At 42.8% G+C, this 59,702-nt stretch overlaps 5 protein-coding genes across 8 annotated transcripts; 2 read left to right on the top strand and 3 right to left on the bottom strand.

The window, feature by feature from the left end:
• Positions 1-1,289: 1,289 nt before the first annotated feature.
• On the bottom strand, positions 1,290-14,471 carry cnot3a (CCR4-NOT transcription complex, subunit 3a). Of its 3 annotated transcripts, none has more exons than XM_080427008.1 (19): positions 14,330-14,471; positions 13,454-13,524; positions 12,990-13,057; positions 12,821-12,895; positions 12,604-12,693; positions 12,343-12,471; positions 11,171-11,266; positions 10,815-11,028; positions 9,763-9,890; positions 9,086-9,142; positions 8,624-8,695; positions 7,412-8,363; positions 6,750-6,855; positions 6,215-6,356; positions 5,385-5,484; positions 4,689-4,887; positions 4,119-4,251; positions 2,716-2,841; positions 1,290-2,059 (listed from the first exon to the last, which is right to left on the bottom strand). In XM_080427008.1, the coding sequence occupies exons 2-19, from the start codon at positions 13,476-13,478 to the stop codon at positions 1,961-1,963; spliced, it is 2,811 nt and encodes a 936-aa protein (XP_080283134.1). In that variant the 5' UTR covers positions 13,479-13,524; positions 14,330-14,471; the 3' UTR covers positions 1,290-1,960. The 3 variants fall into 3 exon arrangements, with proteins under 3 accessions (XP_080283134.1, XP_080283132.1, XP_080283133.1); XM_080427006.1 differs by having other exon boundaries at positions 10,815-11,034; XM_080427007.1 differs by having other exon boundaries at positions 10,815-11,034; positions 13,454-13,509; positions 14,330-14,464.
• A 603-nt stretch (positions 14,472-15,074) lies between these two features.
• On the bottom strand, positions 15,075-29,168 carry tfpt (TCF3 (E2A) fusion partner). The gene is made up of 7 exons (XM_080427014.1): positions 28,934-29,168; positions 28,366-28,467; positions 27,825-27,947; positions 27,456-27,526; positions 26,306-26,375; positions 25,075-25,233; positions 15,075-16,488 (listed from the first exon to the last, which is right to left on the bottom strand). The coding sequence occupies exons 2-7, from the start codon at positions 28,465-28,467 to the stop codon at positions 16,414-16,416; spliced, it is 600 nt and encodes a 199-aa protein (XP_080283140.1). The 5' UTR covers positions 28,934-29,168; the 3' UTR covers positions 15,075-16,413.
• Positions 17,857-24,456, top strand: LOC308084478 (activating signal cointegrator 1 complex subunit 3-like; the record flags this gene model as incomplete). The annotated part of the gene is made up of 1 exon (XM_080427143.1): positions 17,857-24,456. The coding sequence occupies one exon, from the start codon at positions 17,857-17,859 to the stop codon at positions 24,454-24,456; it is 6,600 nt and encodes a 2,199-aa protein (XP_080283269.1).
• A 522-nt stretch (positions 29,169-29,690) lies between the features above and the next one.
• On the top strand, positions 29,691-32,002 carry ndufa3 (NADH:ubiquinone oxidoreductase subunit A3). Its single transcript, XM_080427016.1, has 4 exons — positions 29,691-29,706; positions 29,964-30,032; positions 31,291-31,368; positions 31,822-32,002. Exons 1-4 carry the CDS (start codon positions 29,700-29,702, stop codon positions 31,911-31,913), a joined length of 246 nt encoding a protein of 81 aa, XP_080283142.1. The 5' UTR covers positions 29,691-29,699; the 3' UTR covers positions 31,914-32,002.
• Positions 32,003-33,304: 1,302 nt separating this feature from the next.
• LOC308084377 (BAR/IMD domain-containing adapter protein 2) lies at positions 33,305-56,156 on the bottom strand. Of its 2 annotated transcripts, none has more exons than XM_080427010.1 (15): positions 56,019-56,156; positions 50,849-50,989; positions 50,341-50,416; positions 50,034-50,120; positions 47,396-47,457; positions 46,786-46,857; positions 45,559-45,696; positions 42,336-42,488; positions 41,457-41,633; positions 39,546-40,251; positions 39,031-39,244; positions 38,559-38,624; positions 36,725-36,980; positions 36,594-36,634; positions 33,305-36,346 (listed from the first exon to the last, which is right to left on the bottom strand). In XM_080427010.1, exons 2-15 carry the CDS (start codon positions 50,894-50,896, stop codon positions 36,274-36,276), a joined length of 2,169 nt encoding a protein of 722 aa, XP_080283136.1. In that variant the 5' UTR covers positions 50,897-50,989; positions 56,019-56,156; the 3' UTR covers positions 33,305-36,273. The 2 variants fall into 2 exon arrangements, with proteins under 2 accessions (XP_080283136.1, XP_080283137.1); XM_080427011.1 differs by lacking the exon at positions 56,019-56,156 and adding an exon at positions 55,206-55,293.
• Positions 56,157-59,702: the final 3,546 nt, after the last annotated feature.

A 59,702-nucleotide genomic window follows, 5' to 3' on the forward strand; every position in this document is an offset into this window, starting at 1 on the left:
AAAAGTATTTATTGAAATTTTACAATCCTGTTTTAACCCCACTTTATGACGTCGCCCATGCAGAACCTTGACAAGTAAATATGAGAAAAAACTTGTAAATATTTATCTTGAAATTCACATTTTAGCAATTTTCTACCTGACCCTCCTTTTCTCAAAAGCCCAAAAATAGATTCTATAAAAGGCAAATCTCTCATAACTTTGCTCTCTTCTCCCCCCTCCCTCTCACGTCCTTTTTTCTCATCCTTAAAGAAAACTGCAAATATGTCAAGGGCTGGATCACACGAGACACAACATTTCTCTTTTAAATCCTTTCGTTTCACAGACGAGACCTTTTCATTGGCCAAACTATTCATAATTGCTCATCGTTTAACCATCCAAGAAAAGATCGCACCCTGTCCCACAAAAAAGGTTTTAAAAGCCAGCTCAAATGTGCCAGTGAAAACCCATAGTTCCTCAGGAGTAGCACATGAACAATCACTACAGACCAGACATGGGGTTTCTCTTCAGTTTCAACGCAAAACCTCCTACAGGTTCAATCCACCACCAAGTTATTTGGAGCAGATTGGTACGTGCTTTTCAGTCGACATGTAAACAGTTTAGTCAGTGCACATTCACCATTTCACTGTATAGATAGGGGTTTTCTTTAGAACTTGAAATATCAGGTGGTAAATTCAACACAGCAGTGGAAATTTAAGTTGTGATGGATGAGGTAACGACAAAAGAATGTAGGGGCATAGAGGACTTTAAATCAAGGTACTGACTGACTGGGTAGAAGCTGAGTCAATGTCATTTTGAGGGAGGTGGTACGGTTGTATTGAGTGAACAAGGGCATAGACACATTCACTGGGCTGGAAATGGCTGCGCAGTTATTTCTGCGTTGAGGGTGAAAACAAAATGATCAGCTAGATTTCTCAAAAACGCTTTTGTTTTTTTAGATTTAGATTTTATTTTTCACAAACATGAATGCCCCCAATAAAGGATGAAGCGTTCTCTTTTTACAGGTAAACTTAAAAACACTTTATTTGTAAAGAGAGAGGGAGTCGGAGACGAGTTCAATTGCATAGCAATTTAATTCATGTCCAATAAGGACTCTTTCCCTGGCACAGGGAGAGGCCCTGTGGTCATTCTCAATCAGTGTTTTTAAATCGACCAAGACAATATCAATAGAACTATTGATAATCGCTCACTATCTCTAATAGTGACCATATTCAACAGGCATCGTAGGGCCTCAAATGAAGCCATTTTCCTACATGTCTGCTTAACCCCCCCCCTCCCCCTCCCCCCTCCCATTTCTACACCACCGAATTACAGTAAGTACAACTTGGCCAATTTTAACAAGATTTAATCCAAATGTATTTCGTTTTGTCAAGTCAAAGGCTTCCAGGCTTGTGTTGGGGTAGGAGCGTGGTACAGAGAAATCATCTTGATGAAAACGGAAAGGGTTGGGGGGATATGAAAAAAAGAAAAAAGGAAAAACTTAAAACATGAGAAACATGCATGGGTTAGGCTTTCCTAATGCCTAATGTATGCTCCGTTGTACGACGGTGTTGCATGCCGAAAAATAGCCCATCTACAAGCTCTCAACGGCGTTGCGAGCTTGTGGATGGGCTATTTTCGTCTTGCACCACCACCGTACGCCAAAGTATAAATCAGGCTTAATGCCACATACTGAGTGTGCACAAAGACAGGCACAAACGCAAGATCTCCAATGATACCCTTAGACCCTCCCCCACTTGGGCACGCCAACAGGGGTTCTGACCACGGCTGGTGCGGTGGTGTGAGGGAGGGCATGGGGCTTCACACGAGATGCAGCCTATACGGACACCAGTCTCCGTTATAGGAGAGGGGCTTCTACTACACATCACAATCTCTAGCCACAGTATGGAGTTCAGTCTCGGAATGTCAACAGCAGCACGTTCTCCCTCTCTGTCTTTCCGCCATCAGTCCCCTTTTTTGTCCGTCACTGGAGGTCTCTGTCTTCGAGGTACCTATACTCAAAGGTGAAGCCCTCTTTCTTCCTCTGGCCCCATTTCTCATAGTCAAAGTAAATGTAAGTGCCCTGGAATGGAGGGAGAGAAATGAGAGGAGCAGTCAGATCATTTCATTAAAAGGTGCAATAGACAACTTTCAGTCACTACATGTCGCACTTACAACACCTCCGTTGCAAAAGGTTTGTCGTTTCCCTGATTTGTGCCTCCAAGAACAGCACGTGGAAAATGGCGGCTGTCCGCTAACAAAGATAATTTTTTGGTGAAGTTGTAAATAGCATACATTAGAAACATTTACATGATAAATGACTAAACCCACAATTACTAAATTAATGGATTACTAAAATACTCAACAATACTGTGCAGGTATCCATTGTATTGTACAGTATGTATCTATGTACATAGCCATATGTGTATGCACACAATGTGAGCATTTGTTTGTGTGCAGTCTTAATATACAAAGTATCATGTGTGCGTGGAATGTGTTGTGTGTGTAGTTGCTGCCTCTTGTGTGTGTGTGGGCAGACAGGCAACAGGCCTAAAGTTTCAATCGCTACATTTTTGTATTGTGTTTTTTTGTATTTACAACTCAGCATGGCAGCAATTCATAGATCATCGCTCTGTATTTTTTGTCACTTTGAAACAGATTGTTTGCATCAATGCTTTATCATATTCTATCTGTGTAAATGACAGATATAAAAAGATTTAACAGCAATAGGTCTTTTACCTGTTCAAACTCATCAGTGATAGTCTTCGGTTCCTCGTGTCTCTGGAACCACATCATGTACTTGGTGTGGAACCTCCATGATTGTTTCTTCAGAGCCTTAGCAGACAGATACTGAGCCTTGGTGCCCTGGGAGAGGGAAGCCACAATAACAGGATTAATATATTTAACATTTAATAGTATACAAAGCATATAGGGTTAACCCTATATACTTTGGTAAGCGGGGTCCCCCAGGGTAATCCATAGCCCACTCCTTTTCACCTCTAAACCAAATCTCTTAATTTGAAAATAGCCCATCTGCAAGCTAACAACGTGTCATAGCACAACACTTTGCGAGCTTGTAGATCCCACACTATTATGACGTGCACAAAATAGGGTTCACATGGTTAAGGCAAAATAAAACATGAAGACACAGGACAAGAGTTAAGAGTGTACTGTGCCACACTGAACGATGCGTAAAATGACTTAAGGCCATTATGATGACTTAAGATTTGGTTCAGCTGTCACTGTACGCAATAAAACCCGAGACCAGTGCGGTTTCTGGTCTGTGTTTTATTATGGTCAACTGCGTCCAGGTTGGTTCAGATTCTAACATCTGGGGACCCAAGTCTATTTACTATTAAGTGTAATACCCGAGTGGATCTGAGAAGACTGCTGCTCAGCATTGACCAGGAGAAAAAAAGAATGAAGTGCTGAGTGGTTAGCATTGATTAGGAGAAAAAAAGAATGAAGTGCTGTGTGATCAGCATTGATCAGGAGGAAAAAGAATGAAGTGCTGTGTGATTAGGCTGACCAAGATCAGATTACTGTAGTGCAAAATAAGGGGGGAAATCGTTGAGCTGCAAACACATGCCAGGCCACCAGCTGAGTTCAAGGGAGTTGTGGGAGAGTGGATCAAAACTATACCTCCATGGGCTCAAAGGTACACGATCATGAATTTCTTCTTCACTGAGGTAAAAACATGCCATTTAATGTCATTATCTCTTATTGTAGGCAGCTATGTGAGCTTGTAGATCTAACATTTAGCCAATTTTTTAATTTAGGAGAACATTTCTTAAGATTTCATCTATAATGACATGCCCAAATAGGGATGCCAGGTTGAAAGTAGTTATGCTATAACTTATGAGGCCGTGATGATATATTGTAATTATATTACACGTTGTGAGCTTGTTAGATCTGCTATTGTCTCTATTCATTGTAAGTATAATATATACATAACCACTTAAACCCCATATATGTTGTTGACCGGTGTCCCTCACAGGTCTATACCTGGTCCCCTATTTGTTTCCCCTCACACAAAATCTCTTTGCCGAACAAGCTGTGATTGCGATGGGTGGTGAGCTTGTTGATCAGCAATTCTATGGTTCATGTGGTTACATATACATGCTTGTGCAGTTGTTCCATACCTCCAGGTAGTAGAAGATGAAGAAGAGTGTTTCTGTTGACAGTCTCTGGTAGAACTCTATAGAGTCTGAATGGTGAGGGGGCATCTGATGATGGAAGGGCAAGGTGGGACAGGGGTTCCTCATCAGGTACTGCCTGGAAAACCATCAAATGGAAAAAACAATAACAATCAAATACGTTTCCACATGAACATGTGTTTAGCTCCACTGCAGTACAATATTAAAAAACAAACAAATCAAATACAAACAATACAAGACACAAGAATGTAATGAAGCTTCATCTACATATTTATAAAACGTTTACGGACAGTCACAAATAGATGGCAATACAAAATGAAGACTGAAATGACAATCATGTTTATTTTTTTTAAATACCATGTTTGCAAACACTATTTTCATTGTCTCCGCCAGGCCGGACGGCCGAAGGCTTACAAGATCTTCCGCCATTTTGCGCACAATGCATTGTGAGCTTGTAGACCGGCTATTTTCGGGGCATGACAGCATTGTACGCTGAAGCATAAAATCAAAGAACATTCATGAAACATAACCAGCTATGACCAGCGATGATTTTACCTGATCCTCTCGGAGTCCGAGGGGTGAGGCATGTGTGTCCACGCTGACTCCTGCATGGCCTGCTGGTAAAGCTGGTCTTTAGAGAGAGGCGTGGGGCCCAGCGGACACACCCCCAGCGAGGGGGGGATGCTGACTTCTGACAAGGACGGCTGGGGGGCAGCAGGAGTCCCGGGGGCTACAGACGAACTAGAGAAGATGTCTACAGGAAGAAGAAAAAGTGCAGGTTTGTCAGGATGTGCCATTTTCACCTGACATTGTTTGTGACCGTCACCCTTTCGACCCCGGTTTTTCTATGATTCTGTATCATATTTCACCTTCTCCAGATGTTGACCCTGCAGATTGGATATTTTTGCCATTTGTCTTACAATGAATTATATAGGGCTTAAAGGTCACAGGTCACAACTAAGATTCAGCATTTCTTATTGACAAAAATGACACTCCTACACCAGCTAAACAATATAATACTGGCCAATTCTCCCCCAAGAGTACTTGGGGGATACAACATCAAATCTGGGGTCATGTTTCTCAGTTTCACTACACATGCAATACTTGCTTAGCAGGGTAGATAGATGACCTCTGTCTGATAGGACTGTACAGAATGTACACCGTGTGTAATCAGTGCGTCTGCTACTAGGACTGCACACAATGTACATTTTGTAAACCGTGTGTTATCAGCGTAGTGGTGATGATGCTGACCTCTGTCTGGTAGGTGCAGGTTTGAGATCTCTCCATCCAGACGAGATCCTAGCGCTGCTCTCTCAGCCATCGCCTTGAGAGAACTGAGAGGCTCAGGGGCCTGGAGATTTGGAGCACGAAGCACAGAGAATAACAGGAAGGAAGGATAGGAAGAGTATGGTTAAGTTGTATTAGAACATGAGGATATGAGCATAAAGAATGAGACGTGTGTGTGTGCGTGTATGATTGTGGGAAAGGCAAACGGTAAGAACAATGCAACACAATCTACCCAACTATTAACAAAAGAAAAGTAATTTGAGTGCTGTGCTATCCCCTACATACTATTACTGTATGGATTTTGCTTAGCTCAATATGTTGAGCAAGGCACTAACAATACCACATGGTTATGGGATGCATTCCCATGGGACCTCTAGTGCAAAAAAATAAAATGTTATTACTTTTGAGGTTGGATGAAAGCTTCCACCAAACGATGTTTTATGCCAATGAAAACGTTTATATACTGTATGTAAAAATTTATATCACCTTTCTTGCATACAATTTAACTCACTTCACTCCTACAAGACGAAGCTTCACATTTTTTCGTAGGCTTAGAATTGGATATTTTATTTGACATAGTGCAGGTCGACCTGCTATCAAGGCCACCATGTTCACCTCCATGTTCAGACCAGATGACCAGAAAGGCTAACTTGCCTTAAAAGAGGGCTCAATGCGTCACAATGCAGCTATCTTTGATATTTGACGTATGACAAAGTACTTTATAGGGCTTAAGTGGTTAATGTGAAAAGTCTTAAGATAAACCAGTATTAAAGCCATAGCTTGACGCTGCTGACCTTTAGGCCCTCAGAGGGCTGTATATAGGAGTGGGGCCCATTGAGCAGGCTCCCTCCTCCGGGTGTGCTGTCAGAAAACGAGGGGGACGGAGAGCTCGGGGGCAGGGTGATGGAGCTGATCAGACTGGGGCCGTTGTCCATCCTGTCAACAGGGCGAGAAGTGGCAAGAGCGGAGAGAAAGGCAGTTACGTTTGTCATGTGGTCGCCACCTTGCAGCACAATGTGCCAGGTGGATTAAACAATGTCCTATTCAAACACACTACTGTCGATCTGAAGAAAAATAAGAGTTCAAGTTCAATAAAGATGAAACATCATCACTTTTAAGCCACAAGGTCGAGCTCTTGCAGTACCACACCATGTAATCCACATTTCATGCATAGAAAATATTTTCTTTAATACAATTTACTCCCAATTTAATCAGTGCTGCCCAAGTGTATAGTCCTCGTTAATGTCAACCCTTAGTTAAATGAATCTAAAAGTAATCAATAGAATAATCCCCAAAAAATAATAGATGTCTATGAATTGGGCAACTCACGGCTGACTGGCTGAGGAGGTGAGTGATGAGGGCTGGCTGCTCTGTGATTGGCTAGGTGTGCTTAGCGCTGACTCTGTAGAACTCTCTGCCACTACGGCACTGTAACCTGAAAGAAGGTGAAGGGAGAAGGTCAAAAACAAAGACACAAGTGACCACGTTATTAATAATCTCAAAGCATACTTAAATATACGCACATGGACAATGGGTGCTGGGCCAATAAGCACTCCAACAGTATGGTAAAAGCAACTTTATATAAATTTGGATGACATGATAACAATAAAACAGTAAGGTCACCAAATTCATTCAATCAGGAGAGAGAACCCCTTTATCAGCTTCACTTTTATAGTGTTCCAATTTAGTCTGTTCAGTTTTTTGTTTCATCACTTTCAAGTTAGTATCCTAACCTGAAGATGAGTTTTCGGTTTACTAAAGAGCTGGAGACTGAACAAACACTCTATAGCAATAATTACTATGGGAATATAGAGCTATTTAACACTTATTTTAACATAAGAATAATATCACTTACATCACCTTTAAATTCTCAAGTACTTGTGTACATACAATACTTTACTGGTTAATACAATGTAACAAGGCCAATGTAAAACAAATTGATAGCAGCATTTTCGTACTTTTCATACAAAACGACAAATAAGTTGACCTACTTGTGCTTCCATTTTGTTTCAGTCCACTTGGCGGTCTAGCTGGAGCAGCATTTAATCCTCCGACTACACCTCCATTCCCTCCCATCATGCCTACGACCCCTATGGGAGCTGCACTGATGGGGCTGGGGGGCACCTGAGGTGTTCCAGTGGCCACGTTTTGCCCAGGGACCAGACCCAGGATCCCTCCAGTCAAAGAGCTGTGGGCAGGGCTCGAACCCAGCAAACCCAGGCCCAGGCCCGTGCCAGCGCCGTTGGTGGTGACTCCACTGGAGCCAGAGGTGGGGATGGAGACGCTGCTCTCTACGGATATGCTCGACTGGCCGATGTGGCTCAGACCCAAGCCGCCCGATGACGCCGCCTGGGCGTAAGGGGCGGGGGTGGAGCCGGAAATCAGCCCCGCCATGGTGTTCAGGGAAGTGGGCATGCCACCCAGACCTAAACTGGTTAGCTGGTTGGCAGTGCTGGTCCCCGTCATGCCACCTTTGCTCAGACCCAGTCCGAGCCCGAGCCCAAGCCCAAGTCCCAGGCTGGAGGCTGGGGACGGCCCGGGCAAAGGCTGGGCTTGGGAGATGGGTGCCACCGAACTGGGCGTGCTGGGGGTGGGGAGAGATGGGGTGGTGGAGGCTGGTAAGAGGGGATGGCTGGGCGGGCTGGGGGTGTTTGAGGGAACAGAGGGTTTTGTTTGTGGTGGCTGTTGCTGCTGTTGCTGCTGTTGCTGGCTTAGTGGCTGGGCTTGTTGCTGCTGCTGCTGTTGTTGTGGTTGTGGAGGCTGATGCTGATGTTGCATCACCGCGCTGCTGAAGCTTCCTATAAGACTGTTGCTCGTGGGAACGATTGGGATGCCCCCAACGATGCTCGCCATGGACACCAGCGAGGACGACGATGAGGAGCCGGAGGTGGTGGAGGAAGATAAGGAAGAAAGCAAGGAGGGGGTGCCGTTTTTCACAGGTGACTACAAAATGACAGGACAGCAAAAAAACAAAAAAAAAGCCTTTCTTAGAGAATAGAACTCATGGCAACTGAAATACAGAATATAGCCTAAGAGGAACAGAGTTGCATTTCAATAAGCAATGGAGGCCCATGGAGAGGGTAGATGGTATAACTACATCAGCAGTACATCACCATCCAATCTGGTCCAACAGAGCAAAAGTGTGATTTTATTTCATTTCATTCATGAGTCATGACAAGGAGAGAACATAAACATTGGCTCACTGTGTCCAAAGTAGAGCCCGACCAATGCCAGATGTTTGGGTCTGATGTTGCTCCTGGTTTTGGTAGATAGTCCTAGACCATCGATATGTTGTTTAAAAAATTAGTTTTAAATGGATTAGACAATTTTCATTTGATTACAGTTTCGATTTAGAGAACATTTAACTTAACTGAGCTAACAAACAAATGAAAATAAACACATGATATAGATGAATAGATTAAAAACAATTACATTAATAATATATCAAATGACCACCTATAATGACATGCCCAAAATAGGGAAACCAGGTTGAAAGTAGCTAAACATCGGCTGCATAATTGCCGATACCAATGTCATCCAAAAAGTCCAATAATGACCGACATATCAGCCAAAACCGATATATATCGGTTGGGCTCTACTCCAAATAACCAAAGATGAAGAGCTAATGTGTTCATCTACTGACAGTAAAGATCACAGCCTCTTACCTGACTAACTTCACTGTCTGTCCACCGGGCCCTTTTCTTATCCTCCTCCGAGTTCTCCTATAGGAGGATGACAATCCACTTTTCAAATGTGTCATCAATTTAGCGTGCGTGGACTCTATATAGCACAGTAACTGGACATGCGTATAGAGTTAAGTGAACACAAACTGTTTTTGTCGCATTCCTGAGCCAATAATTCTATATTAGAAGTTGCTGTGGTAGGAGACCTTTGGAAAACTATATAAAAGAATATAAACTCCAAAACAACTCTCACAGTGAGTGTGATCACTGAGAGGCCTACTGATGATCCAGGTTCAAAGAGAAAGTTTTAAATATATTATTGCTCTTGTTAAGATGGTCTTCTATTAACTTCAATTAATCAAATATTGGATTATTGGCTCCGGAAAGCGACAACAACTAGAATTTCCATGTATTCAAGGCTTCATGGGGTGAGTAATTGATAGTAAGTATTCCTTCAAAACCTGAATCCTCCTGACATTCAATTTCGAAGATGGCGCAAATATCTGACATAAAGCTTCTGAGCTCTGGAGACCAGAGAACACATTGATTAAGCGCCATGTCTGATATTTTTGCGTCTTCCTCACAGTAGAAAGACAGGATTCAGGTAAAAATCCTGTTAACCTGTTAACTGAAGATGCGTAACAAGGGCCAAAACTCACGCCAGTGCATGTGGCTGGGGATGGGGGGATAGGTGAGGAGGAGGTGGTGGAGGTGGGAGTGCTGCTGGAGTGGAGGAACATTTCGTCCTCGATGTTTCCCTGACCCGACGGAGACGTGGCTACTAACGCTGCGGAGAGGGGGAAGAGATGAGAAACACTAAAGTTACAGCGTTAAAGCTCTGACAGTGTTCAAGCCCACTATGGCTGCATAATGGCCACAAAGTAGGACTACATGAATATATATATGTATGAATATTGCAATTTGTTCTCATAACTAAACAACTGTTAAATGTTTAATATACTTAGTGACATTATTGAAACACTTTAATTAATTGAGCCTTTTTTAAAGACATTGTTTCCCATAGTCCTGATTAATCATCTTGAATGTATACCAAATTTATTACATTAGCCATGATCACGCAGCCTCTAACCATTCAGAGCATTACCCTAACACCTCCATAAAGCTTCACACAACAATCCATCACTATTCCAGTCTTGCTTTAAACTGCCACTTTGGTGGTTTTTATACTGAATCCTAATATTATTGTGAGAAGGACATGGACATAAAAAATGTCCCAATGCATTCTGTGTCTTCATAACACAAAGGGACGTTTTATGTCAGATTTTTTATGTCGCCCTGTACTCACAATAGTGTCAGAATTCAGGTAAAAATTGTCTGAATTGACTTTTGAGAATGCAATCATAATGTTATGGTCACATTGCTTGTTAAACTAACGGTTGAAAAAGCAACAGCATTCTTCTGGGCAAGAATCATATAGGTCAGGGTTGGAGGAAACTCAACCAATGATGTTGTTACCCTTGTGGAGATATTTGTACATTTTGTTGAAATTAATCTTTATATTTTACAGGAACCCCCATATACACCTGCCATCAACATACAAATGCAGACTGCAAATGGACAAGAGCTAAAACACAGGAAGATCCAGATGTAAATGCACCCGATCCTTACAAATGTATAATATTAAAACACATTTTTAATTGTGTGTCCAAGGGCCACTGAAAATAGTAAACAAATAGACAGTTCTACGTACGTATGTCTTCCAGGTCCAGGTCGTCATACAGGAACTCGTTCTCCTCGAAGTCGGGGTCCTGCGACGAGTCGATGTAATACTCCACGTCGTCCTTGATCTTCTGGACTGAATCCACCTGGACTGAGTCGTTGTCCAGCATTCGCAAGATGGTCTCCAACATGCGGATGTGGAACCGGTGCCTTTCGATCAACCTCTTGAGTTCTTCAATGCGATCCTGTTTCTAGGTTGCACAGCAAGGAGTCAAACAGCATTGTGCAGGACTGAATATTTGAGTCTTTTTTTGAGGGAGCATCACAGAGAGACAAAATATAGAATATTGCAATTGTGAATCAGGAGCAAGAGAAACAAATACTCACCTCCTTGTCTCCCTTCTTTTTTCGTGTCTGCACCGAGAGAGACTCCACCTCGCTTTCGAACTGGTCTACCTGCATATTTAGAGTGTCTATTGTATTCTAGATGGGAAAGAAAGAAAAGTTGTAAGAGTGAACGGAACATCTTTTTTTTTCTAACAAAAAATTACACTCAAGTGGTCTTGCCTCTATGTCTGGGCATTCTGCATCTAGAATGCGGGGAACAGAACCAGGGATTGGCGGTTGTTCTGTAGATTGTGTTACTTTTTTATGCATATTAAACTAAATATGACAAATTAATGCCTACCCAACTTGTGGGTTACACCGTTTCCACATTTGACCGATTGGATATTCAGGGCAGCAAATGATAGTTGTATGTTATTCAGAACATTGCATTCTTGGAGTGTTCAGCGTGAACTCTGGCCATTAAGACCAAGGAGACCATGCAGCAGAGCGTATGTGTTCACAATGGCAGCCAAATACTTAGGCTAATTAGGTCTGTCGGACAGCCAGCTAGCTGCCACTCAACATTTGTGAGAGTAATTCTTCCTCAGGTCACAACCTGCCACAGCCTTTTGAATGTTTAAGGAGGATAAAAAGGTTTATTAGCATATATCTGTGACTAATTTATCACTGTCATCTTCCCTTAGTTGTAATTGTCTTCAGAACCAGCACATTAAGTCCCCCATTTTTTTGTTGTTGATGCTTTCAAACAGAGTCCTTTCTTGTTCAAGTGTCAGATTAGATTTGGAATTCTACTCAAAAAGCCAAGACAGTCTGGATGCTGTGTGGTGCACCGTGGGGGGTGATCAGGACGACTCATGGCATCATGGAGAAAGCTGAAATGATTTATGATGATTGCAGCCTATTGTAAGGCTAATCATTCATTCCCAAGTTTTCCATTATCAGATTAACTCTTCTGTCCTTTCTGTACGGATGAGGGAATGACAAATAAAAGGATTACTGAATCCTATCGTTCTCTTGTGAGGTGGACATGTGAAAATCTGACATAACACTTCCCCAATGCAATGTGTCTTGAGAGCTCGCTCTCTAGGCACTTGAAATTGGGAGAATTTCTCACAATAGAATCACAGGACTCAGGTTTAAAGTTGGTTGACGTTGCCCTTTAAGTACAAAAAAAAAATGCAATAGGTGTAGCTGAATAGTGCACATCTTACTGTTAGCCACTGTCCCGTTTCCTCCTTTTCCCTCTGAGCTGGATCAACCTTCTGAGCGAGCCCCAAACCTTCTTTCGAGTACGCCTTTGTTTTTGTTTCTCGCTCCACCACTTTGAACCGCTCCATTTGCTGAGGCGAGACAAGTCACAAATGGTTACATTAGAGATGGGCAACAATCACCAACCTCCATTGTTAAGTTTCTTCACATGAGTGGATTAACATCAACAGAAACAACCAAAAATAAGAGCGAGAGAAAAGTACCGTCTCAATGAGTTTACGGTTCTCCACTAGCTGCCGTTTGTCTTTGATCTCGTTTGAGGCTACCCATGTCTTTATCTGATCTCTCAATCGCTACATAGGGAGGGGAGAGGGGATGAAAACGTTAGAACTCGCAAATAGCAAATGCAACCACAGACGTGGTAAGACTGGAAAAGAGATGACCCTCTGAAAGAAATTGAGTGTTGCACTGATTTCTTACTTGTAGTTTTTTAATCTCTTTTTTGAGGTCAGCCTCATATTTTTCCTTCTGGTTAGCATTCGCTGCATTGTGAAGCTGGAAAACATGTAAACAAATTGCAACGCTGTCAGTTTCCTAAAAAAAACATTTTTGAAATGGGGCATACATTAAAAGTTAAGTATGTTCTCACCTTTTGCCAAATGTCTTCAAACTGTTCTACTCCTTCAGCTACCTTTTTCAAACATCTGTCGATTTCACCTGCAGAAATTAAAGAGGATTGCAATTTATACATGCATTTCTATTACAAAGTTAATCACAAGTCACTAATAAGCCACTAATAAAACCACTAAGTATCCCGATTCTGACCAAAGAGAAGATGAGATGAGACTCTGGAACCTTTGGGTCCTATAGAGACAACAGATTATTATTCAACCAAATGGTCCAGTACCTGGGGGCTACACACTATGGCAAAGTAAAGATTAGATGCAACACTACACACAATGTGCCTGTTGGTACAGGACTATTTGGTGGTGGTATCATTTGGTCTCTCCCTTGTGAAAGACAACAGATTATGACCAAAACGTGCTGTAGCAGAGCCCCCCCACCACCCCCTCACACACACCACTCTATGTCAGTCTAACTCAAGCCTCTTACCTTGTAGTTTTCTCTTGTCAGCCATGGCTTTGACTACGACAATGTCCACATTCCGTCTGTCACACAGTTCGCTAGGGGAAAAGTACAGATGTAACTGAACAGTGCAACGGGACAGATAACCACAAACACCCTCAACTCCGGACCCTTTGAGCTGATCATCTGAGCTGTCTTTTTTCCCCTTTGTTATTAAAGTTTTTCAGTCGAGTCCCAGAGAGTCAAGTCCAAGTCAAGAGTCAGAGCAAATCACAACAAGTCCTGTTTATTTCAGGTGTATATCTCTGCAAATGAGCTAACGTTAACGTCAGTTACTGACGTTAACGTTAGCTCGCTTGCAGAGATATACACACACAGTTAACCGCTACCTCCATGGAAATGCAAATTGGAAGCCGAAAACACCGATGTAACCTTTGTGTAACGATGCATTCCAGACAACACGGTTTCATTTAATTCAGTTTCACATTAACGCGTTAGCCAGGAGCTCACTGTGACTGACATGCTCGTCGGCTAAACGTTAGCCACCTAGCGAGTAGCCAGCTAAACGTTAACTGCTGGGCTAACTGCTAACCAAGCTTAGCTCGACAGCTAGTTGGGTCAATAATAATCACATTTATAACTCGTGTTCAGTGGGTAGAGTTCATATTCGTGCATTAATATATCAGGGTGCATTACTGCCGTGTTATGGTGGTTGTTGCGTTGTGCAGTGGTTCATAATATAAATATCACTCGCTAGCCTACTAGCTAATGTGGCTAACGGGCTAGCCACTGCATAAAACACTACATAGCAGCTTAGCTAGCTAGTTAGCCACATTTAGGAGGAAAAAAAGGGAAACTGGGTCAACCCGACAGTCTAGAGTCACGCTTGTCTTCGACATTTACCTAGGGTCTGGGCTTTCGTTTGTCCTTGTCAATTATAGGCAACGCTAATTCCCCCAAAAGTCTTCTTTTACTTCCAAATTATGTTTTCTTTTCGACACTCTCGTTGTGCTCTAGCTAAAGATGGACGGTAGCTAAATCCCACCTCCAACTTTGGGTCCCGCCCCTAAATCCCGTCCGTGGCATGTGATTGGACGGATGGCCGGGAAACATCCGCTGGGACGGAGCGCGACGATTGGTTTTAGCGGACTGAGGGGTTATGATTGACAGCACCCCCCCCCTCAAACATTGGATCAGAATGTACACATTGGACATTATGTTGGAGCAGTTTTCACCAATTCTTCATCCAGCTGGTATCATCATCAGCAGTCCATTAATTTTGTTGTAAACATACCTAGAATCTGACTCCATTGATAGCATTACACCTGTGTTGCTGAGGAGGACAATATATTAACCACTTAAACCCCATAGCCTATGGGTGATTGGAGTCCCTCAGGGATCAATACTAGTGTGTTTTCTGTTTTCTGTTATTGTGGGGAAAGCTTTTGCTGAGAATAGCCGATCGACAAGCTCACAATGCAATATTTTCAGCGAAAACTTTCCCCACAATACCGATGCTGGGTTTTAAGTGGTTAAGCAGAATATATATGTATTAATTTATTGGGCCTGTATAATGTATCGGTTTCTTGTCTTCCAGAAAAATCAAATCTTTATTCTAACCAAAACCAAAAGTACACAAACATGTGGATGACTTGATCATATGTTAAATTTAATATATATTCTTAGTAAAGAGCTAATAGAATACACATATAACTTGTTGGAGTGCTGCCTGTGTTAAAAAAGTTTCATGAAAAATAATATAACCCGCATACTCACATGCTCCAAATCATTCATGCTCAATCAAACATTTTGAGCCTGGGCTCATCAGGTCAAATTCTTTGACCCAAGTGCCCAGGCTATAAATGTTATAAAAATGTAGTGGAGCATGCAAGTGTGCAGTTCTGTTCTTCTTCATACAGTACATATATTCTTACTGCATTGCCTCTTTAAAATAATGTGAGTTCCTGTTGTCTCTGGGCCATTTGTCAATATGTAGGCTGTCAACATATTCTCCTGTACTTGAGGCATATGTTGAACTAAAACCTTTTCTCCTCTACTTCCCCTACCACGCCTCCTTTTTTCAGTCTTCCTCAATAAAAATAAAGACAAATATAATTATAGAACGTTTCACATTTTACTGTGCAGCTTAATAATCAAGGCAGGGTTGATAACTAGCACGTTAACAAAGGAGCTTAGCTTGAGATCTACGTACGGATATCGATTCTCAAACAGTGAAATAGTAAACGTACTGGAGAGCACAGCGTTGTGGCGTGCAATACTTTGATTACAGATTCAGCCCAAGCTGGTTAGTCGGCCATTAGTCTCATGGGGTCAGACCCACAGCCTTACAGTACGTCCTAAATTCCAGCGATGGAGGGTCTGATTCACAAGTCAACATGTCTGTTTTGCCAGAGAAAATCTCAGGTAAGTCTCTTGATTGGCTGGTCTGTAACAGACGTCCATGGTTGGCTAAGAAGTTCCATGGTTGGTCAATTCATGTCATTTCTTTCCTCCTTAACCACTTTTCTATAGTTGCGCCCGAGACATTAGATACAGTATCTATCCAATTGTCTGGCTACTGCGAGACATAGATTACACTTACTGGTTTGTAATCTCGGTGTTGTCATCAACTACCAATGCAAAATATTTACACAACAGATATATACACATATATACACAAAAAAAAAATGAAGTGATTATGGTTATGGGCTGCCTTATAATATCAACACAGAGCTTCACACAACTGACTGGTCTCAGGTTCATTCTCCGCTGCACCCAGGTGTCCTTTAAAAGAGTTTGAGCAAGGCACTGGAACTCCTCCCTGTGCCAACTCACTTTGAATTGCTACTGTAGCTACACGGCTAAAAGGTAAAAAAAAAATGAAAAATGAAAAAAAAGCCATGTGTCTCATCAGGTGTATTAAACTGAAGCAATCGAGTGCGCCGGTGTGTTTCCTCAGAGGAGGGCATGCAGAGCTCTCTTTCCCGTTAGTGGGACAGAGAGGTCGGGCTGGGAAAGTCTCCAAACTGTGTTTCAGCCAACATGGATATATCTCCTTCAGTCTGTGGATGGGGAATGGAAACTCAGTTAACACCAATTCGAGAAGAATGCTCTAGGGGTGCAACAGTTAATCGAACTAATCGATTTAATTAATAAAAAAAATAATTAATTTTTATAAAATAATAAATAAAAAAAACATCCAATCTACAAGCTCACAACGCATCGCAATGCGTTGTGAGCTTGTAATACATATAATTACAAGCTGACAAAAAAATTATTTAAGTATGAAAGTAATATAATAATCACTAACAAAATAACCACTAGTTGCAGCCCTAGAATTCTCTGCTGCATACTGTATGTGTCCAACACAAACACATGATCCCCTTCTCAACAATAGGGCACAATGATTATGCATCAAATGATAATAGTTCATTAAATATTGCAATCACCAACTATTAGTCTTGATAAAACAAAACACATTTATTTTCTTCCTGCAAAGATTCATTATGGCTGATATGACAATAATAATAATCACTATAGTAATATTAAATACGCAAAAAATATTCATGGTGGAAAGTAAAATCACGATTACACCGAAATGTTTTCCGTAGCCCTACTGCATATCAATCCATAACAGTATCCAAATTTGGTTGTTTTATTCGGAACGAGGTTGATTTTTCACAATGAACAAAGGCATAATTTTAAATACTCGCCGGAGATTTTCATATTGTTTATTCATCATTCCACTGGTGTGTAAAGATGTTTACATTGCTTCTGGCCACGGCTGTCGTGGACGGACACCAAACAGCCCTGAGTTGGGGGTGTTTGTTATGAATTTGTGAGGGCCCAAGGTACAGTATAGGGCTAACAAGAAATAATAGTAAAACAGGACAGTTTGGTCCAATAACAGCATGCATTATTTCTTTTTTTTTAAAATACCTTTTGGGGGGCTTTTATGCCTTTATGGATAGGACAGTAGACTGAGAGGAAATGAGGAGAGAGATGGGGAGTGACATGCAGCAAAGGCTGTCGGGATCGGGACTCGAACCTGCGACACGCTGTCAGGCTACATTGGGCCTAGGTGCCTGGACCGCTACGCCAGCGGTCCAGGCCAGCATGCATGGCTTTCATGTGGATCTCAGACTTCATGTGACCAGTCTATGACGCCAATCGGCTATGACGTATCTATGACACATGACTCCATATACGTATGGGCAAGGTTTCAACCTGATTCACCCGGAATTCACTTCCTTATAATGCACATACGTATAATACAATAATTTAATAATATACAAGAATACAAGGGTATGCATAATAATAGAAATATTAGAGCAAAAACGGCAAGCCAACAAACAGAATTTACATCTCATTTAAGAATATTAGTTAGATGGTTAAACATCTCATAGCAAAGCAATGAAATAGCAATAATGATGTCTCCACCACGGCTCACAGATGCACTGCGGTCCTTCTCCAAAGTCGGCAAAAAGGAGGATTTAGCTGAACATGTCTACGATTTGAGGACAAAGCGGTTGAAAAGACAGGAGCTGTTTGCCAAAGCTGGCCTGACGTGGCAGAAGATTGTTCAGTTTTGCACACAGAGCCAGGACAGGGCAGAGCAGCAGGCTGCCACTCAGGAGCTGAGGAGCATCCTTCAGGCCGCTAAACAAATAGTGGGGACTGAAAATGGCCAGGAGACCATCGAAAGCGCTGCCGTTTTTCTCTTTAAGATCTTCCACAACAAAGACTATGTGGGGACTGAGGAAACACGGGCAATCAAGGAGATGTTCGGCCCTTTCCCCGCCTCTGCAGCTGAGGCCTCTTGTGCTGCGGTGGTACGGGCAGTGGCTCCACTCGGAGAGTCCCAAGTGGAGGACTTTGTCCGGGCCCAGATCTCCTGCCACAACCATCAACGTGGCTCTGCCTTTGGATGCAACATCGCCTTCTCCTATGACTGCTACCCCGTCGACCCCGTGGAGAACTTGCCCCTGGTCGAGGACTCAGAGAAGGACGTCAGCCTGGATTTTAACAGCTTCCTCAACAACCACCAGGGTGCCGGGAGGATCAGGGGTCAGGAGTCCACATCAAGGGCTCCCAACCAGGGATCTGTGGACGGAGCTATTTTGATTGTAGAGGTAGAGAAGTACCTAAAAGGAGGTAACATGATCTCCAGCAGAGAGGAGCTCTGCACCTCCCTGTACGAGATGCTGGCCTCCCACAAGAGTGACAAAGAGCTGCAGAATGGGCTATTTGAGCTGCTGGGCCCAGAGGGGTTCGAGATTATCTCCAACCTCCTGCAGCAAAGGGTGGCAATCGTAAACTCTCTCCGCTTCCTTCCACCCGACTCGCTCAGCCACCCGACAGATGGTAGCCGGAAAGGCGCTGGCGAGGGTTCCAAGCCCATCTTTGCCTGCCAAGTCACCATCCAGTCCGAGCAGGAGAGACAGATGATGAAGATGAATTGGAAGAATGAGAAGAGGGAGAGAAAGAGAGTGAAATGTTATGATGACTCCTCAGACGCCACCTTCTGCTTGGACCCCAAAGAGATAAGAGCCCAGAGGGAGCAGGCCCTGCTGACTGCACGCCAGGAGCCTGTGATCAGCAGGGAGAGGGTGTACGAACATGTCCGCTACCCCAACGTTTACGACTGCTATGCTGAGGCCGCAAAGACCCCTGCCTTTGTGGGAGGAGCAAAGATGCTGTTGCCAGAGGGCATCCGCAGAGACAACACTAAGATGTATGAGGAGGTGGAGATCCCACCCAATGCACCCTTGCCCATCGGCATCGAGGAGAAGCCCATCTACATCTCTGAGCTGGATGAGATAGGGCAGCTGGTGTTCAAGGGGATGAAGAGCCTGAACAGGATCCAGTCCATAATCTTCGAGATGGCCTACAACACCAATGAGAACCTGCTCATCTGCGCCCCCACTGGAGCTGGCAAGACCAATGTCGCCATGCTCACTGTCCTGCATGAGATCCGCCAGCATCTCCAACCTGGAGGGGTCATCAGTAAGGACGAGTTCAAGATTGTGTATGTGGCTCCTATGAAGGCCCTGGCAGCTGAAATGTCTAATTACTTCAGTAAGCGGTTGGAACCACTGGGAATCACTGTCAAAGAGCTCACTGGAGACATGCAGTTAACCAAAGCGGAGATCCTTCAAACACAGATGCTGGTGACCACGCCTGAGAAGTGGGACATCGTAACCAGGAAGGGTGTCGGAGATGTGGCCCTGTCCCAGATTGTCCGTCTGCTAATCCTGGATGAAGTGCATCTGCTCCACGAGGACAGAGGGCCCGTCCTGGAGAGCCTGGTGGCCAGGACCATCAGACAGGTGGAGTCCACCCAGAGTATGATCAGGATCCTGGGTCTGTCAGCCACGCTTCCCAACTACCTGGACGTGGCAACCTTCCTCCACGTCAACCCCTACAGAGGCCTTTTTTACTTTGATGGGCGTTTCAGGCCGGTGCCCCTCAGCCAGACCTTTGTTGGCATCAAAACCACCAACAAGATTCAGCAGCTGCATGACATGGAGGAGGTGTGCTATAAGAAAGTCCTGCAGCATATCAGAGACGGGCATCAGGTGATGGTGTTTGTCCACGCCCGTAATGCCACAGTGAGGACTGCCATGGGTCTGATCGAGATGGCCAAGAACCAAGGCGACATCACCCTTTTCCAGCCCAACCAGGGACCAGAATATGGCCAGTGTGAGAAGCAGGTCCAGCGCTCCAGGAACAAGCAGATGAGGGAGATGTTCCCTGAAGGCTTTGGGATCCACCATGCTGGCATGCTTCGCTCTGACCGCAGCCTGATGGAGAGCATGTTCTCCAAGGGCCGCATAAAGGTGCTAGTGTGCACGGCAACGCTGGCCTGGGGCGTCAACCTGCCTGCCCACGCTGTCATCATTAAGGGAACTCAGATCTACGACAACACACGTGGCTCCATGGTGGACCTGGGCATTCTAAACATCATGCAGATCTTTGGGCGAGCTGGACGGCCACAGTTCGACAAGCATGGTGAGGGAATCATCATCACCACTCACGACAAGCTGAGCCATTACCTCACCCTGCTCACCCAACAGAATCCTATTGAAAGCCAGTTCCTCAAAAACCTGTCAGATAACCTCAATGCCGAGGTTGCCCTGGGGACTGTCACCAATGTAGATGAGGCAGTGAAATGGCTGAGTTATACCTACTTGTATGTACGGATGAGGGCAAACCCACTGGTATACGGCATCAACCACAAGGCTTACCAGATGGACCCAGGCTTGGAGATGTACAGGAGGGAACTGGTGGTGCAGTCAGCCAGGAAGCTGGATAAGGCCCGGATGATTCGCTTTGAGGAACGCACCGGCTACTTCTCCTCCACAGACCTGGGCCGGACGGCCAGCCACTTCTACATCAAGCACAACACCATGGAGACGTTCAACGAGGTGTTCAACTCTCAGAAGACTGAGGCCGACATCCTCAGCATTGTGTCCAAGGCAGAAGAGTTTGACCAGGTCAAGGTGCGTGATGAGGAGTTGGAGGAACTGGAACAGTTGCTGAGTAAGTACTGTGAGTTGCCGGCTGCGGGTGGGGTGGAGAACAGCTACGGCAAGATCAACATCCTGCTGCAGACCTACATCGGCCGAGGGGATGTGGACAGCTTCTCCCTAATCTCAGACCTCTCCTATGTGGCACAGAATGCTGCTCGTATCGTCAGGGCCCTGTTTGAGATCGCCTTGAGGAAGCGCTGGCCAGCTATGACCTACCGTCTGCTCACCCTCTGTAAGGTGATCGACAAGCAGCTGTGGAGCTTTTCTCACCCCCTACGGCAGTTCCCTACCCTTCCCCACACAGTGCTGTCACGCCTGGAGGAGAAAAAGCTTAGCCTGGATAGACTGAAAGAGATGAGTAAGGATGAGATCGGTCACATGCTGCACCACGTCAACATCGGGTTCAAGGTTAAGCAGTGTGCCGACCAGATCCCCTCAATCATGATCGAAGCCAGCATCCAGCCAATCACTCGTACCATCCTCCGTGTGTGCCTCGTCATCACCCCTGATTTCAGCTGGAAGGACCAGGTGCACGGATCAGTGGGTGAACCCTGGTGGCTGTGGGTGGAGGACCCAATCAACGACCACATCTACCACTCTGAGTACTTCCTCCTGCAGAAGAAACAGGTGGTGACAGAAGAGCCCCTGCACATTGTGTTCAGCATCCCCATCTTTGAGCCTCTGCCCTCCCAGTACTACATCAGAGCTGTGTCGGACCGCTGGCTGGGTGCTGAGGCTGTCTGCACTATCAACTTCCAGCACCTCATACTGCCGGAGAGGCATCCCCCTCACACAGAGCTGCTGGACCTCCAGCCACTGCCCATAACAGCCCTGGGGAACAGAGAGTATGAGAGCCTGTACAATTTCACCCACTACAACCCCATCCAGACGCAGATATTCCACACACTCTACCACACAGACACCAACATCCTGCTGGGGGCACCAACAGGCTCCGGCAAAACCCTTGCTGCAGAGATGGCCATGTTCCGTGTGTTCAACATGTATCCAACATCCAAGGTGGTGTATATCGCCCCAATGAAGGCCCTGGTGAAAGAGAGGATTGAGGACTGGAAGTTCCGAATAGAGAAAAAGCTGGGAAAGAAAGTGGTGGAGTTGACGGGTGACGTGACCCCTGACATAAGAGCAATCGCGCAGGCTGACCTCATTGTCACCACACCAGAGAAGTGGGACGGGGTGAGCCGCAGTTGGCAGAACCGCAGCTATGTCCAGAAAGTAGCCATCCTCATCATCGACGAGATCCACCTGCTCGGGGAGGACAGAGGTCCAGTGCTGGAGGTCATTGTATCCCGAACCAACTTCATCTCCTCCCATACCTCCAGGAGTGTGCGTGTGGTTGGCCTCTCCACTGCTCTGGCCAATGCGCGAGACCTGGCCGACTGGCTGGGGATCAAACAGGCGGGCTTGTTTAATTTCCGTCCTTCTGTGCGTCCGGTGCCCCTTGAGGTTCACATCCATGGTTTCCCAGGACAGCACTACTGCCCCCGCATGGCCAGCATGAACAAGCCTACCTTCCAAGCAATCCGCAGTCACTCTCCAGCCAAACCAGTGCTGATCTTTGTGTCCTCACGCCGTCAGACACGCCTCACAGCGCTGGACCTGATTGCCTACTTGGCCACCGAGGACGACCCCAAACAGTGGTTGCATCAGGATGAGAGAGAGATGGAGGCCATCATTGCAACGGTGAAGGAATCCAACCTGAAACTCACGCTGGCGTTTGGGATTGGCTTGCACCACGCCGGCCTGCATGAGAGAGACAGGAAAACCGTGGAGGAGTTGTTTCTTCACAGCAAGATCCAGGTACTGATCGCCACAAGCACACTAGCATGGGGGGTCAATTTCCCTGCTCACTTGGTGATCGTCAAGGGAACAGAGTACTTTGATGGAAAGACTAGGCGTTACATCGACTATCCCATCACTGATGTTCTGCAGATGATGGGCCGTGCAGGCAGGCCACAGTTTGACAACCAGGGCAAAGCAGTCATCCTGGTCCACGATATCAAAAAGGATTTCTACAAGAAATTCCTCTATGAGCCTTTCCCTGTGGAATCCAGTCTCCTGAGTGTGCTGTCAGACCATCTGAATGCCGAGATCGCTGCAGGGACCATCACCTCCAAGAACGACGCCTTAGACTATATCACCTGGACGTACTTCTTCAGACGACTAGTCATGAACCCCAACTATTACAAACTGGAAGACATCAGCCACAAGTCCATCAATAAGTACCTGTCCAACCTGGTGGAGATAAACCTGAGGGATCTGGAGTGCTCCTACTGCATAGAGATACAAGAGGATGAGCGCACCATCAAGCCGCTGATGTATGGTCGCATCTCCTCCTACTACTACCTGAAGCACCAGACCATCCGCATGTTCAAAGAGCGGCTGAGGGACGAGCTGCCCATCCAAGAGATCCTCTCTGTTCTCACGGATGCAAAGGAGTACGCAGAGCTCCCTGTCAGACACAATGAGGACCAGCTGAACAGCCAGCTGGCTCAGCAGCTCCCTCTGCCTGTGAAACCACACTCCTATGACAGCCCCCACACCAAGACCCACCTGCTGCTACAGGCCCACTTCAGCCGCACCCCACTGCCCTGCAGCGACTATGCCACCGACACCAAAACAGTGCTGGACAACACCATCCGTGTCTGCCAGGCTATGCTGGATGTTGTTGCCAATGAGGGCTGGCTAGTGACTGCTCTCAGCATATGTAACCTGGTGCAGATGATTGTCCAGGGCAGGTGGCTGCACGAGTCATCATTACTGACACTCCCCCATATTGAACAAAACGACCTCTACCTGTTCAGCCAGTGGGCTAACAAGAAGGAGAGAGGCAGGGCTGGAGGCTTCAACGGACCAATCGAAGGACTGCCTGAGCTTATTACCACCTGCAAAGGGAGAGAGAGTACGTTCGCTGCCATCTTTGGTCAGGAGCTGCAACCAAATCAGATCAGCCAGGCGTGGTCATTCCTCAGCCATCTGCCAGTGGTGGAGGTGGGGCTGAGTGTGAAAGGCTGGTGGGAGGAGTGCCGGGAGCAGATGGAGCACCTAGTTCCTGCCGTTGTGGAGGGGAGTCTGAGGGAAAGAAGTTGGATAGATGTCCATGCTGACCAGGAATACGTCCTCCAGGTATCACTGAGACGCGTCAATATTGGACAGCAGAGGAGAAAGCAAGACAGTAAGGCCCAGGCACCTCGATTCCCTAAGGCGAAAGATGAGGGCTGGTTCCTGGTTCTAGGTGAAGTGGACCACAAGGAGTTGCTGGCTGTCAAACGGGTTGGATATGTACGCAACCAGAGACTTGTCTCCGTGGCCTTCTACACCCCAGAGAAGACTGGAAAATGTGTTTACACCCTGTACCTGATGAGTGACTGCTACCTGGGTCTGGACCAGCAATATGACATCCACTTCAACGTGACCCCTGCCAGGATCACCACCCATACCGAGGTGACAGACGCCATGAGTGATTTGTCCCTCAAGTGACACAACATACCAGCATAGGCCACCATTCACCATTGCGTCTGCCTTAACTGGGCATGCAATACGATAGGTGGGGGAACTGGGTGGGGGTCTACAATGTGATGACACAAGATTTACAAACTGTTCATGTATTTGGAGAAAGACCAGGGTTTGATAGTTGTTGGGGTGGGGAACTGGTGGCCCGCAGGCCAAGTCACCTTACTCTACCCAGTAATGGTAGTGAGAGGTGATACGGACTACATGGGATAATTGAGAACTGGCATTAAATTGGGAGGAAAATAAAAATTTGATAAAAAGATAATGTATGTTATTCCCAGTTCTGCTCCCCACTGAACAGTCTCCCTGATCACCCGCAAACCCGGCCAATTGTGTTTGTTTGAGTGCCTGGCCAAGGTGGATGCTCCATGGAAGATTCGAACTCCAGTCTCCACGGTTGTTGGCAGAACTTTACCCCTGCACCACCTGGATGCCCCTAGGCACCATATATTGAGCTTTACACCCACCGGTAAAGATATGAGATTCCTTTAATGCACTTGCAAATGGCTTCTGTGAAAAGAGTCCATTACCTCCAAAGTGGAAGACAGCCACGCAGAAAACCTTGTTTAAAGTGTCTTCACCTACCTGTTGGTCTTTGTCCTTCTCCTGCTTTGGCAAGCGATGTCTCCTCTTCTTCGGACCGCCGGAAGGATGGAACACAGTGGAGGAGGAGGAGCCAGAAACACCATTGGGCCTATCATCCTCCACTCCAGGAGCGGAGTCTAATTGGGCACCAGACTCATCCTGAAATGAATCGACACAACATGATGTCCCTGCCCTAAGTGATGCAGTGACAACTAGAAATGGGCACACTTCTTCGCAAGGCCACGTGGCCTACCCAGGGCTATGTACGTTTTGGTTTACAGCTGTCAGGACCCCAGAAAGCTGTGGGAGGAAATAGCGTCTCCACAACATGCGGTTTAACATTCCACATTTGTCACGCTCTTATGGGTCTAAGTGAAATTGCTTTTGGCTCTGCAGTGCGTTGTGAAGAGGCCCCTCAATATGTGATTCAAGTTTGGGTGTAGTATGACCTACGGTTCAAGAATTATAGGACAAAATGTAGCGGGCACCTTTACCTTTGATACTATAACTATGTGAAAAACACTTGTTTTATCTAAAATGAATTGGAAATACTATTTAATGTTTTCAGATCAATAAGAGATATATGGATTCCAAGTTAATTATGTTCTTTATTTCCTGTAGTCCCATATTAATTGCAGCAGTACACATACAGTATAAACAAAAACACAATATAACTACATTAATAATATAATAACCAGTGCTGGAAATGGACAGAATTAAATCTGTGCAGACATCAGTACCTATTGAAACTCTGTCTCTTTTAATGCCAAAAACTGGATTGTACAAGTGCATGTTTGAAAATAATGCTCAACAAATGTATTTTCTCATTTACATTAATGTTACTTCAGTCTGCACCCCCTCCTTTCTAGCCCAAACACAAATAACGTGTTTGGGGTCGGGACACAACCAGCTAGAGACATAGTGAACTAATATGAGGGGTGAATGACATTTCTGCTCGATTCACTGTTGCAGGTCAGGATAGACTGATAGATGCCAATCACTTTTTCTCGCTTGCGCCGTCATAATGAAGTGTAACCAAACAACTGAACTAAGCAGTTACATAATGTGAGCTTGAGTGCATTGCACTCAGTGTACTGTACTCAAATGAGTGTGACAGACATTAGCAAGTTGTTTGCATCTATGCCACTGGCGGTGTGCAATCCCTGATGATATAGTGTATTTTTCATGATGAATACATATATGTAAATATCACTCATGCACGTATTCTCACCTCCAGTAGTATGGTGAGCTGGGCATTCCTGTAGTCATCACCATGAGTGTCAAGAGTCTTCATAAGAAACCTACAGGAATGCGATGAAATGGATGTTGAGAGATCAGCAGTAAAGAGGTGAGGACTAAACAGGCAGAAGGACTATTGCCACATGATTATGCAGTCGTACTTAAATAAGACACTATGAAACAAATCAATGGCGTTACTTCTGATTTGCAACCACCGAAAAAAGGAGAATTGTAGCATCATCGTCCACGATCTCAAACAACACCTACGTATATATATCAGTTAAAGTTAAAGTAAGTGTTATTTAATTCTATGTTCTGATAGTATTCATTGCGATAGAGTGCTTGTTTAGTAACAGGGGTCTCCCTATCCAGCTCTTTAGTAAACATAAAATAACTGTTCGGTCGGCATACCAACATCCAATCAGGAGAAAAAACTCATACAGCATAAACAAGTGAAACAGGGAGCGATGAAACAAAATTGGAAAGATCATAAATGATCTTTGTAGGGTTGCCGTGTTAAGTGGTCAGATGGGGGGACGCCACCACGTGCATTTTCATGATCAATCAATCGATCGTGTTCCGGCTTGGATCAATGGAACTAACATAGTATACTTTAAGTTCCTATTTTTCGGTATCACAATGAAAAATAAAGAAATACCATGACATTTTTTTACATTAAAGCGGTTAATACATTAATTAATGCAACTTTTTTTTAATTAATAAAATGTAATTTTGTCCAATCTGTATAGTAGAGTATGTTAATACAATATAACTTATACAATTGGGGTGGTTGTATTTCGTCTCCCTGCTCTTCTATTGAGACATTTAGATCGTGTCAAAGGTCATGTCTCACCTAGACACAGGATCTGACACAAAGTTTGACCTGAAAGTCAAGATTGAATTTATCCCCTGGGCAAGCAGACCGGCTTTAATAGCTCAATGGTAAAAAAGAAAAGAAAAAGCATTTGCGTAGGAGACCTGGGTTCAAATCCAGGGTAGAAGAGGAAAGTTACATAGTGCAGCTTTAATATTAATGTTATATTATCATTAAATCGTAGTGTTTTGTCAATTATGCAATATCCTCATGGTCCACCAGTGGGCCTGTGGATCCACAGGTTTGGAATCGCTGCTATAAAATGTACCGTCTCTCTTTCTTCATGCGCCGTGTTAGTCTCTGAACCTGGTGAAGACGACCAAGGACCTTCTGGTTCACCTGAGACAGACATGAGGGATCATTTGGAATTCATTATTTGAGAAGCAAACTCAATATCTGGGCTGCTAATGCAGCCTGTCGGGTTCGAATCTCGATCCCGACGACGGTTGCTGCGTGTCACTCTCCATCTCCCTCTCCCCATTTCCTGTCAGTCTACTGTATACTATCAATGAAGGCAGAAAAAAAAAAAAAACGCTTCTCAATTGTTCAAAAAAGTAATCGATAGAATAATCCCTAAGAAAATAATTGACAGTTCCAGCCCTAATAATATACATGAAATGATCCCATGTTCACGAACCTGTTCTATTTCTTTGCATCTCTTACTGAGGGCCAGGTATTTTCTTTTATTCAGTGCTCTCGTCTCTTCATCCTCTTGTCCTTGATCCTCTAAGAGCTCAGTTCCTGCCGGACCCAGCTCCACCTGGTGGAAACAAAAGAAAAAGGTGTTGGTGATAGAGCCCAACCAATGCCACATTTTTGTGTCTGATGCTGATCCGGATTTTGGAGAGTTGTAGTTTGTAATTTTTACCCCTTTTTCTCCCCAATTTAGTTGTTGTTATGCTAATTGATTCCTCCCCACACACATTTCACTGTGTTGTCACTGCTGTATCCTACTGACTAACCTGCCAGCGAGGAGCTAATGACAATTTAACCCTCCTCGCCCAGCTTCCCTCCCCGCCAAACACAGGCCAATTGTGAAAAAAACAAATGCAGCGTGGGTGGATTCGAACCCCCAGCCTCCACAGTGGTGGGCAGGCACTTCTTATCATATAATTCTATGGTTTGTTTCAGATTGGTCTTTGATTGGTCAAAGGCATGTATCGACTGCTTAACATTACCTCCCCCGGGCCCAACTCCACACCACCAGGTTCTAGTTCTGCCTCCAGGATGTGGCCTCCAAAAAGAGGAGGCAGCGCCAAGCCAGAAAAATCCTCCATCATCTAAAGAGGACAGCAAAGACAAACACAGCCAGCCACGCCACCCAGAGAAACATAAATACACAGACACAGGCAATCAATACAGACACACTAATGTGATGCATCAGCAACAAACAACAAAAAAAAAAGATATTGAAAAAAAAAAAAAAAGAAGCAAACTACAGTAGCAGCAGTGAAATGGTAGGCTAAGCACTAATCAAAATTACATTTAAGGCTATAGTTCTACAATTGCTAAAAATTGCTACAAACCTGTGGATAGGCAGTCATTTTGGGCATAACCGAGAAGTTGAAGGATACATTTAGGTCTAATAATAATGTACAAAGCATTTGTCCAAATGCATTTCTGGTGAAATAACATCATTATGATAAACCTGTCAGATCGACAGATGATACAGGAGCATCAGTGGATTGAGTTTGTTGTACAACGTGGCTTGAAATAATTGCTGCTACAGTATTACACCATACTTACATTTATTATGGCTCAGATCACTGATGCTCTGCAGTGGAAACTGTCTTGCGTTTTCAAAGATCCTCTGTTTAACTAACTGTCATCGCATCGGGTACATCTTCACAGATCAGTAAAACGTCAATGACACACCAATTGAAAACACTCTATCATATATAGACAAATAAATAAACCAATTAAAAATGAATGTTTAATCGCAAAAAAACTTCTGGTTGCACACTCACACACTCACATTACGGAATCACATTGTTTATACGCGACGGGCGCTATAGATGTACGTCACCATCTACCGACTACATGCAGTGGTGTAAAGTAACTCAGTACATTTACTCAAGTACTGTACTTAAGTACAACAAAAATGGGAACATTTGAGCTACTATAGTTACTTTAAAGGTTTTGATTATTATTACTAAATATACATTAACTACTACAGCTCTATTTAAACTTTGGCTATTTGAAAATAGCAGATGTGACGCGTTGTGAGCTTGTAGATTGTTATTTTTAAAAGATTTTAATACATTTTAAACATAATGTGAAACGGGAGACTCTGCATAATGAGTAATTTTACTTTTGGCACTTTAAGTACATTTTGATGCCAAGACTTTTGTACTTTTACTCAAGTAAATTTTAATTACTGGACTTTTACTTGTGTTTCTACAATGCAGTATTGATACTTTTACTTAAGTAAAAAAAAATGTGAGTACTTTTTCCACCACAGACTACATGTCCCATAAGCCCTAGCGAAAACAGTGGAAAACTACAAGTCAACATGGCAGGTGCGAACATAACTGTTTTGTAGCACTCGTACACGTATTTAGTAAATTATTTGATTTACTTGTCGCACAACTGAATAGTTTGAATATTAGCATGTATTCCAACGAAACTGCACAGCTGATTCCTTTAAAGTCTATGACATTTATTCATCTAAAGAATAGACGTGACCTTGGGGTGTGTTGCTAATGTTGGATAGCTGCTGGTTAGCTGACTGGGTGGATTGTTTGTTGTGTTGGTTAAACGTGTATTTTCTTTACAGGAGCATTTCTGAAGAATGCGTGGAATAAAGAGCCAGTGATCTTTGCATCCTGCGCCCTTGGGCTTCTAGGTCAGTCACCAACCTGTCTCTCTATCTGTGTTAGCCTTAGATCAAGACTATCGTAATGTATTTTATCGAGTCTGTCCCCAGTTTGCCCTGGTATTTCACCAGTAAAGCCCGCATTTCTCCGAACATGTACAAATGCAAAATATAAGGTGCTTACCCGCTTGCCCCAAATGTTAACTAGGTGTCCGGCGTGTTTTTGCAATGTATTAGTGCATAGTTTTCAATAAAGAAGTGTTTTAATCCCTTCTGTGGCCGATTCTGTCGGAATTCCCCAATGGGCGGTAGTGACGGGGCGCATCCGGTGAAAACTGGACTTACACTCAATGTAAACAGGAAGTAAACGAGGGGGAAAAAATGGCTGCGGCCACAGACTGGATTAAAACGCTTCTTTATTGAGAACTATGGACTGCACAAACACGCCGGACACCTAGTTAACATTTGAGGCAAGTGGGTAACTACGTTATATTTTGCATTTGTACGTGTTCGGAGAAATACGGGCTTTACTGGTGAAATTCCAGGGCAAACTCGGGGGTGGTCGCTAAGACTTTCGTAGATATAAAAATATAAAGATCGATAAATACATCTACGATAGTCTTGATCAAAGGCTATCTCTGTGTATGTGTGTGTCTGTCTGTGCCCCACATTCATTAATTTAACATGTAGCCTTGGATCAAGACTATCATAGATGTATTTGATAGAGTCTGACTTTAGATGCCAAATGTAAAAATAAATCAAATACATCTATGATAGTCTTGATCCAAGGCTAATAAACATGTATATTCTATGCAGTGAACTGGTACATTTTTCTAGTATGTGAGAGAGCGAGGTTAGGTGTTGGTAGTCTCTGTTGAAATTATGAAATGTTGAAATTGAATTGCTGATGTGCACATGTTGCTATTGTCACAATCAAAACTCTAAACTGTACATTACACTGTATCATATTCATCTTAAAGCAGTCAGTGTTGGGCTGCTAACTTCAGTCACTGTCTGAACTGTTTTGATCCCCAGTGACCATCTGTTATTTGTTATTATCCGCTAAACAAAGCATGTAATGTTAGGTTATACATCCCACTGCTGTACTTTATTTGAATACATTTAGACTGGGATTAGGGATGGCAAAGTGCAGATGCAATGAAAATGTTCACAGCCTTTAATATCAAATAACACCAAGTAAACGTGTTTCCTCTATTTAGAAGAATTGTAATGGTGTAAAACATGAGCTGTATGATTCTCATACAGTATGTGATGTTTTTCTCATCAGGCATGGCCCTTCCATTGGTCAGTCCCTGGACGAAGTACAGCGGAATGATGAATTCCGCTACTCCATACAACTACCCAGGTAAGCAGAGCTGCTGAACAATTTCTATTCATTTATTTATTTATTAGTGGTCTGTTTATGTAGCATAGTAGTGAAGTGATATTTACTGTAGCCGGGTCCACAACTAAATGATTGATAGCACCATTATAACATGAACAAGGTCTATTTTGATCTGAGTTTTACTGTTATCCTGTAGATCTTCTATTTTTGCTATTTGAGAAAACAAACCAAAAAGAACACTTAATCCTTTCCCTAAAAATGTATTATTATAATCAAATAAATCTATTGGTATGATTAACTGTTGTTTTTGGCCGGACCTTTTAGACAAAAGCATCATAAATGTAACTGTGTTGTTTTACATTTTTGCCTAATAAAATTTTCAATCAATCAAAAAAAGCACCCCTACTTAAAAATTGAAAAGGTTGAAAATCACTGTTTTAAACAAAGCTCCTTTCTTTTTCTACCTGCTTCCAGTCCCTGTGAGAGATGATGGAAACATGCCTGATGTTCCTGCACACCCAGCTGAACCGAAAGGAAATAACCTTGATTGGATGAAAAACCTATGAAGCTTGCGACTGAGTTGATCCTGTTTATCTGTACAGTATATAGCTGCTCTGTCTATCAATGACCCACAATAAAGATTCCCTATTTGATACCACTTTTGTATTTTATGGCTCTAGGTTTGGCATCATACTTTCACAAAATCTGGATGAGAAGTAAAACCTTCTAGACTAGAGTGAACAACACCATGCTTCTTTTTTTCCTTCTTTTTACTCTGACCAGGCAACTCCCACCAAATGCTAAAGCAGTTAGGACGCTTTGAGGGGGAAAAATCCACATGGGAACGTCATGGCTCCTACGTGGATTTCAGAGTTCATGTGGCCAGCTTGTGACGTCGGACATCTATAACATATCCTTGTCGTATTACTCCAAATTTGGGCAAGGTTTCACCCCGATTTGAGCCGCTTTGACTTAAATGATCAAATTTGAGTTAACATTTCCAAAAGCTATACATGTGAAAAGAAATTAGTAGACATACTAAGTGAGCCCACTGACAGTTTAAATAGCATTTGGTGCTGATCAGTCCTGTGTTCTTGATAAATATGTTCTGTAAATATGCATAAATACTATTTTAGTGAATAAGACATTTTGACCCATCTGTATGGTAGAGTAGAGATACTGTGCTGGTTGTAGTTGGTCTGCCTGCTCTCTTCTGAAATGTAGATCCTGTGGTTGGGTAGGACCACAGACAAGAGGTGGAGCAGAGGCCTTTGTTAATCCCATGGGGGAAATTTAGTTTCACCCAGATGATGGCTGCTCAGATGGTCATGATGAGTGCTTGGGGGAAGCCTTTTTAAGGGTTAAGTGTCTTGCTCAAGGACACTTTGACATACAGACATGTGGGCAGGGAGGCGAACCAGTGACCTTGTTCTGACTACCAGAAGGCCTCTACCCACCAAGGTTAGCTCCGGCTCCAACAGCCCCAACAGCTATGGAGCTCAAAGCGTAATATCTCACCTGCAGATGAGCTTAGAAATGCAGTAGAAATGTCTGCACACATGTGGGAGACCAGGGTTCGAATCCCACGTAGGACATAAATCTCGGCTTTAAATTACGGGTCCATCAGGTTCCATTTGCACACTCACTATGGCATACAGTATACTAGACACCTGAAGTACTGTGGGTGTTTTATTTGGACGTCTTTTTGTCCAGTATCCTTACAGTATATGGATGATTCTATTAAACACAGACAATATTGCTTGTGGAAGGCCCTGACAGTAATGACTCAATGATTCTTCTATTAAAGACAGACAATATTGCTGGGTTGCTTTCCCAACATTAAAGTAATTAGTAACAGTGGAGACCTGGTTGTTTTTTCCTGTATAGAATATTTATTTAAAGACAAGTCAGTATTCAATATTCCATGTGAGGAACATCCTAACAGTATTCCGCATGTACTGTAATAATGCCTTCAATAATCACCAGAATTTTCTATAGATTCAACAAAAGTACAGCTCGTTTACATTGCCATACACTTTGACAGACTCAAGGAACAGTGTAGAAATTAGTGTGCAGTGTTAAATCAATATTTCACCTCGGTAGAACATTTTCACTTTTTCTGTGATCAAGCCTCTATGAGTTCCGATTTACCACCACAAAAACTAGTCCTTAACAAAAACATATTGTATAGTTATAATTTGGAAAAGTACACGCAATGTGATAATATTTAATTATCTGTCAAAGTATGTTTCCTGCTTCCTGAGAGGTGTCGGGGTCTGTGTGTGTGTGTGTGTGGGGGGGGGGGGGTTCAATTTGCTGGGCGTGATGGGGGAAATCCATGCCTCTGCTTTTGATATCCCCCCTCTGTTCATTCATTTTTATGGCCAGTGGGAATATCCCTACTTCTGGCCAGACTGTCTGATATGTTTAATATACTGTATATTTGATAATATCACAGTTTAATCATTTTTATAAAAAATCGATGTTAGCCACATTAACCTTGGTGTCCCTATCTTGGTCATATTTGTCAAACTGTCGAAATAGCAGAAATAAAAGCTCACAACTCATCGCAATGCAACACATTGTGAGCTTGTAGATCGGCTATTTTCGTCATTTGTTGTACAAAGGAGTAGGCTGTTTTGTTTATTTCTTTACAAATCGAACCACGTGCGTCTGGGTCCCTGGAGGCTTATTGCTCCTGAACTACAGGGCTGAGTGCTAAAAGGTGAAAATGTTCTCAAAATGCAATGCCACTTTAAAGAAGGCATATCAAAGTTATACAGTCATAGGTTGTTCTTTATAAGCACTTTTTTTTTTACAAACATAAATCAGCATTAGCTCTATGATTTTGCTATAACCATTAACATTGACATAATAAGGCATTTAGGTACTGTTAGAAGATCTAACATTACCACAGAACACTGGTGGGTGATCTGTTGAATATAATATCACAGCAAACAAATAGAGAAAATCATAGAAATTCTGTTGCAAGACAGCTTTGATGATACACCAGACATGGCAATCAGGACAGAAGAAACCGTCTCAGTTTACAATGACTGAAATTCAAATGGTTAAAATGACTACAGAGCTACTGGGCAGGGCAGAAACACTACTGTGGCTATCTCTAGTTTACCATTAACACTGGCTCAGACGCCGTTCAACTTCCAAAACACTCTCTTCATCACTTTCAAAGTTACGTTCCTCCACTTCAAACACAATCCCGATGTCAGTCTTGGCTTTCACGTCTCTCTAGAAAGATTCTGTGCAGTTGGATTTGGAAAATGTGCAACTACAATAAGCTAGATGTTGTCTATCTTTTTATGTATTTATCTGGGACTGAAAATGAATCAAGGTGGCTCAAAACCTGCATTCCCTCATTCTTTACACATTATACCCTCAACCAAATACCCTTTTCTAAAACACGTCTCTTGTTTATTAAAAAACACAATCCAATCTCTCAACTGTCAATTATTATCAAGGTAAAACCCCAGAAATAAGCTTCTGTGGAGATCTTTCAGCTATTTTCCTTGCAGCATTTGCTCCACTTGCAGCGAAGGGAATGTTGAGGGTTTCAATCTTTTAACTTTATAAAATTATGATAATACAATTATTTCTCTGATCTACTAAAGGGTAGAATTTGTTTTTGCACTTGATCTTCAAAGATCAAATAAAACGTTCATCAGCTTATTTAATGCACTGATATCTATTAGATCTATTGTATACACTACAATGTTGTTCACACTCATAAAAGATAGACTGATATGCAACTTGACATACACTAAAACTTAACATTAAGATTAATTTATCTTATTAACTGGAATCCAGTTTTAGGAATCATATTATTCACAAATCATCCATAATATGTTTTTTAACTGCGTATATATTGGTGAAGTGAAAATGGAACTAAACTCAAAATAGAGAGATAGTTGTAAATGTTATAGAACATATAGAGACAGCAATCAACCTAATTTTAAATAGAAACAATTTGTACAATATTTAAAATCGAAAATGAAATTAGCATATTTCATGTTCCTCAGCCACCTTCGTTGAATTTGGAACCATGAAATTACAACAAACTATTTGACTATTCTAAGCAAACAAAAGAAAAACAAACATTTACTCTAAAGGAGGAACCTGTCCTTTTCCTTGTTACTTCATAGTGGTGAGTTTAAATTTGACCACAAATGAACAACCTGCCATCAGGAGCCAGTCCCTAAATGGGTTGAACTAAAAAATAATAATGCTTTTTCAATATTGGCACAAAGACAAACAAACAAAACTAAATACAGATTATGTGAAAGAAAAAAATCTATACAAAAAGAGGCTTCCATCCCAGTTTGAGGGTTCATAATGTTGAGGCTAAATTATACTTTGCCACAACAAATGTGTTGAAAAAACGTGTTATTTAGTTGTTCATGAGCTAGCTATGTTGATAGTTAATACTGCACGACCTACTCACTATCAACATACTACATTACACTTGTGTTTTATAAAGACTAACCTAGATATATCCATATCTCTCCCACATTTACTTCCAAGACATCCAATATTATAGTGGATTTTAATGCTAAATTTTAAATTTTAAATAAACTTCTCTGCAACAGCTGTGGAATCAATGCAGCCTGGAAGTTTTTTTTTAAACTAAAACCTAACTGACATCAGTTAGATCAACCATGAAAGACAGAAAAGCAGTACATATGGACATGTGATCATTTCCATTTCTGAATATTTTCTTGTCTACTCTTATCTTCTTGTATAATTGTTCTGAAAACGTGTTGAATCCTTGTACTTTTAAAATGTAAAATTAACCATTAAAATATTACGCCAAATAATCGAAATAAACCAATATGCTACCTTCAGGAGTAATGTTCAAAATATACTCTATAGGCCTATTTAATTTTCACATAGATTGAGTGTGGACTCTGTTTACTCAATGATGGGAGCTGAGCGATCGTTGGTGACCGTTTTTCTGAGTCGGACGTGGGCAAATGGATTGGTCCTAAGGGGAGGAGATGATAAAAGTATAAGACATAACATATTCAAAATATATTATCTGCAATAATATCCACAAGTACATCATATCAAAATAAAGAACACAAGGGGCTACTGATGCCTCAAACTGATCTTATAACCTTTGCGTGCGAAACACCTACATTTTTGAGTATGGCATCATGAGTTTTTGATCAAATTTGAAGGAGCTCAATCTTATAATAATAATCATAAATATAGATCCTTAATATATTTACCTGGTTGGGGAGGGTGGTGGGGAAGCCAAATCGGAGGAGAGCTGGAATGCAGAAGGAGGTGTACAAAAAATGAGCACCTTGTCAAACATAATCTTGTAAACTTCCATTATGACAAAGCACTTATACTGTACCTCTTGCATTAGCATTGACAGAGTGGGTCTGCTGGGTGGCCTCATCCACTCTACCCCTTGACCTTTCTCGAGAGGCCTCAGGCTGACCTGGTTGGTGTCGGCCATGCTGTAGGGGCGTGGGCGGAAGGTGCTGACCCTCTGGGGAGGAAGGGAGCGCTCCTCCTCGGACTCCGGGGTAAGGGCTGGGAGACCCCCAGACCCAAGCTTGTCTAGCTGACCGGTACTGGTACTATTAGCCTTGGACAACAGCAGGGAGCTGTTATGGAGGCGTATCACAGAAAAAACATGTAAGACACAAAAAAAGGAAATCCTATATCACCATGATAACATTCTCAACCTAAAGGCATAATTCTTGTGGAAACAAAATTTGGAGAGGTTGTAAGACCAAAATGAATCTATTGCAGAGAAAAAGAAATGCATTCCCTTGCCAAAGTTCTTTTCAGCACTTCTTGCACCTTGAAGATTCAGAACTAGCTGAACATCACCTCAAATGACATCAATGCAAACATTGTGTGTCAATAGTCAGAAATTCAAGGTGCCCTTGTCTTATTTCATCAATCTGCCGGCATTGTACCATGGACAGTTCTGAAGAAAAGCCGTCTGAGGAGGTTAGGAGGTACAAGCTTCTATAATTCCTCTCTGAGGAACCAGATAGCAATTCATTCATGGAGAGAATGAGATGTTGTCCACTGAAGAGAGTGTCTGCCAGAAAAGGCTAAATCTCACAGACAAATATGGAAAAAAAAAGTGGAAATCCAAGTGGCAAAATCACCATAATGTTTAGCACCCAAAGTGGAGCTGCATCAAGTATTGAAACAACTTGTTTGTTTTGGAAAGTTGAAAGAAGTATGCTACCCACCTCCCATGAATGTAAAGTAGTTGTTACCTTGAGAAACTAATTGCTCCATTGTCATCATCTATCAATCAGAGCAGTTTGTACACACTTATTGACGATACAGGTTAGTAGCGTTTCAAAATCGCCCGGCCGTAAACCACCACTATGTACTGTAGGTTAATGCTGCAAAGCAACAGACTGTGGTTGGATGTTTTGCATGTCAGTGAAAAGACCCCTTCCTGTCAAATTAGGCGACTCTTGAACCTGTTAAGAAACAATGTGGTCCAGACTTTAAGTCCATAGTCAAAGATCTGGCTTGAGAGACTTTATAGAGGTGTTTCTACTACAGTAGGTGCTCTGTTTTATCTGGAAGTGTCTCTTTGTCCTTTTTTTGAGAGGCAGGAAATGTTCGGCGAAGGAAGAGACCACAATTTCTTGTCAATTGGTCAGCACTGTTGCTGTTGGAGAGCAGAGGAAGTCTTTCGAGACAGGGTGGTGAAAGATGTGGACTTAAGAGAGCGGAAAGGTGGAGAGCATGGAAAATAATAACTACGTTATTATTCCACAATCTGTGAGAAGAGCAGCAAACACATTTATGTCTCAGAATGTCATGAATATTGCGGAGATCAAAGCATGGAAACGGGATCAAAGCCACATTGATTTCAACATCAATCATCAACAACACCAATTCAGATTGCTGTGAATCAGATATTATACACAGCACTCTTAATAAAACTCTGAAAGTGTCCTGTAAGTAAAAATGAACACCCAGGATTTGCTCAGGGCGTTAATGGTTCCTCCTAAGGTGTTTCTGTGATTCTAAATATGGCACATTTCTGTATTTATAAGTTAGATATTTCAGTGTGTCTCTCTTCTATGTTTTAGTGTTTTTAAACTATGACATATTTCAGAACATTGTAACTCTGACGTACGTTTGTCAGTATATTTTATATATTTTTTAACTATGGCAGGTTTCAGTGTGTTTCTGGTGTGACTGACCTGCTGCTGAGGTTGTCATGGTTACTGGGGTGTGCTTGAGTGTAGGAGAAAGGGAACCAGCCTTTCCTGTTGTTGAGGGATAAATTACAATTCATATCATGACCAACAAACAATCAAAAAAGAAAGGCATTCAATTGTGATCTGTTATTATGCAAAGACTACTTTCATATAAGCAATAGGTAAAATCACACGTTCCACCCCACACTGGTAACTCCCATAAGCATGGCCAGCATTGCTTTAGGCCACTATGCTAACTCATCTCTGCCAGCTGTCTTGTCTCGTCCACGAAAAGCTTTTAGGTCAACCATAATACTGTTGAAGACATCATTCACTGTAATTACGGTATTTCAATTAGTTTTCTATTGCGTCTTATACCTCAATGAGCCACAATTACAGTAGAATATGTTATTTCTGTATTCAATTGCTGCGTTCCATCCGTCTTTAAGGGGTCTAGTAATGTAGTGAAACATACCGCCCGGTCCGTTCATGCTGACCGTAATGCCACCCATCTCTTGGCTCTGAGATGAGGAGGCTTATGCCATCGCCAGGCAGGAAGTGAAGTAAGCAAGCACCGCTGACAACTCCGCCGCTAACTGCTCCACCGTCTGACACTCCGGGGGTGTGAGCAAATACGGCCTCCACTCGAGTTGGTCCAGTCAGGGGCAACATCCTTGGGAGACTGGATCCTAGAGGGAGAGGATGAGGGTGTTTATCTGAGGAGACACATTATCTGAGGAGACATCATGGGGCACCACCAGAGGCTCAGTAGATGTGTGTGTGTGTGTGTGTGTGTGTGTGTGTGTGTGTGTGTGTGTGTGTGTGTGTGTGTGTGTGTGTGTGTGTGTGTGTGTGTGTGTGTGTGTGTGTGTGTGTGTGAACGTGAGGAATATATTGTAAAGAACTTTACAATGTATGCGATGTAGATTTTTCACCGCAAATAAAATGTGAAATATTTCTCATTTTGAAAACAACAGACGTGGAACGTACCCCCAAAGCCGCCCATCCTCATCTCGTTGCCGGGTCTCCTGGGCAGTGGCAGTGTGGCCGTCGCGTACACCTCCGCCGCCTTCATCAGCGAGGGATTATGGGACGGAGGCGCAGCGCCGCACCCCCCGACCTGCTGGTGCAGCAGCTGCACCGGTGTCATGGCCCTGGAGAGAGGGGCGCTATGGGGCAGCGGCGGACTGTGTGGGGCACTGTGGGAGATGGACAGGGTGACGGCCTGGGTGCCATGCGCAGGGCTGGCCTGGCTGAGGGACAGCACCGTGGACGGGATGAGGCTGGGGGACAGATTGGAGGTGCTGGTGGCCAGGAGGAGAGTACTCTGATGGTTGGTGGAGGTGGCGGTGGTGAGGGTGGATGTACCAGGGCTAGGGCTGGTGGTGCCGCCAGCTCTGCTCTCTGCCAGTAGGCCGGCAGAGGCGCTCAGAGGCGTGCTGGTGTGTTGGGGGGAAGCAGTGGCCGAGCCGCCGCCAGCGCTGCTGGTGCTGTTGCTGCTGCCCCCAGCAGCACCGGCAGCGCCAGCATCCATCAGTGAGTGGAAGGTGGTCTGAGGGGAGCCCTGGACGGGTGGGGAGGAGGAGGTGTCACTTGGCGCGGTAGAGGAGGAGGGGAGCGGGCGTGGCGATTGCTGCTGGTGGGAGCGGTTGGAATCTCCATTCAAAAGCGGTGGGACTTCCTGAACTGACAGCCTCTGAGAGAGAGAGAGACACAGAGACACAGAGAGAGAGAGAGAGAAAATGAGCATTTAGACAGACAGAAAAACATGGTGACTTCTAACTACGTATTATAGGGCTCAGAGATGTAGCAGTGGTTAAGCTACATCTACCCCGGTCGATCTAGGATCAGATTCCACCAGAATTCTCAACCCCTCTCAGCTGTCACACAGCTGAGAGCGCACACTTGTCGCTCACAGAAAGCAGCCGGTGTGCATAGTTGTCATATTCAAATTCATATCAGCATTATTCACATAACTGATTACTTTTCAGAATGAGTTTTCTTTTTTTGTGTTACAGTAGACTAGCTAGTATGCCGTCGATAGTGTAAATGACTTACTAAAGCTTCCCGTTCTAATGGCCAACTCAAATGTGTAGCTATTTATTTATTGGTATGGTTTGCCCTTGATATCAATGGAGTCATTTGCTGCTTGCCAGACCTCACGTTTTCTTCCGCCCAGAGATGAAAAAAAAATCTTCACGTGCGCGAGCGGAGCGTCCGTGCACGCCATGCAGAACTGTGGCATTCATTAACATGGGCGCAAAAGTGTGAAGCAGCGTCTGGTGCGTAAAGAATGATATCTGAATGGAGCGGTCTTCATTGCAACACTAGTCTGTCTGGCTGAATAACTGAGACCAGTGCTGTAAAGTACATTTACTCAAGTACTGTCCTTAAGTACAATTTTGAGGTACTTTTACTTTACTGGAGTATTTCCAATTTTCAGTACTTTTACTTCTAATCCACTACATCTCAGAGGCAAATATTGTACTTTTACTCCACAACAATTATTTGAACACTTCAGTTACTAGTTACTTTGCTGATATAAATTATTACATTTTAAAACATGCATTAACCACTTTAGCCCTTTTTTTATACATAGGCTATTTGAAAATAGCCGATCTACAAGCTCACAACGCCTCGCATCGCGGCACATTGTGAGCTTGTAGATCGGCTATTTTCAAACATTTTGGTACTTTCACTTTTGTTTAAGTACATTTTGATACCAATACTTTTGTACTTTTACTCAAGTACAATTTTTATTCCGGACTTTTACTTCTAACAGAGTACTTCTACATTGCAGTATTGATACTTTTACTTAAGTAAAACATTTGAGTACTTTTTCCACCACTGACTGAGACTAACAATCCTTAGTCGCAATATAAACAACTCCCATCATCTCACCTGCTCTGCCTGGGCGGAGCCCAGCTTGGTGTGTCGGAGGGCCTCGGCCATCCCAGCGGCCCCAGAGCCCTGAGGGGCGGTGTGACGCAGCAGGTTGAGGGCCCGCTCCGGGAGCTTGGTTGGCTGAGAACACGACTGCTGCCAAGAAGATAGTTTCTGGGACAGGAGCTCTTTCACCTGTGTGACAATGTTTAAAAGCATAAACGGACAATGTTATGGACAACGTAAAGGTCCACCCAATCATTTCTTAGCAAATGCTATACAGTAGCTGACTAATATATAGCATCTAGATATAGTTTGGCAATTATATAAATATTTAAATACATTCCAAAGCATAAAGCATTGCATGCTTTACAAAATATTTGTAATTGAATTTATCATCTGTGTCGTCCAGACACTTTATGCTGCATAAAATGTATGCCACAAGTATCTTCATTTGGTATGGAAAGCCAAAGTAATCGACTTGTTTAACAAAAACATAAATAAATGGTCAACGCTGAACATGGATCACCACCACAACCATGCAGACAAATAACAGCAAACAAAGACGGAATGCACGATTTTCACTGAGATTATCAACCAATCCTGTCAAAGGACAGATCAATCATCAAAGAGGTAGATGATTTTAAGGTCATTCTTCCACCATTTATTTCTGGGGTCCGCTCATAATTCCGACCTCCCATTATTCTATATCCGTTAGGTTAGTGTGAGCCTAGGGTTAGGGATAGGGTTAGTTATAATGGGGCCAGTCGGACAAACGGGCCGTCGGAATAATGGCATTGTATTTCCAGTACAGGGAAGGGTTTGGATTGTCAGTACATAATATAAGTACATTTGGGATGTATGAAGATTACAGCCATGGTTGTCGATGTGTCTCACCTTGCTGTGGTAGTTCATGAGTAGCTTGGTGACAGAACACTGTCTGTCTACCAGGAAACAGTATCTCCTCCGCTCCTCTGTCAGCGCAGACTTGTAACCCACGGCAACGAGCGTGTCCAGCTCACCTTGGCGACGACTCATCAACTCCACAAACTGAGAGAAAGAGTTGGACACATTGCAGTTCAAATGACATGCGCACATGCACATACAGAACAAAACATGTGCACATAGGCGCTCACACAAACATGTCATGTATATAAACGTGTACACGCAGTATGCATACACACAGGTGCGCACAGAAACACAAATATACATACAGTACACCAGTGTTGATTTCGTCGACTAAAACTATGACGAAAAATGTTGTCGACTACCTTTTTTCACTGACGAAAACTAAATAAAGACTAAATAAAACCAAGCTATGATGACTAAAACTAAGACTAAATATATTGACAGTTTTGTCAACAAATATAAACTAGACTAAAATGTTAGGGAGGGACTAGTGGAGAAGAGATCCAGTAGAACTAAAAGACAAGTCATTTTATGTTTGGTTGCGCTCGGGTGTTGCACTCTGAAAATAGTAGATCTACAAGCTCACAATGCGTCGCAGCGCGACGCGTTGTGAGCTTGTAGATCTACTATTTTCAGCATGCAACCAAGTGTAAAATCAGCCATTACGATGCCATCAAGGCCCGACAAAATACATTTTAGTCGACTAAATCAACTGTAGATTTAGTCGACTAAAATCTTATGATATTTAGTCGACTAAAACTAGACAAAATCTAAAACATTTCAGACGATAAAAATATGACTAAAACTAAATGGGATTTTATTCAAAAGACTATGACTAAAACAATTTATTTTTTTTGGTCAAAATCAACACTGCAGTTCACATGCAGAAATTCAGCTTGCCTGTGCTGATAACACGCTGCAAAGCAATACGCTGATCAGAGTTTTCAGGTGTCAGTGACCAGTATTGGCCAGGTTATTGCGTGGGTAATATAGGTTCTCCCTCTCCCTACTGCCCTCACTACCTCTCTCTCACTGATCGAGCTCTGGTCTGACATTACACACAAGAGAATTTGCACTAACGTCAGGGATTTCCATATTGGTCCTATGGACTGGGCGCCAGTGAATACACAGTAATGTCTACACACAAACACAAACGTATGCACGTTACACACACACACACACACACACACACACACACACACACACACACACACACACACACACACACACACACACACACACACACACACACACACACACACACACACACACACACACACATGCATGCACAATCACTTTATAAATACATGTCCATTCATAACGTACTTTAACACTTATTGTAAGGACAGAAAGGGACAACGCGGAACAGAGAGGAAGTTGTGACATCACATCCTGTCTGCTGAGCAATGATAACAAAATCCAAATCGCCAAATATTGTCCCTCAACCCCCCCTGACCTTTTCCTTCCCTTGTTCTCTCCTCCCATTCAATTCCCCATTCGTTCGCTCCAGATCTCTGAAACGCCCCTCCCTGCCTCTGATATCGCCCTGATTTCTCCAAGTAAAAAAATACTAAGTTACTTGTTCTCCAGGGAGATCAGCTGAGTCAGATTGTGTCGTTCATTAATCTTATTAACAAAAGGTCCCTGGTTCTCACACAAACAAACACACGCATAACTCTCCCTTTTAATCCCCATAATGCTGGAGTAAAGCTGGTTATCCGGCTGCATAAAAGAGGATCCAAGTGTGTGAAGGATTATCAGTGCTTCGTTCTCTACTCTCAAATAAAAGCAGTCACCGTGCCCTTGTCACCTACAGTAGCTCACTGAAAAATACAATCATTGCATAATCTTCTCATAACAACCAGTGGTGTAAAGTAACTAAGTACATTTACTCAAGTACTGTACTTGAGTACAATTTTGAGGTACTTTTACTTTGCTGGAGTATTTCCAATTTTCAATACTTTTACTTTTACTCCACTACATCTCTGGGGAAAATATTGTACTTTTACTCCACTACAATTATTCGACAACTTTAGTTACTAGTTAATTTGCAGATATACATTATTATATTATAAAACATACATTAACCACTTCAGCCCTATTTTATACCTAGGCTATTTGAAAATAGTTAACTATAGATAACTCGTCTATCTTGAGTTAGTGGCTCAAACTGTGCTTGTAGATCAGCTGTTTTTGAATGTTTTGAAGATTATACGTTTTCACCTATAATGACATGCCCAAAATAGGGTCGCCAGGTTGAATGTGGGCTCTGTGTTTTTTTTAAAATATTTCACCAATTAAAAGTATTAACAATAGCTTGTGACTAAATAATAACTACATTTTCCATTTCCTGAAAAGTAAAGGTTTTCAGGGACCCGGCAGCAATGATATTCAGTGTAGTGGCAAGTACAGCTCCTTGAAAATAACAAAACAAAAAAGATCATTGAAAGGGTGTGAAACTTCACTCAAGGGGCGACTTCAGCAATGGTTCAAGAAAATATGTCAACACACACACACACACACACACACACACATAAAACCTCCAAATGTGTTCCGCTCTCAAAGGCCTCTGGAAAGACTCTGTCAACCTACGTAAAACGTAGGAATCTTTCCAGAGGCCTTTGTGAGCCATCTCTCTCAACTCCAGAACACATTGGGATTGGGAATTTGTGTTGGATTGGTGTTATAATAATAATAATAACCTTTATTTGTATATCGTTGCTATCAGGTGGAAACCTCAAATGTCCAAAACTGTTGCTTTTCAGGATTCAAATTCAAATTTGCATCGCAACGCATTTTGAGCTTGTAGATCGGCTATTTTTGCAACTTTTGTGTGACACTGTAGTATGACGAAGTACAGCATTAATTAACGAAAAAAAAGAACATAAAATGTTAAAATATGGAAATAAGAGGTTTCTGCCCGACAGCAAAGATATTATTTATTATATTATGACAGCTTTCTCGTCCTCCTCACCATAGAACCATGGGATTCAGGTTAAAAACTGCCTAAGTCACCCATTTAAAGCCGCAATGCATGACGTTCATGTCGTGCCCGGGATTTGAACCCGGGTCCTCCACACGAGTGCTAAAATGTCTACTGTTGAGCTAGGGGGAAATTACACTTTGATCTTTGTCTCAATAGAAGACCAACTACAACCACAGCAGTTGTGCAGAGTGCACAGAACTGTTGGGCAGGTGTAGGCTCCGTTACCTGCATCTCTCTGTCACCATATTTGTTGGGGTGGCGGCTGCCCTGGCTTTTCCTGCGCAGCTTCTTCAGCTGAGACTGGCAGCGCTCGATGGACTCCGTCTTAGACTTCCGCTCACTCTGGTACTTTTTTAACGTGGCCTGAGACACACAGGCAGAGCAAGAGAGAGTTAGGGTTAGGGTGAGGGTGAGGGTGAGAGAGAGAGAGAGAGAGAGAGAGAGAGAGAGAGAGAGAGAGAGAGAGAGAGAGAGAGAGAGAGAGAGAGAGAGAGAGAGAGAGAGAGAGAGAGGTAATAGCGATAGAGAGAGAGGGGGGGGTGATGTGATGTGTATATATATATAGAGAGAGAGATTGAGAAAGATAGACAGACAACAGACATGGAGAGAAAGAGTAACAGATAGAGAGAGACAGGGAGACAGAGAAGGAGTGCGTGCGATGATTGATAAGTGTCAGAAAAGGGCTTGGAGAAATACCTAATGATGCAAATTACAATCACAGCTTCTCCCACGAAGAGATCAGAAGTGACTAGGTACAACAATGTATTCATCAATAATTGACCTTCTTGACCGTGACCATCAAATTGCACCATCTATACATCCCTCATCCCAGCCTCTGCTCTTGATATGGGGATATGTTTTAGGGAATATGTTTTATCCCTGGTCAGACTGAATTAAATACATGCATTTCCTTTTGCATTCTAATATGTTTGATTAAATCTCAAATCACACACAAAATAAATACATTAACCCTGATGTCGCTCTTTAGGGGCAAACTTTCGTTTTAGCAACATTTCAAAAATTACAAATCTACAAGCTCACAACAAGTCACAATGTGAGCTTGTAGATCGGCTATCGCTATTCATCATACAATGATGTATAGAGGGCTTAAACACAAAAATGCCGATCTACAAGATCACAAGATTGTACAGCTTGTAGATCGTCTATTTTCACTGACGAGATTTGGTGTAGATGGAAAAAGGATAATTATAGAGCCCTTGTCAAAGTATAAAGGGTTTAAGTGGTTGCCCTCCCCCCTTTTTATTTTTTCTACAAATCAAACCCCGATCTAATATATGACGTTTCATGGCCTTGTGTTGTGATTTAATGAATGATACAGTGTATGGAGTCATTGTGGACAGAATGACATACTGCAGTGTACACATACAGTTTCACAGACATGCTACATAAGGACAGACAGTAGTTTAACAATCGCTTTGCAGCTCAACTTACTGTAAGGTATTTGATGTCCAACTCCAACTTCTGCTCCAGCTGGGCCAGCAGCTCCGAATGAAACAGCTTCAACTGTTGAGGGACATTATCCACATACGGTATACATATTTAAACTTTTTAGGTTTTTATTTGCATTAATGCCCTACTTCGTTGTACAGTGGTGATGCACAAAAATAGAAAAAACAGTCCGTCTATAAGCTCACAACACAGAGCTTGCAAATCTGCTATTTTTCGCTATTTCAAAAAAGAAAATTCAAAGTGAAAGTTAAAGTGGTTAAATCGTCTGTGGGTTTTCATAAATATGTATCCAATGAAAAGCATTAACAAGAGCTTGTTTTGTTTTTGTTTGTTTTTTTGTCAAAAAATCAGACCTCTTTGTTTCCATGTTTTTATGTGATGCCCTGTCATTACTGTCTGAAAGAAAAGAATAAAGAGATTTGTAAAAAAAAACAAGAGCTTGTGACTATATAATTACATTGGATCTACCCACCAGCGATGATATACAACATACCAGAACTTTTATATCATTTAAATATACAGCAAATATCAGCACTATAGCCTATGAACACTGTAACCTACTGGCACTTGAACAGTGTTTGAACACACTCACCACGTCTTCCAGTTGCACCTGGATCTGTCTGTGGACCTCAGCCATTTGAAACAGGGTGTCTCCTGGAGGGAGACGGAGGAGTACAGGAAACAAAGGAGACGTTTTATAAAACACAGGATTGTGGAAGCAGAAACAGCCTGCTGCTGCTGCTTGTCATTCCTGACAACCTCCAGAAGCGGTTATACAGTAGCTGACGGGATGTTCATTTCTGGAAACTGAGAGTTGTGTTTGAGCACTATTATAACTGGTTCTTCACATCAGTGGTTCTCAAACAATTTGCTTTCAAGCAGGGGTGTAATTTCAGAAAGAATAGAGGGTGGCACAATTATGTTATCACTTAAGCCCCATTTCCAATATAGCTAAAATAGTGGATCTGCAAGTAGATCCACTATTTTCACTTTTTTTTATTTGTATGGGGCGGGGGGTGCAGGTGCACTCATACTGGTCTTGCATACGTGTATCATAATGACTGAATAGGCACCTACCACAATTTCTCAAAATAATCAGAATCATCTTATTCAAACAGGTGTACAATAACTTGTCTTGGTGAGACTGGTGTAAACAGTGTTGGGCGGTAGCTACATTTCCCAGAAGCTGGTGGATAGCTTCACGACTTTCAGAATGATGTGGCTTTTAACTCCATTAAGACCTGAGGCCGATTCTACAAAAAGTCTTCTAATTCCCAACAGTTTTCTGAAAAAAACGTATGTTTCTATATCAGTGGTTCTCAAACTTTTTCATGTCAAGGACCCCCAAAATTATATGTATTTGGCCGCCGACCCCCATCTCAAAATATGTTGTTCCAGGGACCCCCAGAAGCAAAGATTTGAGTAAAAGATTATCGCTTTAAAAGAATATAAATATATTAATTTGCACACATTTTCTCGATTTTTCAAAAATAGCAGATCTACAAGCTCATAGCGCGGCACTCGGTGCCGCGCTATGAGCTTGTATATCTGCTATTTTTGAATAGGCAAAGTGTAAAATAATGCTTTTCAGCTCAAATCAAAAAGAGACACAGATGCGTTCCAGGTCTTAATGGGTTAAGTAGTTCAGCTATTTCTTTCACCATTTATCTTTGTACCTGGGTAGCTTGACAAAAGTTTTACATCACTACATTTCCAGTGGCACTGGACAGTGCAGACAGATCCTTCACATCAAAGAGAGAATTCTTTGTCTCCATGTGTAGCTTTAGTACAGCTGAATGTTTTATTCAATTACTCAATGTCGTAAACATGTCCTCTGCCACATAGCAACCACATTAGGAGGTACGAAGTAGATTAAATGTAGCTACCGGTAGCTACTTTTACTACGTGACTTGAAGTGTAACGATAGGTACTTATTTCAAAAGAGAGGTTTTTGCTCACTTACTTTATGAGAAGAGTAAAGTAGCTTGCCCAACACTGGTGTAAAACATATTGAATTGATGTTGTGTGAGAACAATCAGATCTATGTCATATTTTCACATTTACATCAAATGACATAGGCTACCTGCTGCTATTTGTCGTTTTTATATATACCCGTTTTTTTCTTTCTTCAGTCAGTCAGTTTAACCATGCACACGATACTGTGATTGTATATACCTGCTGCTTTTTGCTAGATATGGCTATTTTTGCTACTTCTGTGGGACACGGGAAGTATGATAAATTAGGGTATTCATTTACGAAAAAACATAAAAAGGACATCAACACAGCAACGATATACAACCTATACTGTAAACTTTTTTTGATAGTTGTTCATTTGGATATATTTTGAAAATATTATAATTCTTATTTTCCAATATTTTGAAACCTTCACCTACAACGACATGCCCAGATTGGGGACTCCAGGTTGAAAGTGGTTAAATCAGTGAATATGCTGCATAAAATTATGTCTTATCGTGCCATTTTTATCTGATCTGAACGTGTTATTGCACTGTGTGAGGCTAGGCATGGTTTCAGCCCCCGCCCCTGGGTCTCTGGATGTCAGCTCAGCTGTGAGTCTGTCTGTGTCTCTCCCCTCCTTGCCTCCCACCCTCACACAGCACAGCACAGTGGTCTGTGGTGACCCCCTCCCCTCCCCTCCCCTCCCGCCTGCCTCCCCCACTGTTTTCAGCATTACAATGAGATCATGTGGTGTTGTTAATCTCTCAACAATGACTCTACTCACTCCCTCTCTCTCTCCCTTTCGGTTCTCTCTCTCTCTCTCTCTCTCTCTCTCTCTCTCTCTCTCTCTCTCTCTCTCTCTCTCTCTCTCTCTCTCTCTCTCTCTCCCCTTCAAACCGCACTCCGCTTCCATTTGTTGGATGCGTGTACTAGTACAGTAACATTGTTTCAACCTCCCACTTAAGTCTCTGTAGTGAATTCATTAATGTAATTTAGGCTTTACTCTTCACACACCTTTGGCTTTTAGATCCAACAAATCCAATCCAAATTTCCATCTCTCTCTCTCTCTCTCTCTCTCTCTCTCTCTCTCTCTCTCTCTCTCTCTCTCTCTCTCTCTCTCTCTCTCTCTCTCTCTCTCTCTCTCTCTCTCTCTCTCTCTCTCTCTCTCTCTCTCTCTCTCTCTGCCTCTCTCTCTGCCTCTCTCTCTCTCTCTCTCTGCCTTTCTCTCTCTCTCCCTTTCTCTCTGTCTCTCTCTCGCCCGCCCACACACTCACCCAGCTCTTTGGAACCCTGGCTGTCGCTGGCAAGTTCTCCCAGTTTCACCAGCGCGTCGAAGTATCCCTTGGCAGCAACCGTCACTCCTGAGGAAGATATAGCACGCTTTAGAAAAATGCTACTACGTGGTTTGACCGTTATTATCATGACATGCTCAGGTTTGGACTCATGGGTCTTTCCCGTGAACAGTTTGCTGTTGTCCATATTGCTACATTGTGTATTTAAAAAATCGTATTCTTAAAATAGTCAAACAAATTAACGGAAAAGTTTCCCCGATTGTTTTTCTTCTTTATGAGGTTCACGGACCTGTCAGGGCTCTCTCATAGTTCTTTCCCATCGTCACAAAGTTCTTCAGACTGGGGTTGAACTGGTCCAAGATGCCCTGTGTGAAAGAGCACAAACATACAGCATGTTTTTATGGAGGCCAAATTGGATGCCGGTTTGGAGAATGTGTAGCCAAAAGGGGACATCACTTCCATTAGGAGCACACAATTAGGGCACTCGCCTCGCTACGTTCATACACAGATTTCATTGTTTGAAGACAAACAGGACAAGACAGACAGATCAACAGAAAGGCAGAGAGACATACTGTATATAGACTGACAATGACAAAACAGGCAGACAAACAAAAAGACTGACAGACAGTCACACACACAGTAAAGCCTGATTTATATGTAGTTGTGCACCAGTGTCACGTGCCAAAAATAGCTGATCAACAAACTCGCGATGCGTTGTGAGCTTGTAGATAAGCTCTTTTCGGTGGGCGTGTAAATTATGCATAAGACATACATAGTGATGGACGGGTTAATCCTACCTTATAAACATTTTCTGTCATCTTGTTGACCTCTTCGGTGCGAGACATGATTGGTTCCTAATGTACTGCTGTCTTTATGTGTTGTACTGTCTTCTCCACCTGCTGCCCACGACCCTAGTCTTTATGACACACAGCAATCCCCTAAAAACATCAAAAAGATACAAAGTCATGGTTTACATAAATGCCATCATCATCAGACTATTTGTATAGAAATATGTAGGCCTGTCATTGCCATGTTTTTCGGTTCACTCAACAAGGCAGGTGCACCAAACCAAGCAGTCGATGGCCTTGCGCATCGAGTGCCCCGTCCCGAGTTGTCGAGCCGTGGTGCACAGAATAGGTGGTCATGTGAACCAAAACGAGCGCCCCCTCAACCCGTCCTGGGAACAAAGGACAGTGGGGACGTAGGTATGCTCCCAAATGAAATCTGCAATGCAGTTCTACAATGTGGATCAAATGATAGGGGGAACATTTGACTCTGCTTGTACATGTCCACATCTCACTGCCAGTGCCCTTCTGTGACCCCATCATATGAAACAGTACAATCACAAATACTGTAGTACACACACTCACACACACACTGTGATCACATCCACAATGGCTTTGCTTGCAGTCACAAACACACACAGATGATGTCTGAGTGATAGTGACAGGCAAGAGACAGTGCAGTGAGTCAAGTGCCATGGAGCCTTTTCACAACAGACATTTTGACAGGTAAATGCAGAAGGTAATGACATTAATTGTGGGTGTGCTTCATTTAGGTGTCACTGTGTGCCAGCATGGATATCACTTGTATCCTAAAGCTAACTTCATGCTGGCCCATAGAAACACCTATTATGAAAGCTGTGTTTACCGGTCAAAATGAAGGATTTTTTTTCCCCCATCTCAACACCTTGCAGTTGAAAATGCATCCTGTTTGCCGAGCGTCACTTGTTCGAAGGGGTTGGGTTTAGGAATCCATGGCCAGACTGCTGTTATGCTTGCACTGAAGTCAACAATGTTATTGTCCCCGGCTTGTCCTTACTTCACACGTCTCACTTGCCAGTTCCACCATTATCACTTTACAGCATTAAGGCAACCCAAATATTTCTCTCTGTGTCTGTGTGTCAGAGCAGTTGTACCATTTCAGATAAGAACAATGGACTTTTCCAATCCAGGACCCGAGTGTCAGGACGCTGAACAAACATGGGGACAGGCGTGCTTCCTTGGCAGAGGGGACGATCAAGGCAAAGCGCTTCTGAGGCCAAAGGAATTCCTCGGCCTGGATTAGGTGGCCAAAAGGCTCACTCAACCCAACTTTCCTTCGCACAGCCCTCCTTTGTTATCACAGACCGATTACAGGGGGAAACTTTGACCCATATCAAGTAATGTTATATGACAAAGAAAACATTTCCAGACTCCTGTTCATTAAAGCCACCGTTTAGTCCTGCAGTGAATGAAGAAGTTCAACTCAATGCGCAAGCCTACAGTAGCAGCAGTAATTCAGAGGAAGGGTGGTTGGCGTACAGTAAGCCACTAATGATACAATTTCAATTGTTTGTTCACCAACATTCCAAGCTGCCAGTAGCAAACAGTACAGGTGTCAGAGCCATATTGCTCAGAAAAATCAGCTGCTCCAGGAACTTGACATATCAAACATGGGAGAATCTCAGCCACCAATCACGGTTACTGTGGATGTTTCGGTCAAATTCATGGCTGAGGAGACACTGGATTTAATCTTTGCTCAAAGTAACCAAAACACAGAGTGCCAAACAGCTACCTTCAGTGGTACACTTTATAGTGAATGGTTCCAGCCGACTCCCTCCCCACACTGTCGGGAAATCCCATCAGGACTGCCATTCCATTCGCTGGGGCAGTTCCTTGTTCGCAATCACGTTATTCCCTTTACTCAATGAATGAGTTGATCAAATGCTATTTTCTCATTGTCTTAGTTAAAAGAGAAGGCGATGGGATGTGATCAAAAACATTTGGTTTCCAACCTCTAGGAGGCTGCATCAATAAAGGAACACTGTTTGTCTGTGATCAACAGGTTAGTGGTCAATAATTTGCGAACTACATTATCTAAGCCAATGCTTCTGAAACTTTTTCATGCCAAGGACCCCCAAAAATAGATGATATGTATTTGGCTCCGGACCCCCATCTCAAAAAAGTTGTGCGCCAGGGACCCCCCCCCCCCCCCCATAAGCAAAGATTTTAGTTAAAATGTTCGCTTTAAAAAATATATATATATTCAAAGATTCGCACAAATTTTCACGATTTTTCAAAAATAGCAGATCTACAAGCTCATAGCCAATGTATAAAATATGGTTAGAGTCCTTAAAATGATTGTGACGCTATATATATATATATATTTTTTTTTTTACTTAAATTTTTATCCCACGATTTTGTAACCCTATTTTTTACACCCAGTGCCAATTGTCTATGTAATCCTGGGCACTACCTTCCCTCTGCCAACCTAGGGAGGCCAGGGCCGAGCTCATGCCTCCTTCAATGCATGAGAGCCAACTGACCTTCTTGTCACCTGACAGGGGAGAGTTTCCCTGATTGGACGTAGCGCGTGGAAGGAACACGTTATTCCAACCAGTTCCCTTCCCCTCCATCAGGCGCCCCGGCTGGCCAGGGGGAGGCAGTATAGTGACCAGGATTACTGCATGTTTTTGTGAGGGTACCTACCCTAGGAGACACGGGGAGAACATGCAAACTCCACACAGAAAGGCCCTTTCGCCAACCCCACCTAGGGTATGGGCACTGATGACGCGGAGGAGAGAACACGCCCCCAGCGCCCACAGCGTCCCCAGCGGGAATCGAACCCAGGACCTATTTTTTTCTATTGTTAATAGACGCTATATCATATATGTTACGCTATATCAACAAATTTAGCTGGGGACCCCCTGGAAACCCCCCAAGGACCCCTGGGGGTCTCCGGACCCCACTTTGAGAACCAATTATCTAAGCAAAATGTTTTTGTTTCTAGCCTGCACAAGAACCTTGTATTATTGCAATATTATTGATTTATTATTGTATTGAAATAAATATTTTTCTGGCTGCGATGATAATGCAACACGTATAAAGGAAGATAAAACTTATCAAACAAACAGGGTTAGGTACACATCCAAATATGTTCAGTTTCTGTAAGGTGCTGGTCCTCTTTCTGCCAAAATTAAAGATTCACATTCATTTGAAACTGTAACACATACTACAGTTATTAGCCAGTAGTAACACTGTAAGGAATGTGGTTAGTAAAGGTTCTTAAATATTGGGCAATGAACCTCAGCTGACTACCTTTCAATGGGGATATTGTGGAATGAATCTCCACAATGTCCTGTTGTCAGAGTTGCAGAGGAGGATAATAAAGATCTGTCATAATTATTTGTCTAATGAAACATCAGATGAGGGAGGGGGAGGGGAGGGGGGGTGATACAAATCTGTATACCTTTCATTCAGTTGATTTTCAAATGGATACAGTAAACTCAGTGGATGGTAACATAAATTAGCTGATTAAAGTCCTGTATCAAAACAAAACACTTTCTTCTTTTTATGGTGCTTTTTGATATAGCTATTTGATGAAGTTGTGCGATAATAAGAGCACAACTATTGCTCTCTAAAATCAGAAGAAAGGGGAAAAAAATAAAAATAGGCATGACTGAAACATTTTCCATTCATTACATGTCTGCTGGGTAAAAGTCATTCTAATTACCGAAGCCTGTGTAGCAAGTGAACTAAAGTGGAATAGTGATATATAATGTCAGGGACCTGCTTATTTCCAGTGGTGTAAAGTAACTAAGTACATTTACTCAAGTGTACTTAAGTACAATTTTGATGTAGGCTACTTTTACTTTACTGGAGTATTTAAAATGTCACTACTTTTACTTCTACTCTTTAGTTACTTGTTACTTGATTATTATAACATATACATTAACCACTTCAGCCTTTCGACCATTTGAAAATAGCCATCTACAAGCTCACAATGCCTACACGAAGCATTGTGAGCTTGTAAATCAGCTTTTTTCAAAGAAATCTCATACATTTGAAGACTTGTGAAATGGGACCTTCAGCATGATGAGTACTTTAACTTTTGGTACTTTAAGTAGGCTATATTTTGATGCCAATACTTTTGTACTTTTACTCAAGTAAATGTGTATTACCAAACGTGCACTTGTAACAGACTATTTCTGCAATAGGGTATTGATACTTTTACTTAAGTAAAAAAAATGTGAGTACTTCTTCCATCACTGTTAACAGGGGCAACGGCTTTCTATGTAAAACGTGGGCAGTTCTCTCTCTGGCCGCTACCTGTTGATCTCAAACAATATCACTTCATAAAATGCAACAGTTGATGAAAAAAGTGGCTACATACCTTTTCTGTGCTCATTATGGTTGGAAACCAAAAATACCTCCTGAATCCTGATCGTGCCTTCACAGTGTTTAATGAACAGTAAAAACACCCCTTCTTTTCTGTCAAATTCTTTCCCGACCCCTTTATTCGTTTAGTGGGGGTTGTTTCATTCGCCCCTGCACTAAATCTCAACCCCCCTCCTCTCCAATGCCCCTCTCTCTCTTTGCCTGCCTACCCCCTCGACCCCCCCACCCCCCCAACACACACACACACACACACACACACACACACACACACACACACACACACACACACACACACACACACACACACACACACACACACACACACACACACACACACACACACACACACTTTCTCCCACTCTCTCTCGCTCACCAGTGTTGCCATGTCGGCGTATTCTAAGCGAGTTTGGGCTTCTTTTTCTGTAAAGTTGCTTGTAAAGATTGGTAGTTGCGGTCTTTTGGGCTTATTGTTTCTAAAACATGTACTTGCTTATTTAGGCTTGCTCCCAAATGTTTCATTAATTATTATTTTTTAAACCAGTGGTTCTCAAATATTTTCATAATTGTTTTGTGCCAGGGAGCATTTGTGTTGTTAGAATGTTTCAAAAATATATTTAATTTCAAGCATTTTACAAGTGCTCATGTGGCCTACTTGCTTCTTTTAGGCTTGGTTTCCTAGACCTGTTTGCCTATTCCTCTCACAAAAGATGGCAACACATACACACACACACACACACACACACACACACACACACACACACACACACACACTTTCTCCCACTCTCTTTCTCTCTCTTTTTTTACTCACAGGAATCGGGGTCAGATATTTGGTGCCGTTCAGTACCTCTCTCCTCATCATTGAGCCGATTATCAGCAGCATGCCTCCAAGGACCAGGACCAGGACCAGGGGAGAGAGACCACCATCAGACCTCAGCTCAGAACCGTTAGGATCCCTGAGCCTGTACTGCTGAAAACCTCCTTCTCCCTCAACCACCACACACACACTCTTTCTCTCTCTCTTTCCCCTGACAGACAATGTACTCTCTCTTTCAACACTCCTCTCTCTCCCTCTCTCCCTCACTCGGGCAGAATAACAATGAGGTAACGGGGAGCCCGGCTGAATAGACGACCAGGGGGTAGAAGAATAATGACTTGAACTTTTTTTTTTTTTTTTTTAGAGTAGACCCAAGACAGCGAGCGGATCCGGATCCCGCGCAACTCACAGAAGACACACGGGCACGGCCATAATCACACCGGCCTCTCTCTCTCTTACTGCAGCCATACCATACCCTGGGCCCTCTCTCTTAGGCCAGCAGCACGCATTCCTCTCAATTCGTTCTCAAAAGAACACTGAACACAGAAGCCATTAATTTAGTTTGAGGAAACATAGGCTACTTTACAAGATGCAGGGACCTTAGCAGAAGGAAGGAATACATATCATGCATGGCCAACTTGTCCAAACAAAGCAAACATAAAGGGTTTAGACCTAATTAGTTAAACACAAAATATGTGGCTAGTAGCTACACCATTACATGCTGAAATTAATTTAGGCCTAAAAATCCATGACATAATCAACCCTAAAACCAAATGAAACTAGAAAAAGTGCTCCTCGGAGCACAGGTCTCCGCCAGGTAAGGTATAGGTTATTGTGGGCCAGCAATGTTTGGAATGCGCCAATAAGGATGGAATATGAAAAATCGGATGGATCAGTCTGATCACTTGACTATAGAGATAATGTGTACCGATTTGCGTGATGTTTGGACATTTTTTTTAGTAGTAATATAAAAAGAAGTGTTTTGCAAAAACTGGCCTTGGTTGGTTGGTTAAAAGGGTGGCATTTGTTCCTCAACAAAGTGTGAATGTGTGTGCAAAGTTTCACCGCAATCGGACTCTGCGTTCGTGATTTGCGGCATTTTGTTCAAAACGGGCCACTCCTGCAAACTTTAGATGTCAATCTTAGCCAATCAGGATGGAATATGAAAAATCAAACAGATCTGTCTCGATCACACGACTATAGAGATCATGTGTACCGATTTGCGAGAAATTTGGATACAATCTGAAGGAGTAATATAAAAAAATATGTTTTACATAAGTCGGCCTCCTGGTGGCGCTATAAAAGGCAGATGTGAAAAATGCAGGGCAAAGGTTTTTCCTTGGCCTCTGCCCTCTAGGTAATGCGCATACAAAGTTTTACACAGATCGGTGCAGTTATAGGTAAAAACACGAATCGGCCTGTTATAGCACCACCATGAGACTGATTTGAAAAATTTCAAGTGCCATATCTTCCTCGGCCTAGTGGGAATGTGCGTGCAGAATTTCATGGAAATTGCATGCTGTGTTCATGATTTGAGGCATTTTGTTCAAAACTGAGCACTCCTGCAAACTTTGGAAGCCAATCTTAGCCAATCAGGATGGAATATGAAAAATCTGAAAGACCCGTTTCGTTTAAAGTTATACAATGCAGAATCCCAAATAACGATTTTTAGCAACCTCTGCTGGTCACTACCGTCACTGCATACAATTTCCCTAGTCCTCGATTACCCAGAATTCCATTCGTTTTCACCGGAAGCCGGAAGCGTTTCAAAAAGCGATCTTTTAATTGTTTTATACTATCTACGGATCGTTTCTCTTAGCCAGTGGAGCATTAGTTACCATGAGCTGTGCTTTCTTTTTCTGTTCTTTTTCGATCTTCTAATCCTACATTCTCTTAACATCAGCGTGAGGTTCCTTTTAGTTATTACCGCGATAGTTCCTGGCCAAACAGGAAACCGTTGCGGTAGTTCCTGGGGACGTCGGCCACGACGTCATGACGTTGGCCAGGAACGTCATTTCCCCGGGAAAGTCCCCCCAGTCCACATTCAATAGAAAATATATAAATAAAAGGCTTCCGGGGATGAAATTCATGGAGTGGGTGTTGTGAAACTTTTGCCACTCACAAAAGATATACAATTTAACTTTAGTTTTGTTGAAAACGTTACCTAGTATTACTTTAATGACTATAGAGATACTGTGTATCGATTTGCGTGATTGTAGTACTGTCAACAAATGTGTTTTGCAAAAATCTGCCTCCTGGTGGCGCTACAACAGGCCCATGTGAAAAATGTGGGTAAGATGTTCTACTCTGGCATCCAGGGAGTGTGTGTACACAGTTTCGCTGCCATCAAGCCAATGAATGGTGCCGGAGATTAGCTGTTCACAGACAGAATGACGGACACACGGACGGACGGGGTGCAAAACATAGTCTCGGGCATGCCTTTCGGCCTGGCGGAGACAATGACAGGTCATGAAATGTGATTGCCAATAGACTAATGGCATAAACCTTCTAACTTGACACCATCCAAATGTGTAAAATATGCTATTAAATTGGTACAATCATGGGAGGATTTTTTATTTAAAAGTTGGGAGGACAGTTAGGCTATTGTATGCTGCCAGGGTGAGAAACTTGCACAAAGAGACGGGCACCCACGGGGCACGGTTGTTCCAGGCTAATTAGGCTACTGGTGATGTAGTTGCAAGATTTCCCCAAGAGGTGGCGTTAGAGTGAAGTAATAAAGTCAACCATCGTGCACTCAGAGAGGGGTTGATGAGGGCATGAAGGGTTTTGGTAAAATGATGAATGAATGTAAAGTAAAAAGGCTTAATTATATCAAATAAAAGTGCTGGTTAATTCGAACACAGAAATGGAAAAATAAATAAATACATTCATTTATTTTTGACAGCTACTTATTTTTATATTAATTCATTTTCATATTACATTTTTACCCAATGTATTCTTGTATTCAATTTATTTTTTGGTTTGTTTATTTCTGTATTTCTTCACCCATAATATGCTTTTAATGAGGGGATGTATCTTGACTATTCAGGCATTAGCAATCAAACAGGTGATGCCTCCATCCCCCTCACTCTCCACATAACACTGCTCTCTCCCATCTGGAGCTGAGGAACACATAATGAGAAAATGCTGTTCATCGACTAGTTCAGCATTCATGACCATTTTGCCCTCCATACCAAGCTTGTCCGCAAGATCAGAGATAGAGTATTTTATTGGCAATCAATTTAAAAGCAAACTGTGCACCTTAAAAGCACCAACCTGGCTCAAGTCACAAAAACAGAGAACACTAAAATATAAACAGATTATAACACAATTATGGCATACTCAACAAAAGACATGGGGCCAGGGATGCAGACACGAGGAGACCCAACCATTGATGCCAGCCGGGGAAAACTTAGGTAGGGTAAGTGATTTACTTTGGTTAAAATAAGTGTTAAATACCTCTATATTCTGATAGTACTCATTGCTATAGAGTGTTTGTTCAGTAAAAGGAGTCTCCCATGTCTCTCCATCTCTTTATTAAACAGAAAATGCATTTTCAGTGCCCTCTCCTGATTGGCTTAAATGTTGTCACATACCTGAAAATGTACTATATTCTGTTTACTAAAGAGCTGGAGAGACCCCTGTGACCGAACAAACGCTCTGTAGCAACGATTACTA

The sequence above is a fragment of the Gymnoscopelus braueri genome (assembly GCF_963280865.1).
Source record: "Gymnoscopelus braueri genome assembly, chromosome: 4".
In the NCBI taxonomy this organism is placed as follows: domain Eukaryota; kingdom Metazoa; phylum Chordata; class Actinopteri; order Myctophiformes; family Myctophidae; genus Gymnoscopelus; species Gymnoscopelus braueri.

Bases quoted from the DNA above. Each gene is read 5' to 3' on its own strand.
- cnot3a (XM_080427006.1), bottom strand. From the start codon at position 13,478: ATGGCTGACAAGAGAAAACTACAAG. The intron at 5,485-6,214 runs GTCAGCAGCGTC...CCAAATCTCCAG, and splicing joins AGCCCTCTGAGGGCCTAAAG to GCCCCTGAGCCTCTCAGTTC. The intron at 4,252-4,688 runs GTAAAATCATCG...ATGGTTTTCCAG, and splicing joins TCGGACTCCGAGAGGATCAG to GCAGTACCTGATGAGGAACC.
- LOC308084377 (XM_080427010.1), bottom strand. From the start codon at position 50,896: ATGTCTCGCACCGAAGAGGTCAACAAGATGACAGAAAATGTTTATAAG. The intron at 50,121-50,340 runs GTCCGTGAACCT...TATCTTCCTCAG, and splicing joins CTATGAGAGAGCCCTGACAG to GAGTGACGGTTGCTGCCAAG. The intron at 41,634-42,335 runs GTGAGACACATC...ATTGTCACACAG, and splicing joins TCATGAACTACCACAGCAAG to GTGAAAGAGCTCCTGTCCCA.
- tfpt (XM_080427014.1), bottom strand. From the start codon at position 28,467: ATGATGGAGGATTTTTCTGGCTTGGCGCTGCCTCCTCTTTTTGGAGGC. The intron at 27,527-27,824 runs GTTCGTGAACAT...TGTCTGTCTCAG, and splicing joins GATGCAAAGAAATAGAACAG to GTGAACCAGAAGGTCCTTGG. The intron at 26,376-27,455 runs GTACATTTTATA...GCATTCCTGTAG, and splicing joins CGCATGAAGAAAGAGAGACG to GTTTCTTATGAAGACTCTTG.
- ndufa3 (XM_080427016.1), top strand. The intron at 30,033-31,290 runs GTCAGTCACCAA...TTTTCTCATCAG, and splicing joins CTGCGCCCTTGGGCTTCTAG to GCATGGCCCTTCCATTGGTC. The intron at 31,369-31,821 runs GTAAGCAGAGCT...ACCTGCTTCCAG, and splicing joins TACTCCATACAACTACCCAG to TCCCTGTGAGAGATGATGGA.